Consider the following 60,948-nt stretch of genomic DNA (forward strand, 5'->3'; position numbering starts at 1 on the left):
GCCTTGACCGCAGGTGCAGTCCCGCAGGCGCGGAAAAAGAGCCCGTAGGTGCGAAAAACCTGGGCAGAAACTTTAAATAGAACCCTTCGCGAATTTGGTTCATTTCCACCATTTTCAAGTCGGTTTTTGGAGCTTTTGGAGTGATTTTTAAGGGTGATTCAAGGGCTATCAGTGAGGTAAGTTGCTTGAGCCCTAATACTCGTATATATGGTGATTTCCCATTGTTTAATCATGTAATTAGTGAAAATGATGGGTTAGGGCTTGGAATATTTGGAGAGTAATTTAAGGATTTGAAGGACCAAACGATGTCAGATTTTGATGAATTTGGTATGGTTAGATTCGTGAGTGAATGAGCTTTCTAGTTTTGTAAATTTTGTCAGATTTCGAGACGTGGGCCCGGGGGCCGGGTTTGAGCCAATTTCGAGTTTTGGTCTAATTTTGTAGCTTTTCTTGTGGAATTCATTCCATTAGCGCGTATTGATGGTATTGTACTGATTGTGAATAGATTCGGAGTATTTGGAGGACAAGTCCAGAGGCAAGATCATTGAGGGGTATATATTTGACCGGTTCGAGGTAAGTAACGATTGTAAATCTAGTCTTGAGGGTATGAAACCCCAGATTTCGTATCATTTACTATTTTGAAGTGACGCACATGCTAGGTGACGGGCATGTGGGCGTGCACTGTTGAGGATTGTGACTTGGTCCGTCCCGTAGCAACTGTGAAGTTACATATTTTGTTGAAACTATATGATACTTACATGTTTTAGAAAGAGTATCTCTAAATTGGGTTGAATGCCATGTTTTGGGCCTTTTGCCAGTGCTGTTTGGACCCTTAGGGGCCTTTTCTTATTATCCTCTCACTATTTTCGATTGAAAAACAATACTCAGTCATGGTTATACTTGTTTACTGCATAACTCAGTTTCAAGACTCTATTTTGATGTATATAAATGTTATTTTGGGCTGAATGCCCTCTTTTTACTGAAATGCCCGAGTGGCTTGAGAGGTTTATGACTAAGTGAGGCCGAGGGACTGATTTGATATCGGTTGAGGGCCTGAGTGATTTATGCCATGATTTGGCTTGATATAGCACTTGGGCTGAAGGAGCCCCTCCGGAGTTTGTACACACCCCCAGTGAGCGCAGGTACCTACTGAGTGCGAATGCCGAGTGCCGAGTGTTGAGTGACTGGGAGGCATGAGTGATTGTGAGGTATTCCAGAGCGGCAAGAGTGATTGTAAGGTATGCCCGAGTGGCAAGAGTGATTGTGAGGTATGCCCGAGTGGCACGAGTGACTGTGAGATTTGCCCGGGGGGCTGTATATGAGTGATGTTTTGCCCGAGGGGCTGTTTATGATTTCATCATTTTTGCTCACCTTTGCATTTTTCCTCTGTCTGAAAACTGTTGAAAAATATCTTTAAATGATTTTTACTGGAACTAGGTTTAAACGAGATGTTTTGATTCAAATCCTGATTTTAAAAGCATGTGGTATTTTACTGAGATTTCTTGATATGAATGTTATATGATTTATCGATCGTCACTACTGCTCAGTCTTTATTTATTGTTGTTACTTACTGAGTTGGCATACTCACGTTACTCCCTGCACCTTGTGTGCAGATCCAGGTGTAGCTGGACATGGTAGCGGCTGTTGATCATTCTGATTACAGATTTTCCCGGGGATAGCAAGGTAGCTGCCTGGCGATCGCAGCCCTGCTCTTCTCCCTCTTATCTTCCTCTAGTTATATTTAGTTATTTTCCAGGATGAGTTAGTCTTGATATTGTTAGATAGATTGTAGTAGATGCTCATGACTAGTGACACCCCGATGTCGGGATTTTCCTTCCGCACTTTTATTTATATTGGAACTCCTTTATAAAGGTTTTTATATTAAATAACATTGAAATTATCTTTGAAATGAAAATATCGGTTTGTTTTGGAAATGAGTCGGCTTGCCTAGTTCCACGATAGGCGCCATCACGAAAGTGGTTAGTTTGGGTCATGACAGATTGGTATCAGATCCTAGGTTACATAGGTCTCACGAGTCATGAGCGGGTTTAGTAGAGTCTTGCGGATCTGTACGGAGACGTCTGTACTTATCTTCGAGAGGCTGCAGAACCTTTAGAAAACTCTACATTCTTGAATTCTTGTTGTGTGAATCTGTTGATTCGAGTAACTAAACATTTATTATTTCATTCTCTCACAGATGATGAGGACTCGTGCTATCGGTCAGGAGGGCTAGCCACCAGTACCACCAGCCAGGGCCGCGAGAGGCCGAGGCCGCGGTAGAGGCCGTGGTAGGGGCAAAGGTGCAATCCATACAACAGCTGGGGAAGTACCTGCAGATCTACTGGTTGTCCTAGATTAGGACCAGGTTCCAGTTGTTGATGCACCAGCTCAGGCACCACCTGTGCCTATTGTGATTCCAGGCCTTTAGGAGGCCCTAGCTCAGATTATAACAGTGTGTACCGGCCTTGCTCAGGCGGTCTCTATCTCGACGGCCGCAGCCACTACTCAGGCCAGGGGAGGCACTCAGACTCCCGTCGCTCGCACACCCGAGCAGGTTGTTCAGGGACTGCAGACACCTGAGGCACCACCAGCCCAGCTGGTTGTTGTTGCTCATGATTATGTGGTTCCTATTATGCCTGAGGATGATCATCGTAGATTGGAGAGGTTTGGGAGACTCCAGCTGCCACCTTTCAGTGGCACAGGGAGAGAGGATGCTCAGGACGTTTTGGACAAGTGTCAGAGGATACTCCGTACTGCTTGTATTTTGGAGACTTATGGGGTCTCATTCACTACCTTTTAGATTTTTGGGGCTGCACTCATATGGTGGGAGACTTACGAGAGGCGTAGTCCTGTTGGCGCAGCACCCCTTACTTGGCAGCAGTTCTCCGTGGTCTTTTTGGAGAAGTTCGTGCCTCGGTCCCGCAGAGAGGAGCTACGCAGACAGTTTGAGCGGCTTCGCTAGGGTGATATGTATGTGACACAGTATGAGATGCTTTGACCCGTCATGCGATCTGGTTGGTTCCCACGGACAGGGAGAGGATCATAAGGTTTATTGATGGTCTCACTTATCAGCTATAGTTGCTCATGACCAGAGAGAGGGTTTCAGGTGCTACTTTTGATGAGGTTGTCGACATTGCTCGACAGATTGAGATGGTTCGCAGTCAGGAGAGGGTTGAGAGGGAGGCCAAGAGGCCTCGTGGTAAGGGTGGATTCAGCGGTGCTCCTTTTGGGGGTCAGTTCCAGCACGGTAAAGGTCGTCATTTCAGACATGTTCAGTCAGCTCGGCCATTTCATCGGGGTGCATTATCTGGCCATGGTTCTAACAGTTTTCATCAGGGCCACCCATCACTTAGTGCCCTTCCAACTTAGAGTTCGTCCCGTGCTCCACCTGTTCAGGGCTCTTCCATGCTAGGTTTTTCTACCAGTCATCCCGGTGCTAGGGGTTCATTTCAGTTTCCACCACCAACGCCAGGGAGTTATTTTGAGTGTGGGGAGTTTGGGCATATGTGGAGGCATTGTCCTCGTCGTCATGGAGGTTTATCTCAGCAGAGGAGTCAACCTCCGACTTCAGCACTAGTTACCTCACCACCCGCCCAGTTAGCTCGGGGTGGAGGTCAGTCAGCTAGGGGTCGCCCTAGAGGGGGAGGCAGATCAGGGGTGGCCAGGCCCATTTCTATGCCCTCCCTGCCAGGCTAGATGCTATTGCTCCAGATGCTGTGATTATGGGTATTATCTCAGTTTGTCACAGAGATGCGTCAGTATTATTTGACCCTAGTTCCACGTATTCATATGTTTCCTCGTATTTCGCCCATTTTCTGGATATGCCCCATGAGTCTCTAGTTTCTTCTGTTCATGTATCTACTCCTCTGGGCGATATTATTATTGTGGACCGCGTATATCGGTCATGTGTGGTGACTATTGGGGGTCTGGAGACCTAAGTGGACCTTTTGTTTCTCCGTATGGCCGACTTTGATATGATATTGGGTATGGATTGGTTATCTCCATGTCATGTTGTTCTAGATTGTCACGCTAAGATGGTGACGTTGGTTATGCCGAGAATTCCGAGGGTTGAGTGGAGCGGTTCTGTAGATTATGTACCAAGTAGGGTGATTTCATATTTGAAGGCTCAGCGCATAGTTGAGAAGGGTTGACTATCTTATTTGGCTTTTGTGAGGGATGTTAGTGCAGAGACTCGTGTCATTGATTCTTTTCCAGTGGTACGTGATTTTCCGGATGTGTTTGCTGCAGACCTGCCGGATATGCCGCCTGATAGGGATATAGACTTTGGTATTGATTTGGTGCCGGGCACTTAGCCCATTTCTATTCCACTGTATCGTATGGCACCGGCGGAGTTGAAGGAATTGAAAGAACAGTTTCAGGAACTCCTTGATAAGGGGTTTATTCGGCCTAGTGTGTAACCTTGGGGTGCACCGGTTCTATTTGTGAAGAAGAAGGATGGTTCCATGAGAATGTGTATTGATTACAAGCAGTTGAACAAGGTCACAGTCAAGAACAAGTATCCTTTGCCTCGTATTGATGATTTATTCGACCAGCTTCAAGGAGCGAGGATGTTCTCCAAGATTGATTTGAGGTCCGATTATCACCAGCTGAAGATTCGGGATTCAGATATTCTTAAGACAGCTTTCAAGACCCGATATGGCCATTATGAGTTCTTGGTGATGTCTTTTGGGCTGACCAATACCCCAGCAGCGTTCCTGCATTTGATGAACAGTGTATTCCAGCCCTATTTGGACTCATTCGTTGTTGTATTCATTGATGACATCCTGGTGTACTCTCGTAGCTAGGAGAAACACGCTTAGCATTTGAAGATTATATTACAGAGATTGAGGGAGGAGAAGCTTTAGCAAAGTTCTCTAAATGTGAGTTTTGGCTCAGTTCAGTAGCATTCTTGGGGCACGTGGTGTCCAGTGAGGGTATTCAGGTGGATCCGAAGAAGATAGAGGCGGTGCAGAGTTGGCCCAGACCGTCCTCAGCCACGGAGATTAGGAGCTTTCTTAGTTTGGTGGGTTACTACCGTGACTTTGTGGAGGGATTTTCATCTATTGCATCGCCCTTGACCAAATTAACCCAAAAGGGTGCTCCATTCAGGTGGTCGGATGAGTGTGAGGAGATCTTTCAGAAGCTCAAGACTCCTTTGACCATAACTCCAGTGTTAGTTCTTCCATCAGCTTCAGGTTCTTACACCGTGAATTGTGATGCCTAGAGGATAGGCATTGGTTATGTTTTGATGCAGGAAGGTAGGGTGATCGCCTATGCCTCGTGCCAGTTGAAGACCTATGAGAAGAACTATCATGTCCATGATCTTGAGTTAGCAAACATTGTTTATGCCTTGAATATTTTGCGTCATTATTTTTATAGGGTTCATTGTGAAATCTGTACTGATCACAGGAGTCTGTAGTAACTGTTAAAGCAGAAGGATCTTAATTTGCGTCAGTGGAGATGGTTGGAGCTTCTTAAGGACTATGATATCACTATTTTGTACCATCCGGGGAAGGCCAATGTGGTGGTCGATGCTTTGAGTCGCCAGACAGAGAGTTTGGGGAGTTTAGCATATGTTCCAGTAGCAGAGAGACCTTTGGCATTGGATGTTCAGACCTTGGCGAGCCAGCTTGTCAGATTGGATATTTCGGAACCTAGTCGGGTATTGGCTTGTGTGGTCTCCAGGTCTTCTCTTTATGACCATATCAGGGAGCGTCAGTATGATGACCCCCACTTGCTCATTCTTCAGGACAGGGTTCGAAAAGGTGATGCTAGGGATGTGACTATTGGTGATGACGGCGTGCTGAGAATGCAGGGCCGGATAAGTGTGCCTAATGTAGATGGGCTTCGAGAGTTGATTCTTGAGGAGGCCCACAGCTCACGGCATTCCATCCACCCAGTGCCGCGAAGATGTACCAGGATTTGAGGCAGCACTATTGGTAGAGGCGGATGAAGAAGGATATAGTTAAGTTTGTGGCTCGATGTCTCTACTTTCAACAGGTTAAGTATGAGCATCAGAGACCGGGTGGCTTGCTTCACAGATTAGAGATCCTAGAGTGGAAGTGGGAACGGATCACCATGGACTTTGTAGTTGGGCTCCCACGGACTTCGAGGAAGTTCGATGCTATTTGGGTTATTGTGGATCGGCTGACTAAGTCCGCGCACTTTATTCCAGCTGGTACTACTTACTCTTCAAAGCGGTTGGCTGAGATTTACATCCGAGAGATCATTCGCCTGCATGGTGTCCCAGTTTCCATCATTTAAGATAGGGGTACTCAGTTCACATCGCAGTTTTGGAGGGTCGTGCAGCGAGAGTTGGGTACTCAGGTTGAGTTGAGCACAACTTTTCACCCTCAGGCAGTCCGAGCGCACTATTCAGATATTGGAGGACATGTTTCGTGCTTGTGTCATTGACTTTGGGGGTTCATGGGACCAGTTCTGCCACTCGCAGAGTTTGCATATAACAATAGTTATCAGTCGAGTATTCATATGGTTCCGTACGAGGCTTTATATGGGAGGAGGTGTAGATCTCCGGTTGGATGGTTTGAGCCCGGTGAGGCTAGGCTCTTAGGTACAGACTTGGTCCAGGACGCATTAGATAAGGTGAAATTGATTCAAGAGCGGCTTCGCATGGCGCAGTCTAGGCAGAAGAGCTATGCGGATAGGAAGGTCCGTGATGTGTCTTTTATGGTTGGGGAGAAGGTTTTTATAAAGGTATCACCTATGAAGGGTGTTATGAGGTTTGGGAAGAGGGGCAAGTTGAGCCCCCGGTTCATTGGGCCTTTTGTGGTGCTTCAAAGGATAAGGGAGGTGGCTTATAAGCTTGCCTTGCCACCCAGCTTGTCGAGTGTGCATCCAGTGTTTCATGTTTCCATGCTACGGAATTATATTGGAGATCTGTCCCATGTTTTGGATTTCAACACGGTTCAGTTGGAGGGTGATATGACTTATAATGTGGAGCCGGTGGCTATTTTGGATCGGCAGGTTCGAAGGTTGAGATCAAAGGATATAGCTTCAGTGAAGGTGCAATGGAGAGGTAAGCCTGTGGAGGAGGCCACCTGGGAGATTGAGCGGGAGATGCGGAGCAGATATCCACGCCTATTCGACACTCCAGGTATATTTCTAGACCTTTTCGAGGACGAACGGATGTTTAAGAGGGGGAGGATGTAATGACCCGGCCGGTCGTTTCAAGAGTTATAGCCCCGTTTTCCCCATTTCTACTTCTTTTCGTGTTATTCAACTATATTATGTTATATCGGGTTAGTTGGTTTGGGACCGGAGTGGTTTCAGAGTGAATTGAGACGCTTAGTCTCTTAAGTAGAAACTTAAGTTAGAAAAGTCAACTGGAAATGATCTCGGATTTGCATTCTGATGGTTCTGTTAGCTCCGTCAAGTGATTTTGGACATAGGAGTGCGTTCGAAATGTGATTTGGAGGTCCGTGGTAGAATTAGGCTTGAATTGGCGAAATTGGTAATTTTGCGATTTCGGTCGGTAGTGAAAAATTTGATATCAGGATCGGAATGGAATTCCGAAAGTTGGGATAGGTTCGTAGTGTCATTTATGATGTGTGTGCAAAATTTGAGGTCATTCAGACGTGGTTTGGTTAGTTTCGGCATCGGTTGCCGAATTTGGAAATTTAGAATTTCTTAGGCTTAAATCCGAGGGTAATTTGATGATTTGATATTGTTTTGAGTGATTCGAAGGTTCGACTAAGTTGGTATGTTGATATATGACTTGTTGGTATTTTTGGTTGAGGTCCCGAAGGCCTCGGGGTGATTCTGGGAGGTTAACGGATTTGTCGAAGTTGGAAAATGCAGCTGAAGCTGCTGCTACTGCTATTTTCGCACCTGCGGAAGAAAGAGTTGCAGGTGCAAGGCCGCTGGTGCGTGTGGGGAGCTCGCAGGTGCGGGCAATGCTGGGCTAGGCAGGTTGCACAGGTGTGAAACCCGGGGAGCAGATGCGGAAAGGGGAATGCTGGGCAGGCTTCACAAAAGCGGAGGAAAACGCGCAGGTGAGCTTTTGCAGGCGCGAGAATTTACTGCGCAGATACGGAAAAATATGAGGCCAAGGCTGGAGCGCAGGCGCGAAGGATTTGGCCGTACCTGCGAGCCCGCATGTGCGAGGCCTGGAGCGCAGGTGTGAAAGCTGGGGAATTAAGTAGAGTTCGCCGATGCGGCGCCTTGACCGTAGGTGCAGTCCCGCAGGCGCGGAAAAAGAGCCCGCATGTGCGAAAAACCTAGGCAGAAACTTTAATTAGAACCCTTCACGAATTTGGTTCATTTCCATCATTTTCAAGTCGGTTTTTAGAGCTTTTGGAGTGATTTTTGAAAGGTGATTCAAGGGCTATCAGTGAGGTAAGTTTCTTGAGCCCTAATACTCGTATATATGGTGATTTCCCGTTATTTAATCATGTAATTAGTGAAAATGAGGGGTTAGGGCTTGGAATAGTTGGAGAGTAATTTAAGGATTTGAAGGACCAAACGATGTCGGATTTTGATGAATTTGGTATGGTTAGATTCGTAAAGTAATGAGCTTTCTAGTTTTGTGAATTTTGTAGGATTTCAAGATGTGGGCTCGGGGCCGGGTTTGAGCCAATTTTGGGTTTTGGTCTAATTTTGTAGCTTTTCTTGTGGAATTCATTCCATTAGCGCGTATTGATGGTATTGTATTAATTGTGAATAGATTCGGAGCATTTGGAGGACAAGTCCAGAGGCAAGAGCATTGCGGGGTAGAGATTTGACCGGTTCGAGGTAAGTAACGATTGTAAATCTAGTCCTGAGGGTATGAAACCCCGGATTTCGTATCATTTTACTATTTTGAAGTGACGCACATGCTATGTGACGGGCGTGTGGGCGTGCACTGTTGGGGATTGTGACTTGGTCCGTCCCGTAGCAACTGTGAAGTTGCATATTTTGTTGAAACTATATGATACTTACATGTTTTAGAAAGAGTTTCTGTAAATTGGGTTGAATGCCATGTTTTGGGCCTTTTGTCAGTGCTGTTTGGACACTTAGGGGCCTTTTCTTACTATCCTCTCACTATTTTCGATTGAAAATCTATACTCAATCATGGTTATACTTGTTTACTGCATAACACAGTTTCAAGACTCTATTTTGATGCATATAAATGTTGTTTTGGGTCGAATGCCCTATTTTTACTGAAATGCCCGAGTGGCTTAAGAGGTTTATTACTAAGTGAGGCCGAGGGCCTGATTTGTGAGGATATTTATGGGATCGGGCTGCATGCCTCAGCATATTTGATATCGGCCGAGGGCCTGAGTGATTTATGCCATGATTTGGCTTAATATAGCACTTGGGATGAAGGAGCCCCTCCGGTGTCTGTACACACCCCTAGTGAGCGCAGGTACCTACTGAGTGCGAGTGCCGAGTGCTGAGTGACTAGGAGGCATGAGTGATTGTGAGGTATGACCGAGCGGCAAGAGTGATTATGAGGTATGCCCGAGTGGCAAGAGTGATTGTGAGGTATGCCCGAATGGCAAGAGTGATTGTGAGGTATGCCCGAGTGGCACGAGTGACTGTGAGGTTTGCCCGAGGGGCTGTATATGAGTGATGTTTTGCCCGAGGGGCTGTTTATGATTTCATCATTTTTGCTCACCTTTGCATTTTTCCTCTGTCTGAAAACTGTTGAAAAATATCTTTAAATGATTTTTACTCGAACTGGGTTTAAACGAGATGTTTTGATTCAAAACCTGATTTTAAAAGCATGTGGTATTTTACTAAGATTTCCTGATATGAATGTTATATGCTTTATTGATCTTCACTACTGCTCAGTCTTTATTTATTGTTGTTACTTACTGAGTTGGCGTACTCACGTTGCTCCCTGCACCTTGTGTGCAGATCCAGGTGTAGCTGGACATGGTAGTGGCTGTTGATCGTTCTGATTACAGATTTTCCCGGGGATAGCAAGGTAGCTGCCTGGCGATCGCAGCCCTGCTCTTCTCCCTCTTATCTTCCTCTAGTTGTATTTAAAAATTTTCCAGGCTGAGTTAGTCTTGATATTGTTAGACAGATTGTAGTAGATGTTCATGACTAGTGACACCCCGATGTCGGAATTTTTCTTCCGTACTTTTATTTTGATTGGAACTCCTTTATAAAGGTTTTTATGTTAAATAACATTGAAATTATCTTTGAAATGAAAATATCGGTTTGTTTTGGAAATAAGTCGACTTGCCTAGTTCTACGATAGGCGCCATCACGATAGGGGTTAGTTTGGGTCATGACACTAAAACAGCTCATCTTGTTGTTGGCCCTCTCAGAAGGTCTGAAAGAACTCATAATCTTCCTCCCCGCTTGACTGATTATGTTTTCCATTTGCTACATTCCTTCTCTTGCATCATTGTTCTGACTCCTTCTGCAACTTTTTAACCCACTACTTATTCCCAATATGCACTTATACCAGCTTGGCAGGATGCTATGAGGAAAGAGCCTGAGGCCCTAGAGGCCAATCACACTTGGGACATTGTTGCATTGCCTAGTGGGAAGAAACATATTGGTTGTAAGTGGGTCTATAAGATTAAGTATAGGGACGATGTCACTGTTGAAAGGTATAAATCTAGGCTTGTTATTAGGGGTGACACCCAGGTTGAGGGGTGGACTTTAATGAAACTTTTTTCCCTGTTGTAAAGATGTCCACTGTTAAGTGTCTGGTAGTTGTTGCAGTTAAGAATGGTTGATCTTTTTTTCAATTAGATGTTAACAATGCCTTTTTACATGGTGATTTGGATGAGGAAGTCTATATGAAGCTTCATCCTGGTCTTTCTGTCACTACTGCCCCATCTTCTTCCTCTTCTACATTAGTTTGTCGTTTACAAAAGTCCCTCCATGGCTTGAGACAAGCCTCAAGGCAATGTTATGCTAAGCTTTCTCAAGCTCTCTACTCTAGAGGTTATACTCATTCCCTTAATGATTACTCCTTGTTCATCAAGGGTTCTCCTGGTCATATGATTATCATTGATGCCTATGTTGATGATATAATATTAACTGGGGATGATCTTGCTGAAATTACTGCTTTGAAGTCATTTCTTGATGCCCATCTCAAAATCAAATATCTTGGCACTCTTCATTATTTTTGGGGGATTGAGGTTTCTTCTTTACATGGTGGCGTGCTTCTAAAGCAGAAAAAATTTGTATTTGATCTTTTGAGGGAATTTGATTGTCTAGAGGTTGCTTCTGTTATTTGTCCTTTGGACTTAAACTCCAAACTTAAAGTTGATTGTGGTGATCTATTGGCTCAACCTGAGAGATATAGGAGTCTGGCTGGGAAGTTGTTATTCCTAACCCACAATAGGCCTGATATTTGTTTTAGGGTGCAACATCTTAGTCAGTTTCTTCAATCTCCAAGAGTCACTCATCTGGATGTTGCTTTACATATGTTGAGGTACCTCAAGGGCACACCTTATCTTGGCTTATTCTACTCTAACTCCTCTGATTTCACTATTTCAGCCTATTCAGACAGTGATGGGGCAGCGTGCCCGGATACCAGGCGATTTGTTACTGGATTCTATGTGTTTTTGGGTGATAGCTTAATCTCTTTGAAGTCTAAGAAGCAGCTTGTAGTGTCTCTATCTTCTGTTGAGGCTGAATATAGAGACCTCAGCAAGGTGGTGACTGAATTGACTTGGCTTGCATGAGTTCTAACTGATTTTGGTGTTCAGGTCTCTGATCCTATTTCTGTATTTTGTGACAACCATGCAGTTGTTCATATTGCCAAAAATCGCATTTTCCATGAGCAAAAAAAGCATATTGAGGCTGATTGTTACTTTGTTCGAGGGGAGCTTTCTGATGGTTTTATTCAACTTTCTCATGTTTCCACTTCAAAGAAGCTTGCTGATGTTCTCACAAAACCTTTAACCGGGCTGCTTCATCACCAATTTCTTCGCAAGTTGGAGGTGTTATCCCCCTCCACCTTGGAGGGGGGTGTTGGACTCATGAACTATTTGGCATCTGGGCCCAAAAGGAAAGACTGATCAGAATAGCCTTCTATTTATTTTAGGGATTTTTTCATTCCTATACAATATTTGAAACTTATTTACCAAAATTGTCCTAGTTTTGTATATTACCCGCCATAAACAAGTTTTCCTTACAATTTATATACAACCCATTATTAGTGCCTTAATTTGAGGGATTCAGTTACACCTTTTTTCTCTCCTCTCCTCTTTCCCTATCCTATTTCCATATTAATTACACGTAGTTGGGGATATGCCAATTACTAACGTTCAGAAATTCATAGAATTTCAGAAATTAAAGTGTACCAACAAAAAAATTAGCAAACGTATTTAAGGCTCCATTACGTCACTTTAACAGTTTTTGAATTCTTACCCAAACTGCCCCAACTTCAATATAAGAGGTTCTAGATAAGTTGCATTGTCATACATTTTATGAAAATTGAAGCCTTTTGCACTCTGTCATATGGGACAACAAGGACTTGTATAGATGTCGACTTAATAAATTTTGAAGGTGTTTGACTCTCCACAATTGACATGTATTAAAAGGCTTTGAAGATTTGAATTCGAATTTGGGTTTTCGAAAACCATTATTTATTTGGATTGGGTGTTGTTGCAAACAATTGAAAATATTATTTGGAGTTTATATCTCAATTTTAAGGGTGTTTAGTGAAGATTAGATTTGATTTTGGCTGAATTTCAGATTGAAACTCGAAGAAAGAAGAAGAAGAAGAAGAAGAAAAAGAAGAAGAAGAAGAAGAAGAAGAAGAAGAAGAAGAAGAAGAAGAAGAAGAAGAATTCATGACATATAATATACTTACGAAATTGTAGTAAAGTTATAGTATAATTGTATGTAAATTGTATTTTGTTGTAGTTATATATATTTTTTTATTTGAATATTGTATGAAAGTTAAAAAAATAGTTGTATAATGTATGAATCGTTGTATAAAATTTATATTTAAATTATCAATACTATCTTTTTATATAAAGTTGTTGATATGTATCAAAATTTGTCCAAAGAGTTTACGAGGTTAATAACTATCGTGCGGGGCTACTAAAGTATGCTCCTTCACTTGATTGGTTAACTTACCCAATACACTAATCTATCACAAATTAGCGAAACCTATTTAAATCAGCACTAAAATAGATACATCGTACTTACAATTAATATTATATAATTTGATGGTACAACAACATACAAATTTAAAAATAAATTTCGTAAAAATTTAATATAAATTGATATATCTATAACAACATACATACTAAAAATAAATTTCATACAACTAATTATATAGTATACACTTATTTACAACTTTCATACATTATTTTTACCTAATTAAAATACATCTACAACATCATACAACTTAAATATAATTTTCATACAAATTTTATACAATATGTCTTTTGTATATTTTGTATCTGATTTGTATATATTTTGTATGTGGTGTGTGTTTCTTCCTCTCTAAAATTCCAATCAAAACTTTCTCTCTTAATACAATTTTGATACATATCAATAACTTTATGTAGAAAGATTGTATTGATAAATTAAATATAAATTTAATACAAACGATTCATACATTATACAACTATTTTTCAACTTTCATACAACATTCAAATAAAAAAAATATATAACTACAATATAATACAATTTACATACAATTATACTACAACTTTACTATAATTTCGTAAGTATATTGTATATCGTGTGTTCTTCTTCGTCGTCGTCTTTGAGTTTCAATCTGAAATTCAGTCAAAATCAAGTCTAATCTTCACCAAACACTCACAAAATTGAGATATAAGCTCCAAATAATATTCTCAATTATTTGCAACAACACCCAATCCAAACAAATAATGGTTTTTGAAAACCCAAATTCGAATTCAAAGTTTCAAAGCTTTTTAATGGATGTCAATGGTGGAGAGTCAAATACCTTCAAAATTTATTGATTGACAATTTCAATTTGAACACTAATTGTGCAACATGAAAGAAAATTTCTAAATTAAAACTCTATAGTAAAACGATTGAAATCCATTGATGAATTTCATTAAAAAAAAAATATACAACATAAAAGAGGATAAAAATAGAGGATATTACAGAAAGAAAAATTGGGGAAAGAACAAAGAATGAGAGATTGAGAGACAGAGAGAGACGGAGAAAGAGAGCAGGAGGGAGAGAGAATAAGGATGAGAAATAATAGATTCCTTATTCAATTCCTAATATAAAGGGATACTCATTTAATTTCTAACGTGTATAGAATCGGTAAATTATATATGCTTATGTAATTAAATTGAATCTTGAGTAGGAAGGGTAATAAAGTTTCAAATAGTGTATAGGAAGGTAAAAATCCCTTTATTTTACTTGTAATTGGGCCTATTGTAATTACGGAACTGGCCCATTTATATTTTAGTAGCTAGTTTGTTCTGATTTACATTGTATTGGTCATTTTGTATTTTGGGCCATATATAATAAGAAGGGTCAACCCAGATCGGCCCTGTCGGGGTCATTTTCTCCAAATCAGATCTAGAAAGATCTTTTCTTCTCTCTTCTCTCTCACATAAACCCTAATACAATTTCTCAAATCCCGATCGATTCTCTCATATTTTCAAAAGTTAGATGTTTAACTTGTGGTGGGATATGGTGATATAATGCATAATTGATCAATATAAATGATTTTTTACAATACGAATGTATATAATATAAAATCATTTAAAAATTATTCCAAAGAAAAGCCTTGGTAAGAAACAAATAAAAAAAGAGAAAGACTCCTTAAATATACTCATGTAAACCGGAGAATTATTGTCCCTACTTACTTAGTAATGTTATGAAAATAACTATATTGTGGATGTCCATTTATTACTCCGCTATAGATAATTTTCCTGAAGAAGATTATCCATTTAGTACTCTGTTGAAGTTTATCAACAAGCAGCTGATGCAGGCAGGTTGCAAGCAGCTCAATAAAATGATTTGCACCAGCTTCTTATTAAACAGGCAGGTTGCAAGCAACTCATAGAGACAGCTTACAAGCAGCTAAAGAAAAGCCTTGCAGCTGCTTCCTGAAAAGCCTCGCAGCTGCTTCCTTTCTTCTATAAATAGAGGAGTTTTCAGTTCATTATGTACCTAAGTTTGAAGTTTGAATAATATCTCAATCTCTCTATCTTGTCTTCAATTTATTTACTTTACAGTTTTTATTTTATAACACATTATCAGCACGAGACTCTGCCATCTCGAGCAAACACTTTGAAAGTATCACATGTACGAACTTTCTTTTTCTAAATAATGTCAAATCTTTCTAAACTTGAATTTGTAGCCCTGGATATATCGGGCAAAACCTACATGTCTTGGGTGCTTGATGCCGAAATTTATCTTGATGCGATGGGTCTGGCAGACACCATCAAGGACAAAAATAAGGCGTCAAACCAAGACCGTGCCAAAATAATGATATTCATACGCTATCACCTTGATGAGGGCCTGAAAATGGAATATCTTACTGTTAAAGATCTAGTCATACTGTGGGATAATTTGAAAGATAGATATGACCACTTAAAGATGGTCGTTCTTCTACAGGCACGATATGATTGGACTCATTTAAGGCTACAAGATTTTAAATCTATCAGTGAGTATAATTTCGTTATGTTCAGAATTATTTCCTAATTAAAATTATGTGGTGATAATATTACTGATCATGATATGTTGGAGAAAACTTTCACCACTTTTCATGCCTCGAACATGCTCCTGCGGCAGCAATATCGAGAGATGGGATTCAAAAAGTATTCTGAACTTATCTCACATCTTCTTGTAGCAGAGCAACATAATGGGCTATTAATGAAAAATCATGAAAGCCGACCTACTGGTTCTTGTCCATTCCCTGAAGTGAATGAGGCAAGCTTCCACCAAGCTAAGCGTGGAAGAGGACGTGGCCCCAGTAGTGGTCATGGCCGTGGTCGGGGAAGAAACACTAATCATGGTAATAATAATGCACCAAAGAACCATCCTCACCACCAGCAGTGAAAAAGGAAGGAACAAAAGCATGAAACGGTGCAAGCAGCAAACGCAGAAAATGCATGCTATAGATGTGAAGGAAAAGGGCATTGGTCACGTACATGTCGTACGCCAAAGCACCTGGTTGAGTTGTATCAAGCCTCCCTGAAAAAGACTGAGAAAAATGCTGAAGCAAATTTTATTTCTGAAGATAATTTAGACTTCATGCATTTGGATGTAGCTAATTACTTCGCACTCCCGAAGGAGAAACAAGTCATGTGAGCGGTGATGAATCTGTAAAGATGTAAATATTTTAATTTTTGTTATTTGTAATAGATAGTATGGTTATGTAATAGTTGTACATAAATAAAAGTTATGCTTTGATAATAATGTTTACTGTCATATTTATTTTATTTATGTCATTTTGAAGAATATGGATAATCCTCAAATTATGTTTGGATCAAAGACCAATCATGAAAATATTTGTGTAATTGATAGTGGAACAACTCATGCCATATTCAAAGATCAGAAATACTTTTCTTATTTGTATAAGTAAAAAAGCAAATGTTTCTACAATTTCTGGTAATATAAGTTTGATTGAAGGCTCCGGAAGAGCTATTGTATTTCTGTCTAAGGAAACAAAACGTATTATAGACAATGCATTATTCTCCTCCAAGTCCCGAAGAAACTTGTTGAGTTTTATGGATATCCACCGAAATGGGTATCATGTTGAGATGATAGATGAAATGAATATGGAATATCTTTGTATTACAAAGAATGTTTCTGGCCAGAAGTGCATTGTAGAAAAGTTACCAACTCTATCTTCTGGCCTATACTATTCAAAGATTAGTACAGTTGAAGCACACTCTATCGTAAACCGGAAGTTTACTAATTCAAAAACTTTTATGCTTTGGCATGGCCGTTTGGGCCATCCTGGATCAATAATGATGAGACAAATTACTGAAAATTTAAGTGGGCATCCATTAATAAACCTGAAGATTCTTATAAATGATGAATTTTCTTGTGATGCTTGTTATCAAGACAAAATGATCACTAGACCATCACCAATGAAGGTTGGCATTGAGTTCCCTGCCTTTTTTAAGCGTATACATGGGGATATATGTGGGCCTATTTACCCACCAAGTGGGTTGTTCAGATATTTTATGGTCCTAATAGATGCATCTTCAAGATGGTCCCATGTGTGCCTACTATCATCTCGCAACCTGGCGTTTGCAAAGTTATTAGCCCAAATAATTCGATTAAGGGCACAATTCCCAGATTATCCTATAAAGGCTATTTGCCTTGATAATGCTGAAGAATTCTCATCTCAAGCTTTTGATGATTACTGTCTATCAGTTGGGATAAAAGTTGAACATCCTCTAGCTTATGTTCATACTCAAAATGGCCTTGCAGAGTCATTTATTAAACACCTGCAGTTGATAGCAAGACCACTACTTATAAAAATAAAATTATCCACAACTGTTTGGGGCCATGTTATCTTGCACACAGCATCACTTATCCGTCTCAGACCGATACATTATAATAAATATTCTCCGTCACAATTAGTTTTTGGTCATGAACCAAATATTGCCCATCTACGAATTTTTAGATGTGTTGTATATGTGCCAGTATTACCACCACAGCGCAGTAAGATGGGCCCGCAGAGAAGGTTAGGAATATATGTTGGGTTTGAATCACCCTCTATTATTCGCTACCTTGAACCATTGACGGGAGATTTATTTACTGTTCGATTTGCAGATTGTCGATTTGATGAAATAAATTTCCCACAATTAGGGGGATAGAAAAAGAAAATCAAAAGAGAAATTATGTGAAAAGTTTTATCATTATCTCACTTTGATCCACGTACCCCTATATGTAATCAGGAGGTCCAGAAGATCATCCATTTACAGAATATAGCAAATCAAATGCCAGACACATTTACTGATTTGAAAAGGATAAATAAGTCACATATCCCTGCAGAAAATGTGCCTATCCGAATTGATGTCCCAGCAGGACCATCTACTAGCATGAGAGCTAGTGAACCTAAAGCACGCCTGAAGCGTGGTAGAACTTTGGATTTTAAGGATCGAAATCCTAGAAAAAGAAAATCGGCAAATGATCAAAATGATATTATGAAGGGATCTCCTGAAGAGACCCAAGATCTGATTAGTTCTGAGATTCCTGAAGAAATCAATGAACCTGAAACTCAAGTGAGTGAGGAACTTTTAATAAGTTCTACTGGTGATGGGATTAATTTAAATAGATCTGAAATAGTGGTGGATAATATTTTTGCATATAATATTGCACTTAACATTATGCAAGATAGTGAGAATCTTGAACCCCGATCTGTCAAAGAATGTCGATAAAGATCTGATTGGACAAAATGGCAAGAGTCAATTGAACTGCAATTGAAGTCACTTGCTAAAAGAGAGGTCTTTGGACCAGTAGTCCAAACACCCGCTGGTATAAAGTCAGTTGGTCATAAATGGGTTTTTGTGCGAAAAAGGAATGATAAAAATGAAGTTGAAAGATACAAGGCTCGCCTTGTTGCACGAGGATTTTCACAACGACCTGGAGTCGATTATGAAGAAACATATTCACCTATTATGGATGCCATAACATTTCGATATCTCATCAGTTTAGCCTTATGTGAAAGGCTTGAAATACATCTAATGGATGTGGTTACAGCTTATCTATACGGGTCACTTAAATTTACATGAAAATCCGTGAAGGATTTAAAATGCCTAAAGCATATTCAAAATCTCGGAAAATGTATTCAATCAGATTACAAAGATCTTTGTACGGTTTAAAGCAATCTGGGCGCATGTTGTATAATCGCCTCAGTGAATATTTGCTGAAAGAGGGTTACATAAATGATGTTATTTTTCCATGTATTTTTATAAAGAAAATGACTTCAGAATTTGTTATACTTGCTATTTATGTTGATGACATAAATATTGTTGGAACTCCAGAAAAGCTCCAAAAGGCAATTGAATATCTTAAGAAAGAATTTGAGATGAAAGATCTTGGAAAGACAAAACTTTGTCTTGGTCTGCAAATTGAACATTTAGCAGACGGGATCTTTATCCATCAATCTGCCTATACAGAAATGGTCTTAAAACGCCTTTACATGGATAAAGCGCACCCATTGAGTACACCGATGGTTGTTCGATCACTTGAAGTGAATAAAGATGTGTTCCGACCTCCATAAGAGGATGAGGAACTCCTTGGTCCCGAAGTACCCTATCTCAGTGCAATTGGTGCACTAATGTATCTTGTTAATGCTACAAGGCCTGACATAACATTTTCTGTTAATTTACTAGCAAGATATAGTTATTCTACTGCACGGAGACATTGGAACGGGATTAAGCATATATTGCAATATTTAAAGGGAACTCTTGATATGAGTTTGCTAACAAAGATAGTGCAGATCTTGTTAGTTATGCAGATGCAGGTTATTTATTTGATCCCCATAAAGTTAGATCTCAAATCGGGTACGTGTTTACATGTAGAGGTACTATCATATCATGGCGCTCCACAAAGCAATCTATTGTAGCTACTTCTTCAAATCATGCTGAAATAATAACTATTCATGAAGCAAGTAGGGAATGTGTATGGTTGAGATCAATAATTCATTTTATTCGAGAAAAATGTGGTTTGGAATGTGAGAAAAGATCCACAATTTTATACAAAGACAATGCTGCATGCATAACCCAATTGAATGGAGGATTTATAAAAGGAGATAGAACGAAGCACATTTCACCAAAATTATTTTACACACATGATCTTCAGAAAAATGGTGACATTGATGTGTAACAAATCCGTTCAAGTGATAATCCGGCAGATTTATTCACTAAATCTTTGTCAACTTCAACTTTTGAGAAAATGGTATACAAGATTGGAATGCGGAGACTCAAATATTTGAAACAAGGTTTTCATTAGGAGGAATAAAATACACGATGTACTCTTTTTTCCTTACTAAGGTTTTTTCCCATAGGATTTTTCTTATAAGGTTTTTAATGAGGCATCTAGAAATGCGTATTACTAAATATGTGTACTCTTTTTCCTTCACTAGGATTTTTCCCACTGGATTTTTCCTAATAAGGTTTTAACAAGGCACAATACCTTTTAATGAACAATCAAGGGGGAGTGTTATAAAAATAATTATATTGTGGATGCTCATTTATTACTCCGTTATAGATAATCTTCCTGAAGAAGATTATCTATTTAGTACTCTGTTGAAATTTATCTACAAGCATCTGATGCAGGCAGGTTGCAAGCAGCTCAAAAAAATAATTTGCAGCAGCTTCTTATTAAACAGGCAGGTTGCAAGCAACTTATGCAGACAGCTTACAAGCAGCTAAAGAAAAGCCTTGCAGTTGCTTCCTGAAAAGCCTCGCAACTGCTTCCTTTCTTCTATAAATAGAAGAATTTTCAGTTCATTATATACCTAAGTTTGAAATTTGAATAATATATCAATCTCTCTATACTTGTCTTCGATTTATTTACTTTACGGTTTTATTTTATAACAAGTAACACTTTATTTTATTTTTCAATTATCAATTATGCATTAACATCCACTTTCTAATTCGCTTATTCTCCTTGCTTCAAACATCAAATAAAACATTCAAAAACCAACCAGCTTAAATATGAACTCAAAAATATTCACGTTTTCTGCCCCTTTATTCGCAATACTAATTCTGTCATAACTTAATTACTAGTACTACTTTCGGGGCGGAGTTAATTGATTACGGATTCGGCCGAATCAGTAACTTTAATCTAAACTTTGTATTCTAAAAAAAATTATTAAAAATATATAAATTATTAATTTAAAACCTAATATAAAAGTTAAAATCTTAAACTTATGAACTTCAAATTTTGAATTCGCCTCTTCTCGCTTTCATCAGAGGCGGCTCAACATCATCTGATGCTCAATATATATATATATATATATATATATATTAATGAACACCGTTTTTAAAAAATTAGATAAGTGAGGATGTGAAATTAAAAAAAAATGAGAACTTAGTTTTATAAAGCACATAAAATCAAATGAATTTAACGTTGATTGCATCACAACTGAAATGGAAGAACCCAGAAAACATACTTCCTCCGTCCCAACTTAAGTGTCTCCTTTTTTTTAGTAAGGTCCATTTCTATATTTGGTAACAATTCAACTTTAGATTTTTTTTTTTTACCATTAATGAGATAATTTCTAGCCCACAAATTTCTATGATTTATTTAAGATTACAAGTTTCAAAAGTCTTCCTTTATTTCATAAACTCCATGTCCAGTCAAACACATTCATATAAATTGGGACGGAGAGAGTATAATTTATATAAGGAAAATAAATAATAAGTTAGATTATTAGATATAGTTACGTGACCAACTAATGAATAGAAAAATATAATTAAATAAAAAAATAAAATAAAATTGACAGAAAACTATTTTAGTTATATTAATTAGAGGAAGAAATCGAGTTATTAAAAAATAATATGATAATAAAAAAATAAATTTATTAATAATAAGAGATAATTATATAAATAATATATTAATATATATAAAAAAATAATAATTTTGAGCTCTTAAATTTTTGGGTCTATAGCAAGTGCGGTCCGGCCGCCCCTGGCTTTCATCGTAATTCGTATGCCTGCATGTTTAACTTATTGCGTGAGGTGGATTTTTTGTATCTTTAAAGAGTAAAAGGACAGTTAAGTTGTATGGAAGTATAAAAAGCCACTTGTCACATGTCTTAATCAGTCATGAAAGTCGGCATTGTCCACGTAATGCAAATGCAGCAGCCCCCTGATTTATTACTACTTGTTTGGATTTGGCTCTTCTGCAAAACCGGATAAGTCTTAGCCTTCTAAATCGATTAAAATAATGGTTTCTCTTTTCTGGATAAGAATAACTACCCGAATAGACCGTCGACCCCAATCATCCCACTTTCACCGCGCAGCTTCATTTACACCCGATCCCTCTTCCTACGTATTTGTTTCGTCACAAAATATAATACTCCATTAATTTAAGGTTTTACAAAATTGTGATTAAAAAACATCGACTTAAACTTTTAACCATTGAGTTACTATTACTATTTCTTGTAGCTATATATGAGGATAATTTTAATTTTAATTTTAAATTTTTTGTAGCAACAAATATTTTTACATTTTTAGACAATAAATTTTATTTTAATAATTATGAAAAGGAGAATAATTATGGTCATCAGTTAAGAGTTATATCGGGTCCGTGGACATGCTCCTCAGAATTACCATATCATGATCCACGTGCATTTTCTATTTTTATTGGTACTAAATAGTAATATCGGAAGAGTGACTAGTATTTTATTTAGTGTAATAATTGGATCACTTTCATAGAAAGCAACAAGCATCGAACTCTTGATTTATTCAATCACTTTGGAACAACCAGAGAGAAAGAAAGAGTGAAGTTTGTAGAAAAAAGAAAAAGAGAGAGAAAGCATGGTGATGGAAGAAGGATGTCAAACGCCAAGAAGCCCAGAAGCAAAGGTAGGTATGCAAGTGGAGGATCTATGGGATGTACAAGAACCACAGCTTAGTCCTACTGAGAAGCTCAACGCTTGTTTCGAGAACATTCCTGTTTCTGATTTTCCTCCTGCTCCGTCTAATCAAGGTAAATCTACTACTTGTCCTTGTTTATCATAGGTTTCTTGTTGTTAAAGCAATATGATCGTCGTCTTGGTATCCGCTAATTACTTGTTTTAGATATTAAGAATTTTGATTGTAGCTTGTGGGTGAGATTGATGACCCACAAAGATGTAATTAATCTTTATGTAATAGTAGTTGTTTTATACTCTGCATAAGAAGTGTATCAAAGGCTTGTTTTGTGCGAGCTGGGGTGAATTTAACATTTTAGTCATTCTTAGCTGAAGGAATTTATAGGATTTGTGTCTAATTTTGCTCAATCGACTATAGTTCAAATAAGATCATGCGTACATACTTTATCAAGTGAATCGTAATCACTCTACCCTGAGATCTTATCAGAGTTGAGAAACATGATTCGTTTTGTTCCTTTTTTCTCTTTCTCTCTCTCTGAATTCGATTGATGTTTTCCCTCTCTCCCCTTTTTTATGTTTGCCTAGCAAGAAAATACAAAGTAAGGTACAAAATCTGCGTCATTCAAGTTGGGAGGAGGTTTCGTAGATTTTTTTGGTTGGTTAAGCGTTGGTTATTTTCAGTAGAAAATTATTGAGAAACTGAATCTTAAAAATGAGAGTACTCTTCAGCATACCGAAATCACTTCATTCTTTGCTTGTTGAGTTAAGCGACCTAAGTTGGGATCCTTAAATGTCTACCAGTGAAAAGTTGATCTGTTAGCGGTTCTTTTTGTATAGTGTTTTATGGTTTATTTCTCTTATGGTACTAATAATATCTGGTTGTTGCAATGATTGTTATTCTTATCTGCAGTAATTGAGATAAGATCAGATGCAACTTTGGCCGAAGCTGTTAAGTTACTATCGCGGCACAAAATACTAAGTGCACCTGTTGTGGATGTTGATGCCCCTGAAGATGCTAGTTGGATTGATAGATATATTGGCATCGTGGAATTTGCCGGCATTGTGGTATGGATCCTGCATCAGGTATGCACCCTATACATAAAATCACAATTAAACATGTTTCTTCCCATTCACAACTATGGAATTGATGAACATATGTTGCCTTTAAAAGCTGGGAAAAGGTTAAAAGCAAGTTTTCAAATGGATCAACATCTAATAAATTGTTACAAAGACAGTGGAATTCTTGTTGCACATTGTCCTCCTTTCCAATGAAGATGCTTAAACCAATTTGTCACATACTTTTCAGTCAGAAAAAATGGAGGGAAATTCTGCTTTTGATTCGGTAATCGATGGACCAGATGATACACTCAGCCCTGCATTGGCAGCAGCTGTTAATGGAGTCTCTTCTCCGAGATTCAGAAGTTTGCATCCTGAATCTCCAACTGCGACTTCTGGAAACTTTTTTGAGACATTAACTTCGTCAGATCTCTATAAGAATACAAAGGTTATTTCTTTATACTGAACTAGTTATTTTTCCTTAAACATTTACCGATTTTCCTTTTAGAAAGCTATTCGGGAAATTGTGCTGACTAACACCGTAACATGTGATTACTTAGGTTCGGGACATTTCGGGTTCATTCCGCTGGGCTCCATTTCTGGCTTTGCAGAAATCAAACTCCTTTCTGACGATGCTTCTCTTGCTATCTAAATACAAAATGAAGAGTATTCCTGTGGTTGATTTAGGGGAATGGAAGATTGATAACATCATAACTCAATCTGCTGTTATACACATGCTAGAAGAATGTGCTGGTCTTCATTGGTTCGAGAGCTGGGGTTCTAAGAAATTATATGAACTTGGCCTCCCTTTAATGAAGCCAAGTAGCATCATTCAGGTATGAGCTTTGGAGTTTTTATGCTTCTGCTATTGAGCATGTGGTTTGTTTGTTGTAAGTAACCAAGTAACCGTTCCATATCTATGGACATATATTATTATGTTGTCCTTCTATTTACTATGGTGTTCATCATATTGCAAATCTTGCTAAAAGATGATACTTCAATTTTAAGATTCCTTGTGTTTATTTCTTCATCATATGCTTCGGTACGCGAAATTGAGTGCTTGAAGTTAGTATGCCAGCCCTTGTGCATATTTGCTGCAAGTCTGCAACTGGTTACCTGATTGACTGATTTTGTATGTTTTCTTTGTGCTTTTGTAAGTGCTCCATTTTGTTCTGTTTTATTTTCTTCTTTCGTGTGCCCCCTACTTTGGCTGCACGGTTGATGATCCACTTACAATCACGTGGTTGGTAGTTGGTTTGTTTTTGTAAATATTTTCTTTTTGTGCATTATGATCAAGCAGGTCAATGCAAGAGTTTAAAGAAAAGATATCTACACTTTACACATATTGGCTGAATAGCATATGACACTTAGAAGCTATCAATTGTTACCTTCAACAAGTTCAGTTTCTGCTGTCACGAAGCAACAAAGGATATAATTGCTTGAGTAGCTTGATCTTCTGCTATATTGTTGCTAGAATAACTTTAAGTGTTACATATAGAAATCACCCTATAATAGAGCACAGTTTTGTTTCCATTACATAGAAAAATAAACCTGAGGTCTCAAAAGCTCAAATTCAAGCAGAACCTGAGCTCATTGCAGATAATTTATTTTCCAGCTTTTGTTCTCTTCCTTCGTATAATAGCTCGTATTGTGCAATTTCCCGTCCGCAAATTTAATCTACCTGTTCATTTTCTGTCAGATTACCTATATGAGCTGGCAGGACTCTGTAAGTGATAAAATTAGAGTGTATGTCTTCAGCCACAGGTCTTCTGTTGATCCCAACACCATACAACTTCGTCTTGGTTACATTTTTTCACATCACCTTTTCTTTTAGGAACTGTCTCAATTTGGGGAATTCGTTGGCATACAAGCTGCTAAGTGCCAAGCATCTCATTTGTTTTTTTCTAGCACTTTTTCAACCTTTGCAGTTGGTCTTCCAAGTCCATTATTCTCTTAAGATTCTACTAATTTTTGTTGTTGATATATCTTTAAATTGCAGTAATCAAGAAACTATGATCACTGATTAAAAAAAAGAAAACCATTTATCTTTAGCTTCTTTAGGTTGATCTAGGTTGGCAAAGCAATGGGACAAACTATTTGTATGAGTAACACATTCCTTAGATGGCCTTGTCATTTTATCAATTAAGTGTTATATCCGTGGACAATTAATCCCGGAGATAGCATTTGGTTTTAGAAAGAGTGAGTAGTAACAGTGCCCAAAAGCTTAAGAATCCTATGAACCAGAGATTTCGATATTAGCTTGGGCGAGTTACTTTAACATGCAATGAACATCCATGTCATTAGCACCCAACCAGCAACTTGAAAGAGATGCTATGTTTTAATGCTTATTATTTTTTCATTCTTTTCAAGTCAAAAACGCGTACCAATTCTACAGGCAAGTTTTTCTTTGACACATCTGCGTGGTGCATTTTATAACTTGCTAACTGTATCTTTGTTCTCTTTTCCAGGTGAATGAGGATGAACCAGTGCTGCAGGCATTCAAGCTGATGAGACAGAAGGGAGTTGGAGGAGTCCCTGTGGTCGAAAGTGGTGGAAGGAAAGCTATTGGTAATATAAGCATCAGAGATATTCAGTTCCTTCTCATTGCTCCTGAAATCTACAAGGACTACAGGTTTGCTTTGACCTTCATACATTTACATGTTCCATAACGACTAAAGAGAAAACATATAGCTAGCAGTATAATTTCAAGGTTGTCACATGCAAAAGCAGAAGTACTATATACTTTTCTAGACATGGGACATCATAAATGCTAGCTGTGAATATGTTTTAAATAGCATATTTTCCTCTTAAGCGTCCAAACAGTTTTGAGCCCTCCGTTTTATCTTTGATTGTTCTTTTTATTGAATCTGAACCATTCATTTTGCATTGATTTCTTTGTAATTCACACTAAAGCACATCCTATTATGACATTCATTGGATCACACATCATATGGAGATCAAATAATGCGCTGGCTATCAACTGCCAAGAAATACAAGTGCCAGGAGTGCAAATAATGACAAAATCATCCTCATTCTCTAATTGGTTATCGCTCTGCAGATCTATAACAGCAAAGAACTTCCTGACATCAGTTCAAAGCTATCTGGAGAAGCATGAGAAGCACTCCCCATATTTAAGTAGCATGGTTACTTGCAGAAGAGATAACAGCCTTAAAGAAGTTATCATGAAGCTGGACTCAATGAAGATACACAGGATCTACGTCGTCGATGACAAGGGAAATCTTGAGGGGGTAATCACTCTTAGAGACATAATCTCAAAGCTAGTTCACGAACCTCGTGGTTACTTTGGTGATTTCTTTGATGGTGTTTTGCCATTGCCAGCAAATAGCAGGGTCTAAGTCGTAATAATAACTTTAAGAACTTATGCTGATCTTTTACTTCTCTAGTGAACTGAATAATTCTAATATGTGTGGAGTCTGTTTAAATTTTGGTTTTCTTTCAAGGTGAGTTTCTTGTAATTTTGGGTTGTTTCTTACAAGTGGATTCCTTTCTCTTGTACACAAGACCCTTCTTGGTGCTGTAGAAATTGAAAGAAATGCAAAGGCTTTTTTTCTACTCTATCCTGTCTTTCAATGTTTGGTGTGACTTAAGCTATTATGCAGAATTTTGTATAGCAAAGCACCATATATATATATATGAGTATCCCCTTTGAGTACTCGAGTGAAAGGGTCCGAGCCATAGGAAAATATACAGTTTCTCCCGCAATATATCTAGTTTATTCTGAAGCAGTATTTCTCGAAGTAGCATTCCTATAAGTTGAGTTGAGGATGAAGCCCTTACTAGTTTATCCCGACGAGGGTTTATGAATCACTCAAATGAGCCGCATCTACCTTTCTTAATCCAATTAACCTGAAATTGAGATGCAATTAATAACTTCAATACTCTTCTTGCAACTTTACGACCTTCAATTTGATGGGACAGAGGATCATTTGATGTACTCGCCAAATCTATTTGTATATGTATTTATTCTTTGAATTTGAGGTTTCAAAATGAATTCACCAAAATTCTTTTCATCAACAGCATTGGTGTACGAAACTGATTCGGATCATTAAATAAGTGTGGATTATGAGATAATCAATTAGTTGCCTCATTGGTTGGATAAGTGTGAACCTTATCTAGAGAATAAATTTTCACATGTGCCAACCAAACACTAATCGTGATCCACTTAGCTGACTTGATTAAAAATAATTAAATTATACGAACTAATTAAAATTATATATCCTGACGTAACGTATAACGCAATTATTAGTACTATAGCACAAAAGCTTATAAAAAATTTAAAAAAAAAAAAAAAGAAAGAAAGAAGAAAAGGTCGTATACCGTATTCTCTTTTATCATGATGGAAGTTGGAAGGACGAAGGCAATAGCCCCAACCCAAGTCTAACGAAACAACCCGCACGCCCGCAGCTGCAGAAATGGACGCAACAATCGACGTTTGAATTTTCCTAAATTCCAACTCCCAAAACCCACCAAACAATTCCAGTCCTCTTTCTCCCTTCTTTCCCATTGAGGACCCATTTTCCTTCCCCATTTCTCCCAAACCCTAATTTCAAAACCCCCCAAATTTCTATACAATATATATATCAATTCAATTCAATCCCCACACATATAGAATATACAGCCAGGTTGAAAGAGAAAGGAAGGAAAATATAGAGAGAGAAGGGTTGATGGCGGCGACTATAGAAGGACAAGATAGGGTTCTTGCTGCAGCTCAACAGATCGTCAAGAGTCTCAACACTTCCACAAATGTTGACACTGATGATATGCTTATGATCTTATCTACCTTCGATAATCGCCTCTCTAAGCTCTCCAATTTCATGACTTCTTCATCTTCCTCCACTCCTAACTCCGCCAAAGCTGCCGCTGCCGCTGCCGGAGGCGATGATTCCTTTGTGGATCCTCGATTCGAAGCTGCCGAGCAACTTATCCTTCATTGGAACTCCCCTCCCAACGCCGATCCTGATTCTACCTTGGATTACCTCGCCGCCGTTGACGAGATTATTCAGATGACCGACGATCTGAATCTTCAGCCGGAAAATGATCTCGTCATGGACCGAGCTGAGGCTGCTCTTCAACATGCCATGGCTCATTTAGAAGATGAGTTTCGCCATATTCTCATTGGCAATACGGTTCCCTTCGATGCTGGCCGCCTCCACGAGTCCTCCTTCATTCGCCGTTGTTCCATTTCTTCATCTGCTGTCGAAATCCCTGATTTTGAAACCGGCACTTCCTCCGAGGATCAGGAGGATGTTAGCAGTGGAAGGTACAATCATGTCAAAGGGAAGAGCCTTGGAGGAGATGAATTCTCCCTTGATTTGGTATATCCGGATGCTATTATTGATCTGAGAGAGATTGCTAACCGTATGATTCGATCCGGATATGAAAAGGAATGTTGTCAAGTATACTCTAGTGTTCGTAGAGAGGTGCTTGATGAGTGTCTAGCAATTCTTGGCATTGAGAAACTGAGCATTGAGGAGGTCCATAGGATTGAATGGCAGTCGCTGGACGAGAAAATGAAGAAATGGATTTATGCTGTAAAAGTTCTGGTGAGAATCCTTTTATCTGCTGAAAAGAGCTTGTGTGAACAGATTTTTGTAGGCTCAGAGTTGATTAAAGAAGTGTGCTTTATGGAAACTGCAAAGGGCTGTGTGATGCAGCTCTTGAATTTTGGTGAAGCTGTGGCGATAGGGCGAAGGTCGTCTGAGAAGTTGTTTAGGATTCTGGATATGTATGATGCCCTCGCAGATGTTTTGTCTGACATAGACTTGCTTTTTAACGATGAATCTGGTGAAATGGTGTGTAGTGAGGCAAAAGGGGTGTTAGATGGCCTAGGAGAAGCAGCTATTGGGACGTTTGTGGAGTTTGAGAATGCAGTTCAGCGGGAGGCTTCAAAGAAACCAACACAAGGAGGTGAAATCCACCCATTGACTCGTTATGTTATGAATTATGTGAAATTGTTGGTTGATTATAGTGATACATTGAATGGACTTTTAGAGAAGGTAGAGAGTGAATGTGAACCTGACAGTTCGCGGATTGATAATGGTGATAATTTGGAGTTTGAGAATGTCCCACCACTTGGGAGGCGGTTGATGTTACTGATCAAGTCTTTGGAAGCTAATCTTGAAGGGAAGTCGAGAATGTATGAAGATAGTGGAATGCAATATATATTTTTGATGAATAATGTACATTACATAGTTCAGAAAGTGAAAGATTCGGAGCTTCAAAAACTTTTAGGTGATCAGTGGGTCAGAAAGCGAAGGGGTCAAATTCGACAACATGCTACAGGTTATCTTAGAGCTTCGTGGAGCAAGGTTCTATCTTGTTTGAAGGATGAAGGGCTTGGTGGAAGCTCAAGCAATGCCTCAAAGACAGTCCTCAAGGAGAGGTTTAAGAACTTCAACGTATGTTTTGAAGAAATTTATAGAATCCAAACGGGTTGGAAAGTCCCAGATGCTCAACTGCGCGAAGAACTGAGAATTTCTATTTCTGAAAAAGTGCTACCTGCATATCGGTCTTTTTTGGGGAGGTTTGGGGGTCATTTAGAGAGTGGAAGAAATGCGGGGAAGTACATAAAGTATACTTTAGAGGACTTAGAGGGTTACTTGTTGGATCTATTTGAAGGAACACCTCTTGTTTTGCACCATATGAAAAGAAAAGGCACGTAGAGTGCAGGTCTTTGGAGACAGGTATGCCTACTTTCTAAGGACTAGCATGTCTAGAGTATAGGCTGCAGATGTTCTGTTTCTTTGTTGACCTGAAAGTGTTAAAAACAATTTCAATGAGACTGGCTATACTCTTGTTCACCTACTGTAATAACTCTGTGAGATGTATATGTATTATATGTGAGATCTGGTGATACAATGGTCTATGATTGAGCTCTTCAGAGTTCAGACCATAATTTCATCATATGGATACGATACTTGGTAAGCTAATCATTATAGTTTCCTTGTCCTGCTTATGGTTTGCAATTTACTGCTGACTTGTTGTATCCCAAGGACGCAAAGTGACTTTGTATCTGGAGATGTTATTTTGTGTTCTTGTTTAAAAGGAAAACACGGAAAATATTATTCGTCTGGAGCTGCTTTCCTTTTACTCCCAAATGAAACAGTTTCAGTGTTTTGGGTGTGTGTATATCTATAACTCACTTTCTTATTTTTACACACTTTCTTATCTATTATAAGTGGCATTTCGGTATATGGTCCTGTTTGAAGTTGCTGCTTGTGAGTAGTGCCTATATTATCCAGTATTAGTATGTGACTAGGCATCTCTACCTTCTCAAGGTAGGGTAAGGTGTGCGTACACACTACTCTCCCCAAGACCCCACTTGTGGAATTACATTGGGTTTTTTGTTGTTGTTGGGTATGTGAAGCTACGGGGATATCTAAAGGCCTCTCACAGTATTTGCGCATGAATTCGCATTGTGCTTATCTTTTCCTTCTATTTATCTCTTTTCTCTTTCCAAATGAATCATTTGGCTGCCAACTAAGCAGATACTGTAGGAGGATACATAATTCCAAATCTTATTATCTTACCTGCTATGAGTTATGTCTAGTGACATTGATCCTAGTTTTTGCCCCTTCCTTTGTTCTTTGCTTTTGTTTTATTGTGACAAGTCACACAAGGCAAACTTAACTGCAAGCCTACCAAAGTAGGCTTCGATAGATAGCTAATCAGGAATTCCAGTAGTGAGTAAAATATTTTAGGCTTCGCAAATGTCTGCTATGCTGCTGTTTTCTTAAATGATAATTGCAGTGTCCTTCCATCGGGGTACTTGCTACTTCCCACCAACATAGGTATTGGGAACTCTCCTCACCAAAGATTAGACAAATTGGAAGAAATCACCTAACATTTTTTTTCTCTGTTGGGATTTGAATCTTGGTCTCCAAGGTTTCATCCCACTTCATTGACCGTAAGTCACACCCTAGGTTGTGCTAGGTAGGTATGTCGATTTTCCTTAAACATTATAATCTTGTTTGACTAAGGGGTTGCTTTTTAACTTCCCATAGGTTATTGATTTTCTCTTGTTGCTCTGAACTTCTCTTATTAACTGAAGCTCCAAGTGCACTTTGACTTCACTATACACTTTCCTAAATATGCATTGTAGTTTGAAATTTCAGAATTTTCTGGTTTCACGTCCAACCAAGAGAGATCTCACAGTAAGGACTTGCAACTATTTGGAGTAATCACTGGTATAGTACTATAGCGCGTCAGCTAATATTTGTGGTTATCACTTTCTTCTACGAGTCAGCTTTATCATAATTATATCTTCGGTGCCCATTGTGATGCTTTATGTTCTTCACCCCATATCAGCAGTGTTTTCCCCCTTTTGATAAGTCAGAAAGAAACTTTATTCCAACTGAAAACGGCAACGAGGCTTTAGAAGTGCACGCAGGAAAAACTCAGGTACCCTTACCATTTAAACATCCAAAGACCTGAGGACATAGCGTGAATTTAAATCATTACATCCAGGGAAAAAGCCAATGCTGACTCGTGGGCGGGGGTTTTTACTGTATCAAAAAGTTTGTGTGGTCCATCTGATTTGCATCGAATTACCTCTGCTTTCTCACGAACCAGATTATTCAAAAACACAAGCTGGAATTGTATACTTGAAGTTCACTGTCTTAATTTTTTTTTAAAAAAAACTTTACGTCAACTGTCTTCTTTCCCTTTCGTCTTCTTGCCAGCTCCAAAGCAGTTCCTTGACTGTCTGTGGTATCACCTATCTTAAGCCATACAAACAGAACAATTCTTCTTCTTCACCTGACAGTGTGAAGTAGATGATTCATCTCTACACTACTTTTTGCTACATGTAACACCTATGCAAATAACCATGCTTGTTTCTGGTGATTAGTATGTTGAATAGACCTCATGAGCGGCAAACCAACAAAAAACTAGCTTCTTCCTTTTTTTGGGTGGGGTGGGGGGGTGGTGTGGTGTGGTTGAGTGGCCTCCATATTTCAGATTATTCTCCCAGGCCACTGTATGGGATGTGTTATGTGGCTAGCAATTTATGGCCAGATTCTACAGAGTACTCTCCATCTTTTTCTTTTTTGGAATGACAGTGGTGTCCAGACCATCTTGCACACACCTCGACTATTACACGGGGTAACTGCTACCTCCAGCCAACACATGTATCGGGTGACTTTGCCCACCAAGGCTTATGCTCCATACTTAAGTTACCTCCATTTCATTGAATCTGGCACCACTATCGAGCCTCTTTTTATAGTGTGTATAGCAATTCTGCCAATGCAGTACGAATTATCTTAACCCATTTTGATCTTTTTTGAAGTTTAGTCATATTGTCAATTTCCCACTCTTTATAATTCCTCATGAAGGATTACACCCAACCATTTTCTAATCAATCACTTTAGCATAAGATGAATTTTCTTCTTTTCATTGTTTCCTTCCCCATGCCACCATCTCTTTTTATTTTTTTTCACTCTAGTCCATCTTATCTTTTTGTTCCTTCCTTCCCACAAAGAAATCATTCTTGAGTTCATTCAATTGTTCTTCCGCTTCTAATGGATTGGGAATTAATGACATTAGATATGGTGGAATGCCATCCAAGACTGAGTTCATACTGTCAATCTACCTTCAAAGGAGAAGTATTGTGTCATTCGACGAGTCAATTTCTTTTGACACTTCCCAATCACACTTCTAGTTTGACATCGAATGATCTCTTGATGAGTAATATCTAGGATTTTGCTTTGGCGTGTTTACTGTTGGGACTTGGTAAAACTTCGAGTTGTCTCAGCTCTAGTTGGTATTAGGTCTTCGTTTTATAGCAATGCTGGTGGCTGTAGGCATTTCTTAGCTTCGACTGCAATAACTGCTTTTTCTTTTTCTCCCTGAATCTTGATAATGAACATTTTATCCACCTAACTGAGCTCAGAATTCAAATTGCATCATCTGACGTCTTACTGGAATGATAGACCATGCAATAGTAGAAGAATTATATCTATGGGATGACCCTAACACAGGATCCACTTATTTTCTAACTTGAGCTTGCATACACTTGAGTGCAATCGCATTCTCAGATAATTTCAACTGTAGATGTAATTCTTGCTGCAAGTACGTTATATTTTAAGTTTTGAAAATTTTTGGCATGTGTTGCATTATGTGCTTGTTATGAGGGTCTTTTTATGCTTTCTAGATTATGTTCATGGTTTTGTATCTGCATAGAAATACATCAGAGAGATAAAGGAAGGTGTCATTGCAGCTTTAAAATATCCTGAATGGCGCTCTTATTCCTTCAGTGGCAAGCCTAGATTATTTTCTTGTTTCAGGTTCAGGGTATGAGGTGCATTTAGGTCTTTATTCTGAAGATATAGAGATCTTCTGCATTATGCAAGGTGTCTATATTTTTTTTTTTGGGGCCCTTCGTTACTCTTGGAGGCAGGGGCGGAGCTAGAGTACCGGGAGCGGGTTCGGCCGAACCCAGTAGCTTTGATTCAAACCTTGTATTTGTCTTTAAAAATATATTGAATATGTACAAATTATTAATTTAGAACTCAGTAACTTAAAAGGACCATAAGATTGAAATACTAGCTCCGCCTCTGCTTGGAGGGGGCTAGAAATGAGGTTCATCACGAAAGGCACATTGCTAGTTAATGATTGGTAATTGCAGTTATTTTTTGCTTCTTTTTCGGATTATTGAGGAAGGGGATGAGGTGAGTAGATGCTTATTAGTTTGGTTCCAAATGCAATAATCTTCTGGTAATCTTGATTCTGACTCTAGCTAACTTTTTGGCTGAGTTTTCAGTTGTTAGTGACTTGAGTTCAGTGAGTTTTGCTTTTTTTCATTTTTGATACCCTGATGGCAGAATTCTAGTGTGGGTCGATTCAGGTTCAAATTTCAATGGAGACTATGTTATTTCTTCTTGTGGACGGATTTACTGTGGTACTTGTGCTGGTGGGAGGTAGCAAGTAATCGGGTGGAATTAGTCGAGTTGCCTCAAAATGGTTTGGACACTTCTCTTATTTTTTGAAAAAAAGGATTTGGAAGGCGAGAAATATTAGTTTCAAGAAAAGGTTGAATAGTATGTGTTTAGTAGCACTTGAACCTGGTAAGTGTTGATGATGTTTAACTAAGGAGTGTAAGATGTTAATTTGAGTTGTTTATTATATTAGTTGTAGTAAATAAATATTTAATCAATAGCTTAGACAGAAACCACCAAAGTTTAAAATCTGTAATTCAAAATAGGTTAAAATACTTGAAAAATATATAACTTTTATTAATAGAATAGTGTCAATTATTTTGAAACATCTCAAAATAAAAAGAATTGTATGAAGTAAAAAAGGTAGAGAATTATTAGTCTTTGCTTTTGATGATTAAAAGCTTTGCGCTAAAAGTAAAATTGTCGCATCTTGTAGTATAACTTTTATATGGATATCTTTTAAATAAAGTTCTCACGATTCTCACATTTACATGAATTCTAGGATCTCAATACTCGAAAGAATTCACTGTTATATCCTGGCGAAGTTGCTCTACCTGTCAAATGAAAATCCTTCGTGAAGTTTGGTAGCAGTTGGCTGCTTTGGACCAAAAGCATGAAAACAGAGGGAGAAGTAAATCATAATATTGAATCAAATTTTACAAACTACGAGAGAAAGGTGTAATGTTCAATATGCTTTCGTTTTCCTTTCTCCTCAGGTTGGGTTTTTCCCGGTCCTTAAATAATACATATTAGGCGTTCAAATTTAGGTATTGTTAACACATGTTTTGTCCTACTTATGTCTCAAATCAAATAAGAAGAAAGAATTGGTAATCAAAAGTTATACTGGCAGTGTGCAGAGTACCTTGTGTTAATAATGTAGAATTTCATGCCTATACCATTTTCCAATAAAAAGAGGCAAATGATCCTTTAGTGCATTAGATTTCCGTTCATATTATGTGATGTGATGAGATGAGATGCACCAATCAAATGATCTATCTTTTTTAGAGAAGTATTAACCTAAATAGCTGTCCATCCTATCTGTCAAATTAAAAATAATCGGCAAATATATAATATGCGTATAATCATGTATACTCAATGCATTATTTATAGAGAAATTTCACAAACCACTATTGTTTAGTGGTTATTAGCAAGTTGTAGCTATCATTTACTATATTACTTCCTATAGCTATGTTTTCAGTTTTTATAGAGTGTATTCGATGTATTTAAGCTACTGTATTCATGAATACAGTAGCAAAACTCAGTGTGAAACAGGGGAGTCCAGCTAAGCAATTATTGTATTCGACTGTATTCGCGAGCTGTATTCGCGAATACAGTAACGTAAATTGCGTAAATCGTGGTCTATTCAGCTGGTTTAAAACGGTAAGTGAATCAATTAACACAATAGACTCCTAATATAACTCAACTAACTCAATTATATCACCTAGAATCTGTATTTCATGACGAATCTGTAGAATATTTTTCCCAGCCAAAAAATACAACAAAACAGAGCAATCTCAAGATTTTCAATTCTTCATTTTTCAGTTGCTATCGTTCGTGGAAGTTCTGTTTTCAACCAATAAAATTCGAGATTCATATCACCCAGAATCTGTATTTCATGACGAATCTGTAGAATATTTTTCCCAGCCGAAAAATACAACAAAACAGAGCAATCTCAAGATTTTCAATCCTTCCTTTTTCTATTGCTATCGTTCGTGGAAGTTCTGTTTTCAACCAATAAAATTCGAGATTCATACAATTATATACAGAAATCGGTATAATTCGATTTTACATATAGCAAGTTTAACTGTGCTACTGCGTCATTCTGGCAAGTGGAACAATGAGAGTAACTATGTCGATTATTTGATTGAGAGGATACTGATAAAGGAGTATACGTCGTACAATGATTTGGTTGCTTCAATTTCGAAGCAACTCGACATAGATTTGTGCTCAAAGTCAATTAAAATTGAATACAAAGTAGATGAAAATTGCACGCCAATGGAAATACATAACGACATGGGTTACAGGGTGTATGTAGAGTTGAAAAAAGTGAACAGAGAATTTGGGATGTATCCTTTGTGCATAACAACAATTGACAAAGAAGTTGTAGCTGGAGGTAGTTTAATTCAAGACGACCTTATGCAAATTGACGAAGCAAATCAAAGGTGTAATTTTGATACAGATGATACACTTGCTATTGAGTCTGTCAATTCAGGCGAACCAATTGAGGTGTTCGAACTGGACACGGATTTGATTATTTCAAAAACTAATCAAAGAGAGGTTATGGTTGGATAAGTATATAAGGATAAGGCTACATTGAAACAGGTGATGGAGCATTATGCAATATCTGAAAGGTTTCAATTCCGGGTTGATAGGTCTAATGCTATCAGGTTTGAGTGTTCGTAATTGTTGAACACCATGTTATATTCAAATGTATGGTTATGTATTTTGAATGTGAAATTGTATATTATTTTCATGGTAGAATTTTTATCTATATTTAGATGTATTTAGATATATTTGAATATATTTACATGACTTTCATTGTTATGCTTATGAATAATTATGTATTTCAAATACATGTATTCATCTATATTTTACTGATAAATAATTATTACAATGACTTTCACTGGTTGTTCTTAGATGTATTTATACGTATTTAGATATATATATATATATATATATATATATATATATATATATATATATATATATATATATATATATATATATATATATATATATATAATTGCAATCGTATTCACATGTATATGTATATATTTTGAATTTTTTGTATATTGTATTCATGGTGGAATTTTTAAATTGTATTTAGATGTATTTAGATATGTTTGGATGTATTTACATGACTTTCATACTTATGAATAATTATGTATTTCAAATACATGTATTCATCTGTATTTTACTGATAAATAGATATTATAGTGACTTTCGTTGTTTGTTTTTAGATGTATTTATACGTATTTAGATGTATATATATATATATATATATATATATATATATATATATATATATATATATATATATATATATTACAGGCGTACTCACATGTATATGTGTGTATTTTATAATAATGTTTATATATGTAACAATGTATTCACATGTATATGAGTATATTTTTTAACTATTTATACTGATCGTATGTATTGCGAAAAAATTATTTGCAGCTATACATTATTATGTATGTCAGAGGATTGTGAATGAAGATTTAAGGCTTTTAGCATTAACAAATCACAAATGTTCAAAGTGAGAGAGCTCAATGATAAGCATACATGTCCGTTGAAGGATAAGGTGTATGAGCAACGTCAAGCAAGTAGTAGTCTTATCGGTAGTATGATTAGGCCCAAACTTACTAATCATAAGAGGAAATACACCCCAAAGGATATAATTGATAATGTGAAATCAGATTTTGTTGTAGATGTTAGTTATATGTTGGCGTGGCGGGCTAAAGAAAAGGCAATGAAATTTTTGAGAGGTGAATCAGCTGATTCATACAATAAATTACCAGGGTACTTATATACAATGGATATGACATATCCTGGTTCACACATTAGAATGGTAAAATCGCCACAAAATGAGTTCATGTATGTGTATATATCTTTGTATGTATTTATAAAGGGGTTCGATCATTGTAGACCCATTGTGATTGTGGATAGAAGCCACCTAAAATCGACATACACCGGGACATTCGTCTCGGCCAGTACGTTGGATGGCGCAGGTGAGTATGGGGATTATAATAAAATTTATTAATTTTACTGCCTATTAAAGATTGAAATACGTATTTTTAATATGTATGCAATTGTATTTACAGGTCATATACTGCCACTAGAATATGGTGTTATTGATTCAAAGAAAAATGTTGCTTGGTCGTGGTTATTTGAGTAATTCAAGGAAGCATATGGTGAGAGGGAAAACATGTGCATCGTTTCAGATAGGAATGAGAGCATCATCAAATCCGTATCGAGAGTGTATCCAATGGTAACACATTTTGCTTGTATATGGCATCTATGGAACAACGTATATAAGAAATTCAAAAAAAGTCATTCAAAGTTGAGCGAGATATACTTCTCGATGGCAAAAACATACACACATGCTGAATTTGATAGTCTAATGGATAAGGTAGATATTAGGGTGAAAGAATACTTGGAATTAGCTGGATATGAAAGGTGGGCTAGGTTGTATGCACCTGTTAATAGGGGATGGACCATGACGTCAAATATTGCTGAGTCAATCAATGCCACACTTGTGTCAGCAAGAGAATTTCCAATATACGACTTCCTCGAAGAAGTTAGAAAGATGTTTGGACGTTGGAATTGCAGCAATCGGAAAGAAGCTTCACACACGTACACAACGCTTGAAAAAAAATACCAGGAGATGCTTACTTTGAATGAGGCAATGTCTACACGTATGATTGTAACTTTTTTTTTTTAAAAAAAGTCATTGTTTCATGTATTTAGCTCTAGTACAAGGTGTATTTATTTCTGATACCATTTCTACTATTCAAATACAGAATGCTCATTGTATTATAGCAGTTGTGCATGCTTTCTATTTTATGAAATGTTTAAAAAATTGATCATTATATGTATATATTACTTGTTTATACATTTGCAATTCATTGGTTGAATTCAATGGTTTTGTTTCTAACCAGATGCATTTCTTAAGCAGACAATCTATATGTTACTGTATATCACTATATTCATCAGTTAAAATGTCATCATCTTTAATATTCTGCCAGCCTAAATATAGACTGTATTCCACGGTATTCAATATATTTCATTGTATATCATTGTATGTCTTTGTATTTTATATCTACATATATGTTTGTATTTCATTGTATTTTATACATACATATTTGTTTGAATTCAATATAGATGATAATTTTGAAAGATAAATAAAAGTTTACTGTTGTATATTTAAATTATTTTTTAATTGTATATATCTATACTGTATTTAATACGTCTATTCTTTGATATATATATATATATATATATATATATATGACTTTTTTTTTAAATGTTCAAAACTTATAGGTCTATGTTTAAATATAGGTTGTACCATCGACTGAATACTTGCATATGGTGAACGATGAAGGAAGGCATTATATTGTTTGCCTCTTAGAGAGAAAGTGCAGTTGTGGGCGGTTCCAAGTTGACGAACTACCATGCCCACACGCTTGGGCTGTCTTGAAGAGCAAGTTTCTAATGCCAGAAGATTATTGCTTGGACTATTACAAACCAAAGTCTGTTGTAATGACATACGAGGTGCCCGTGTATCCGTTGCCTGACCGAAATGAATGGAATATACCAGCACATATATCAGAGGAAGTTGTCTTACCACCCAAATAGAAAAGACCTCCTGGAATGCCAAAGAAGAAGCGCGATAAGCCGTTCAGTGAATTGTTGCAGAAGAAAAATTAACATTCGTGTAGCATATGTGGGCAGGGAGGACATAATAAGCGTACTTGTAGAAATGCTCCACGTAGGACTTAGTTCACATTCTGACTTGTATTACTGCAATAACGATGTGTCCAAGATTCCGGTGACATTTTGAAATAATACATATTGATTAGTTGGTGTATTGGATTATTGCGTGAATACATACTGCTGAATATACTTTAGTAAACTGCTGAATACATACTGCATTTACATTTTGAATAAATATGAATACACACAGGTGCATTATATCCGAATACATAATTACAATCTGTTGAATACAGATCAATACAAAAATTCATTATACATACAATGCAATCTGAATATATTTGAATACTTATGAATACAAAATGCAGTACACATACAGTATAATCTGAATATATTTGAATACATCTGAATACAAAATGTATAGCACATACAGTACAATCTCACGAATATATTAATCTACTGAATATATTTGAGTACATGTGAATATAAAATGCAGTACACATACAGTACAATCTCTGTAATTTATCTCAAAACATGATGCATATACAATCTGCTGAATATATATGAATATATATATACATATGAATACAATATGCTAAATATATTTGAATATATGTGAATACAAAATGCAGAGCACATATATTACAATGTCCAGAATATATATTGAATACATAAGTAATCTCCTGAATATATTAATCTCCTGAATATATTTGAATACACGTGAATATAAAATGCAGTACACATACAGTATAATCTCTTAAATATATATCAATACATGATGCATATACAACCTGATATATATATATATATATATATATATATATATATATATATATATATATATATATATATATGAATACAATCTGCTAATGAATTATTTTTAGTAAACTGATGAATGCATATTGTATATATACATCTGATGAATACAAACTGTTGAATATTAACTGCTGCACAAAATATAATATATATCTAAATACATATATACGTATGAATACAATCTGCTAATGGATTATTTTTAGTAAACTGATGAATGCATATTGTATATATACATCTGATGAATACAAACTGTTGAATATTAACTGCTGCACAAAATATTGAAACAACATGAATATTTGAAATTATAAACAACTGAATAAACACTGTGGATACAGTGAATAAAGTGAAAACATGAGTTTTTCTTAACAGAATACCATCTTTACCAAAACAATATTCAAAAAACTGTATTCACATAAAACTATCTTCCAAAACTATATTCACCGAAAACTATTCTAAAAATATCTTCACAGAAGTATCTGAATCCGTGATTTGCCTAACAATCTTTTAGGGTGCTTCGTTCTCGCTTACGGCATCATCGTCTATCTTCCGCAGAGCATAGTCCCAAAGGAGGGCACCATATCTTTGACGGAGTAAATTGGCATCAAATGTTGTTTGTGGAACTAAACCAAAAGTGCTCAGATACTCTGTGTATGCCGCTACATGCAACCCACAATCCCTGAAAATGTAGATTGAAATAATTGAAAATAATTCATATTATTTGATTTATAAATGATACAAGCAAGAGGATTGAATACATACATGCTCCCAAATTTTTGTTACGGAAGATTTGAAATGAAAACAACATTAAAGGGATCAGTTTGTGCCTTGTCACTGTATGCTGAGTCATGAGACCAATCTATGCCTTGCTTATCTCTGTAAAAATCACTGATCGATAGATACAGAGGTACAAGCTTAGCAAGCTTATCTATCTCAGAACCCACATAGGCATCATGACTTGCTGATCTATATGAGTCATATACTTTGATACATCTCTCCTTGAATGAGACAACTGCCAATATCCAATGAAGTTTGTCCTTCAAGTTGACTGGTATCAAGACATTGTCAATAGTGTGCCATGGTATATTAGCTAGCAATCTTTAGCCCCTTATGTACTCACATACCACATCCTATTCTTTGGCTACATTTGCATTACTATCTGTATCAGCATACCTGTCGAAGATTTCAGCAATTCTTGTCTTGAATATACAATCAACAGTTGTATACTTGAAGTTGGTGGTTTGGTTGTACTTGCCCTTCTTTCTCAGGTAGTAAAATTTGTTGGCTTCTTAACATGCAGTACAATTTCTTTGATTTTAGATATGCCAACAGGAGGAATCTTGGATTGAGGTATTGACGACACAAGTGGAATTGGACTCTCTGCATTTGAGGGATCTATAATCTGCTGTTTGCGCTTTTTGTGAGGCGGTGATTGTCACGACCCAATTTCACCTATAGGTCATGATGGCGCCCAACACTACAGCTAGGCAAGCCAACTAATAAGTCAATCGTACATTGGTTAAACTTTTATTCCAAGAAAATAATAAAATACCAACTTCTACCAATGTGTGTGCCAAGACCCGGTATCACAAGTGCATGAGCATCTAGTAGATTATACAAAACTCCAAATACTGTCTGAAATGAAATAGACAGAATATAAATATAAGAAGAGACACTGGTAGCTGCAGAACGGCTCAGAAAGGCAGCTCACCACTATGCCTCGGGATGACATGGGTATGTGATGATAGGTCCTCCACTAGTACTTGTCTCAGGTCCTGCACAAAAAGTGCAGCAAGTGTAGTATGAGTACGTAAACAACGTGTACCCAGTAAGTATCAAGCCTAATCTCGAAATGATAGAGACGAGATGGCCGACTTTGACACTCACTATGGGTCAATAATAACTGAAATAAAACTAGGATATTTAAATCAGCATAAATTACAGAATTTATAATAATTTATTTAATCAGCGGAAATAATCAAATTCCTTCAAATGTAACAATTCTCAATATATTAATTAAATTCCTTCAATTCAAATAATTTCCAATTTATCAATTAAATCTCATTTACAGGAGTAACAATTAATTCCTTAACAAGCAAGAATAATAATTCATTAAATTCTAAAGATTTTTCAATTTATTAATTAGCTTCACAAGCTGAAATAAATTATTAAAGTATCGTGTAATTATTATTATTAAGCACGATTTCTGTCGTGAACGTACGGCCCGATCCAGAGTGTCGTGTACACTGCCGAGGGACGTGCGGCGCGATCCATAGATGCATCTATCCTGCCGAGGCGTTCGGCCCGCTCCACAAGAAAGGAGGACATTTTCTTATGTGCCTCCGGAAGGAGAGTATATTTATTATAAGATAAAATTTGGGAGGAGAACAATTTCTTTTAACAATTAATTAATTTAAACAAAAATTAAGCATATGAAATTTCATATTTTTCTACTTTTCATGACAATTCACAATATATACATCAATTATTTTAATTAATAAAGAATACAATTCACGCAAGTAATTCATGCTTTGAGTCTTAAACTACCCGAACTTTAGCATTAATAGTAGCTATGCACGGACTCTCGTCACCTCGTGCGTACGTAGCCCCCGCAATTAGCAACAATTATTTAATTTTAATCACCTATGAGGTAATTTCCCCCTCACAAGATTAGATAAGAGACTTACCTCGTCTTGCTCCAATTTAATCCACTATAAGGCCTTTTCCACGATTATCCAACTCCGTCTGGCTCGAATCTAGCCAAAATAATTCGATACAATTACCAAATATTATAGGAATCAATTCTATAAGAAAATACCACATTTTAAAGAAAAGATCCCGAAATTAATTAAAAATTCGCTCGCGAGGCCCATATCTCGGAATCCGGCGAAAGTTATGAAATCCGACAACCCATTCAATTACGAGTCCAACCATATCAGTTTCACTCAAATCCGACTCCAAATCGATACCGAAATCTCAAAAATTCGTTTCTATGAGATTTCTAAAAATTTCCCAAATTTAAATCTCAACACACTAATTTATGGTGAAAACAATGATATACTTGTATATTGTTACATCTCGCATTTTCGTACATTAAAAGTTTCGTCTTCAGTTAATTGACGTAGACTCGGGGATGAGATGATATTGAGGTTAACGTATTTATGCTATTTATAACAAGCGGTAAGTAAGTGCCATAAAAGATAAAGGGTACACGAATTAAAAAAAAAAAAAAAAGTTTCGTTGAAGGTTGCCGATTTGGGATAAAATACGGGTCAAGCGATAATACCCGATATTTATGGATTAGTATCATACAAGGTACCATATGACCATGGTAGTATGATGTATAAAGTATATTAAAAATGAGTAGAATTTTAAGTAATGTGAGACAATTCTTAATTATACGGGTAATTGGTTAATTACCGGGTAATGAGACATTACCTAATTACCTAATAAGTGGATAAAGATTAACTTTCCCCACCCCACCCCACCCCCACGTGGCAGTAAGCCACCATTAATACATATGACTAAGTAGTCATATGAGCTTAGGTGGCAAACTAATGTAAAAAACATTACATATTCATTCTCAAGACTTGAGGTGGCAAACTAACGTTAGCCATTTTCACAAAGCTTTCAAAAAAACTTCATCTTCTCATGTCTTGAATACAAAGACACAATCAGAACATTAGCTTTTAACTACAAGACAGTACAATTCATAGGTGAGCTTTGCACCTTAGCAACGAAATTGCTTAGAAAAGTCTTACAAAATTCCTTCATAACAGAACGTGAGAACTTTTACAATTAAAGTTCCTACAAAGACATTAACAACGAGATTTCTTGCAATCAAATTCTCCTACAAGGTTTCAACGAAATTCTTGTAACCCAACAATGCCAACGAGAATTGTTAGAATTGTAGCAACGTAAAATTTTGCGGTTCAAAAGGAGTACGGTGCAATCTTTTTCAAGAATATTATACGGATTTTTCTCTACTCCAGGTATGTTAAGGCTAAGCCCTTCTTTCATTTTGGCATGGTCTTGTAATTACACGAGTTTGATAAGAAAAATACATATCCCGGAATTTACGTATATTTTTCTAGTTTTGTAAGTTACAATATTCTCTTTATCGGGATTTCATATTCATTTGAGTATTTCCTTTTTCTAGTCAAGAGAGAAGAGAGTTTATATATATACAGTATTACAGTATTTGCATTACCATTAAGCTATAATCGATGGGCAGGCCCCTATTGGGCAACCTCTGATCAGATGGTAAGTTATATATACCGAGCCTACTGTGGCCGAGCGCCTATGAGCGAGCCCAGGATGGCCGAGGTACAGAGCCCAGTATGGCCGAGCGCCTATGAGCGAGCCTACTACGGCCGAGCAGTTACACGTACCGAGCCTTATAGGGCCGGACATTTATTTTACTTACTATATTGAAGGAGTTTAGTCACTATCAGCAGGTAAGTATATCTCCAGACCATCTTTGACTCCCAGTTAATTTCAGTTATCATATTATCAGTTCAGTTTTAGATTTCAGTTATTTTATTGCCTTACATACTCGGTACATTATTTCGTACTGACATCCCTTTTCTGGGGGCGCTGCATTTGTATATTTGATGGTTTGTCAGCTGTAGTAGCTATGACGGCCTTGTCGGCCTAGCTTTATATTGATGTTTAGTTAGCGCTAGTTTCTATTCAGTTTTATATTTTGCTTCGCAAATTATCTTGCAATGTGGCCCCATGGCCAAAGTATGACATTATATGTTCAGAGTCCCTTAGTCGTAATTTGGTACGCCAGGTTAGGTGAGGCACCGGGTGCTGGTCTCGCTCCTAGGTTCGGGGCGTGACAAACTTGGTATCAGAGCAATTCTGTCCTAGGGAGTCTACAAGCCGTGTCTAGTAGGGTCTTGTTTATAGATGTGTTGTGCACCACATTATATAAGCAGGGAACTACAGGGCATTTAGGAGTTGGTTACCCTTCTTTCAAATCTAAATCGTGCTATAGCACTAAGTTATAGGAAATTTGAGTTAAACTTACGTGTTTGGCGTTTGCATGCATAGATGACATTAACTAGGAAAACTACGGCTAGCCAAAGGAGAGAGACAGCAGTAGGTGAGGGGACTAGCAGGGTACCCCCAGTAGATGGGGCCCAATCGGAGGCCCAGAGAGAGACCCCTACTCAGCCATTACCCCTCCACTAACCGAGGAGATTCCTAGGGAGACCGCACATCCAGTTCCTCCTCCGCTTCCATCAGATTAAGACTTAAGGAGTGCGGTGCATTTGTTGGCACAGTTGGTAGCTACCCAACAACAGGCTAGGGCATCCGCTAGTGCAGGACCTTCTGAGGGATCTGGGAGTTCAAGGGTCCGAGAGTTTATTGCTTTAAGTCCCCCAGAGTTCATGGGGACAGATCAGAGGGAGGACCCGCAGGATTTCATAGATCAGCTTCACAGGATCTTTCGGGTTATGCATGCCACGGAGAAAGAGGCCGTCGAGCTAGCAACTTTTCAACTCCGAGATATATCCATCCTTTGGTACGAGGGATGGGAAAGGTCCAGGGGACGTGATGCACCTCCTGCTATTTGGAAAAAATTTTCAGATGCCTTCCTTGACCAGTACTTACCGCGAGAAATTCGGCAGGCCCGAGTCGATCAGTTTTTAGCCCTCAAGTAGGGCAATATGACTGTTTGAGAGTATAGTCTCCGTTTTGACTCATTGGCCAGATATGCACCATCCATAGTTGCTACTATACGGGACAAGATCTACATGTTTATAGCAGGGTTGGCCCCAGAGTTGATCGAGGCATGTGCCACCGCTGCATTGCATGATAGTATGGATATCTCCCGAATTCAGGCATTTGCCCAGAATATAGAAAAGGGTAGGCGTCGGTAGCAGGGTATAGAGAGGACTGACTCAGGGCAGCGTAAGAGGATGAGATTTTCCAGATCTCACGAGCAGTCTCAGGGTAGTTATAGGCCCCAATACTTCGAAAGGCCACCTAGACCTCCGCCATCTCAGTCACAGGGTTACAAGTATGACCGTTATACTCAATCAGGACCAGGTGAAAGCTCCCAGGCGTAAAGTTTGCAGCGACAATGAGGATCAGGGCAGACATGGTCATTTTTGCCGCGGTATGCCATCTGCGGTAGAGGACACTTGGGCCAATACCGAGCCGGTTCCGATGCTTGTTATACATGTTGACGTCCGGGGCATATGATGCGAGATTTCCCAAATAGAGATTTTGGGGGAATGGCACAACCAGCGAGTTCAGCAACAGGATCATCTATGTCCGTGCATCCTTCAGGGTGCGAGTCTCAGTCTTCGGCTGGTAGAGGTCGAGGCAAAGGTAGAGGTTCCAGTTCAGGTGGTAATTAGAACCGTATCTATGCTTTAGCGGGTCGACAGGACCAGGAGTCTTCACCAGACGTTGTGACAGGTATATTAACCATTTGCTCTCACGATGCTTATGCTTTGATAGACCCAGGATCTACTTTATCGTATATTACCCCATTTGTCGCGAGAAAGTTTGGTATAGTGCCTGAAATACTAAGTGATCCTTTTGCGGTATCTACACCGGTCGGAGAATCGATTATTTCTAGACGGGTTTACCGAGGTTGTACGGTGACAATTTGTAGTCGTCAGACCTCAGCTGACCTAGTTGAGCTAGAGATGATGGATTTTGATGTTATCATGGGAATGGACTGGTTGGCAGCTTGCTATGCCACAGTTGATTGCCGAGCAAAGGCAGTCAGATTTTATTTTTCGGGTGAGCCAGTCCTTGAATGGGTAGGTAATACAGCAACACCCAGAGGTAGGTTTATTTCCTATCTGAAGGCGAGGAAAATGATCGCAAAAGGGTGCATTTATCATATTGTGCGAGTTAGAGATGCAGATGCTAAGATACCTACACTTCAGTCTATTCCCATAGTCAAAGAGTATGCAGATGTGTTTCCAGATGAGCTTCCAGGTATTCCTCCAGAGCGAGAGATTGATTTTAGCATCGATTTGCTTCCAGGAACTCAACCAATATCCGTCCCTCCGTATAGAATGGCACCTGCCGAATTGAAAGAGTTGAAGGAGCAGTTAAAAGATTTGCTGGAGAAAGGTTACATCAGGCCTAGTACCTCACCTTGGGGTGCACCGGTACTATTTGTGCGGAAGAAAGACGGCTCGCTGAGGATGTGTATCGATTATAGGCAGCTAAACAAGGTAACTATTAAGAATAAGTATCCACTTCCAAGGATCGATGACTTGTTTGATCAGTTGCAGGGGGCTAGATGCTTTTCAAAGATAGATTTGAGGTCGGGGTACCACCAGGTCAGAGTTCGGGAAAAAGATATTCCAAAGACAGCCTTCAGGACCCGATATGGCCACTTCGAGTTCCTTGTCATGTCCTTCGGGTTGACTAATACACCTGCCATATTTATGGACTTGATGAATAGCCTATTCCGGCCATTTTTAGATATGTTCGTGATAGTATTTATTGATGATATTCTGGTTTATTCCCGTTCAGAGGATGAGCATGCGGACTACCTGCGAGCGGTACTCCAAACCCTCCGTGATCGTAAGTTGTATGCTAAGTTTTCTAAATGTGAGTTCTGGTTGAAATCTGTAGCATTCTTGGGGCATATTGTATCAGATGAAGGTATAAAGGTGGACACTCAGAAGATTGAGGCCGTGAAATCTTGGCCTAGACCTACCACTCCGACAGAGGTTCATAGCTTTCTAGGCTTAGCAGGATACTATCGGAGGTTCGTAGAGGGTTTTTCTTCCCTTTCGGCACCATTGACGAAGTTGACACAGAAAGAAACTAAGTTTCAATGGACAGAGGCTTGTGAGCGGAGTTTCCAAGAGCTTAAGAACAGGTTGACCTCAGCTCCAGTTCTAACACTTCCAGAGGGTCTAGAGGGTTATGCCGTGTATTGTGATGCATCAGGTGTCGGGTTAGGATGTGTCCTGATGCAACATGGGAAGGTAATTGCGTATGCTTCAAGGCAGTTAAGGAAGCACGAGAGGAATTATCTAACCCACGACCTCGAGTTAGCTGCGGTTGTCCATGCACTTAAGATATGGCGGCATTATTTATATGGTGTTCATGTTGATGTATTTACTGATCATAAAAGCCTACAATATATCTTCAAGCAGAAAGAGTTGAATTTGCGACAGAGGTGATGGCTTGAGTTATTGAAAGAGTACGATGTTAACATTCTCTACCATCCAGGGAGAGCTAATGTTGTAGCAGATGCCTTAAGTCGCCGATCTATGGATAGCTTAGCACATGTAGAGCCCGAGAAAAGACAATTAGCTAGAGAGATTCATCAATTGGCTTCGTTGGGGGTTCGGTTAGTAGATTCTGAGGATGGTGGAGTTGTACTCCAAAACACTGCAAAATCATCCCTCATAGCTGAAGTCAAGGAAAGACAGTACGAGGACCCAGAGTTGGTCGAGTTGAGAGAGCAAGTTCCGCAGCAGAAGAAGCCATTGTTAAAGCTCAAGGGAGATAGGGTTCTCAGATATAGGGGTCGTTTGTGTGTTCCAGATGTAGTAGGGCTACGAGACAAGATTATGTTAGAGGCACATTATTCATGGTATTCCATCCATCCTGGATCGACGAAGATGTATCATGACATTAAGGATATGTACAGGTGGAATGATATGAAGAAGAACATTGCTGAGTTTGTCGCCCAATGTACTAGTTGCCAGCAAGTGAAGGTAGAGCACCAGAAGCCCGGAGGGCTAATGCAGACTATAGAGATCCCGACATGGAAATGGGAGGTGATAAACATGGACTTTATCACGGGTTTACCTCGTTCTAATCGTAAGTTCGATTCCATATGGGTGATAGTCGATAGGCTCATGAAATCAGCTCACTTCCTACCGGTCAGATCTACATATACAGCAGAAGATTATGCAAAGTTATATATTAAGGATATAGTGCGGCTACATGGAGTACTGGTTTCTATTATATCTGACCGTGGGGCTCAGTTTACAGCACATTTTTGGAGGTCATTTCAGAGAGGTCTAGGGACTCAGGTGAATCTCAGCACAGCTTTTCATCCACAGACTGATGGACAAGCCGAGCGCACAATTCAGACGCTCGAGGATATGTTACGAGTATGTGTGTTGGATTTTAAAAGAAGTTGGGATGAACATCTACCTCTTATCGAGTTTGCATATAATAACAGTTACCACTCCAGTATCCAGATGGCTCCGTACGAGGCTTTGTATGGGCGTAAGTGCAGATCTCCTATAGGGTGGTTTGATGTTGGAGAATCTGGGTTACATGGGCCAGACCTGGTTCAGCAGGCCATAGAGAAAGTAAAGGTTATCCGGGAGCGACTGTTGACAGCTCAGAGTCGTCAGAAGTCATATTCTGACGTGCGGCGACGAGACTTAGAGTTCAGGATTAATGACTGGGTATTCTTAAAGGTATCACCTATGAAGGGCGTGATGAGGTTTGGCAAGAAAGGAAAGCTTAGCCCACGGTATATTGGGCCTTATAGGATCATTCGGAGAGTGGGCCAACTAGCTTATGAGTTAGAGTTGCCCTCAGAATTGGAGTCTGTCCATCCGGTTTTTCACGTATCTATGCTACGGAAGTGCATTGGCGATCCTACCCGAGTGGTGCCCACGGATGATGTACAGATTACAGAGGACTTGTCATACGAGGAAATTCCAGTTGCCATCCTAGACCGACAAATCCGCAATCTACGAAATAAGGAGGTAGCTTCCGTAAAGGTTTTATGGAGGAGCAAGAATGTAGAAGAGATGACGTGGGAATCGGAGGAAGAAATGAAGTCTAAATACCCCCACCTATTTCAAACTGAAGATATGGTTCGAGATGGGACGCTACAACATAGCTCTATGTAGGCTAGCAGGTCATCAGGTAAGCTTTTATTTTTCACTTTCAATATTTATGATTTACGGTCGGTGAGGCAAATTGCTGCTATTTATAAAGATTGGCCATGTGTGGCATGCATAGTATGTTTCTGGCTACGTGCAGGTTGGTTTTAGTCTAGTGTACGGATGAGACTCTGGCAAAAATTTTCCCAAAGTATCTAAGAGTAGACATTCGAGGATGAATGTTTCTAAGAGGGGAAGGATGTTACATCTCGCGTTTTCGTACATTAAAAGTTTCGTCTTCAGTTAATTGACGTAGACTCGGGGATGAGATGATCTTGAGGTTAACGTATTTATGCTATTTATAACAAGCGGTAAGTAAGTGCCATAAAAGATAAAGGGTACACGAATTTAAAAAAAAGAGTTTCGTTGAAGGTTGCCGATTTGGGATAAAATACGGGTCAAGCGATAATACCCGATATTTATGGACTAGTATCATACAAGGTACCATATGACCATGGTAGAATGATGTATAAAGTATATTAAAAATGAGTAGAATTTTAAGTAATGTGAGACAATTCTTAATTATACGGGTAATTGGTTAATTACCGGGTAATGGGACATTACCTAATTACCTAATAAGTGGATAAAGATTAACTTTCTTCACCCCACCCCACCCCCACGTGGCAGTAAGCCACCATTAATACATATGACTAAGTAGTCATATGAGCTTAGGTGGCAAACTAATGTAAAAAACATTACATATTCATTCTCAAGACTTGAGGTGGCAAACTAACGTTAGCCATTTTCACAAAGCTTTCAACAAAACTTCATCTTCTCATGTCTTGAATACAAAGACACAATCAGAACATTAGCTTTTAACTATAAGACAGTACAATTCATAGGTGAGCCTTGCACCTTAGCAACGAAATTGCTTAGAAAAGTCTTACAAAATTCCTTCATAACAGAACGTGAGAACTTTTACAATTAAAGTTCCTATAAAGACATTAACAACGAGATTTCTTGCAATCAAATTCTCCTACAAGGTTTCAACGAAATTCTTGTAACCCAACAATGCCAACGAGAATTGTTAGAATCGTAGCAACGTAAAATTTTGCGGTTCAAAAGGAGTACGGTGCAATCTTTTTCAAGAATATTATACGAATTTTTCCCTACTCCAGGTATGTTAAGGCTAAGCCCTTCTTTCATTTTGGCATGGTCTTGTAATTACACGAGTTTGATAAGAAAAATACATATCCCGGAATTTACGTATATTTTTCTAGTTTTGTAAGTTACAATATTCTCTTTATCGGGACTTCATATTCATTTGAGTATTTCCTTTTTCTAGTCAAGAGAGAAGAGAGTTTATATATATACAGTATTACAGTATTTGTATTACCATTAAGCTATAATCGATGGGCAGGCCCCTATTGGGCAACCTCTGATCAGATGGTAAGTTATATATACCGAGCCTACTGTGGCCGAGCGCCTATGAGCGAGCCCAGGATGGCCGAGGTACAGAGCCCAGTATGGCCGAGCGCCTATGAGCGAGCCTACTACGGCCGAGCAGTTACACGTACCGAGCCTTATAGGGCCGGACATTTATTTTACTTACTATATTGAAGGAGTTTAGTCACTATCAGCAGGTAAGTATATCTCCAGACCATCTTTGACTCCCAGTTAATTTCAATTATCATATTATCAGTTCAGTTTTAGATTTCAGTTATTTTATTGCCTTACATACTCGGTACATTATTTCGTACTGACATCCCTTTTCTGGGGCGCTGCATTTCATGCGTGCAGGTTCAGACAGACAGACGGGTAGACCTCCTCAGTAGGTGTTTCCCGAGTTTAGCCTGATCGGTAAGCTCCACGTCTTTCGGAGTTGCCAGGTTTAGAGTTTTGTATACATCTTAAGCATATCTGTATATATGTTATGGGTAGGTCGGGGCCCTGTTCCGATCACAATATATCTAACAGTAGAGGCTTGTAGACATATCCTGATGGTTAGTGCAGTATGTTGGGTTAGTAGGCCTGGTATGTATATTTGATGGTTTGTCAGCTGTAGTAGCTATGACGGCCTTGTCGGCCTAGCTTTATATTGATGTTTAGTTAGAGCTAGTTTCCATTCAGTTTTATATTTTGCTTCGCAAATTATCTTGCAAGGTGGCCCCATGGCCAAAGTATGACATTATATGTTTAGAGTCCCTTAGTTGTAATTTGGTACGCCAGGTTAGGTGAGGCACCGGGTGCTGGTCTCGCTCCTAGGTTCGGGGCGTGACATATATGTAGACCAAATCTGAGTTAGAATCACTTACCCCAATGTTTTTCCCTTGAAAATCATCCAAAAGTCGCATCTGCTCAAGCTCAAGTTCGTCAAAAATGGCAAATGGGACGAATGCCCTCTTTTTATAAAACTGCCCATCATCCTTCGGAACTGGTCCTCGAACTGGGCCTCGATCGCGGCTTCGATCACAGGCTCGAGCCTGGACCTCGGTCATGGCCTCGATCAGGGCATCGAGGTTGGGCCTTCGATCAGGGCATCGAGCATGCCTTCGATCAGGGCATCGAGCATGGGCCTTCGATCATAGCATCGAGCATGGGCCTTCGATCCGGGCATCGAGCATGGGTCTCGATCCTAGCCCTCGAGCCTTACCTTTGATCATGTCCTCGAGCTGGACCTTCGATCGTGGCTTCGATCTCAAGCTCGAGCCTGAGCCTCATCAACCCTGGGCTTGATACCTGGGCTCGATATCAACACAAAATATCCAACATAAGAGGAAACACACTGCAGCGGCTTTTAAGTCCAATTTTTGATCCGTTAACCATCCGAAACTCACCCGAGGCCCTCATGACCTCAACCAAATATACCAACAAGTCCTAAAATATCATACGAACTTAGTCAAACCTCTAAATCACATCAAACAATGCTAAAACCATGAATCATACCCCAATTCAAGCTTAATGAAACTAAGAGTTTTCAACTTCTACATTAGATGTCGGAACCTATCAAATCAACTCCGATTGACCTCAAATTTTACACACAAGTCATAAATTACATAGCGGAGCTATAAAAATTTCCGGAACTGGATTCCGACTCCGGTATCAAAAAGTCAACTCATCGAACAAACTTTCAAACTTAAATTCTTGTTTTTAGCCATTTCATGCCTAATTTAACTACGGACTTTCAAATAAAATTCCGAACACGCTCCTAAGTCCAAAATTACCATACAGAGTTGTTGGAATCATTAAAATTCTATTCCGGGGTCGTTTTCACATAATTAGACATCTGGTCTCTATTTGAACTTAAACATTTTAATTTTTCTTCGAAATTCCATATCTCGGGCTAGGGACCTCGAAATTTGATTCCGGGCATACGCCCAAGTCCCAAATCACGATACGGACCTACCGAAACTGTTAAAATACTGATCCGAGTGCATTTGCTCAAAATATTGACCAAAGTCAACTCAATTAAGTTTTAAAGCTCTAATCCACATTTTAAATCCATTTTTCACATAAAGACTTTTCATGAAATTTTACGGATTACGCACTAAAGTCGAGGAATGATTAATAGTACTTTTTGAGGTCTTAGAATACATAATTAATTATTAAATTTAAAGATGACATTTTAGGTCATCACAGTGATGAAGATGGACCAACACTTGCATCATGTTTCTTCTTAGGCTGAAGAGGCTGTGTAGGACTAAAGTCATCCGAATCCTCTTCATTGTTGTCTGAATGAGTAGGATTGTTCTCTACATCAATGCCTTCTGGAGTAATCTGAATAACAACAAGCTCTATATCGCTTGGTTGAATGTCATTGTAAACAATCTGAAAATGGAAATACCTCAAAGTGAACGACCTTTGCTATATGATTACAATATTATTAAATTTAAAGATGACATTTTGGGTCATCACATTCTCCACCTCTTAAACATACTTTCGTCCTCTAACGGGTTTAGAATTATACCTCAAGTGCTGAATAAGTCTGGATATCTACTCCGCATGTTTTCCTCAGCCTACCAAGTCGCTTCCTCGACTGGTTGGCCCCTCCACCGGATTTTTACTGCAGAAATCCTCTTGGATCTCAACTGGAGAACCTGTTTATCAACAATGGCAATTGGCTCCTCTTCATAACCCAAGCTATTATCTAACTGAACTGTGCTGAAGTCTAACACATGTGATAGGTCGGCATGATACTTCCGAAGCATAGATACGTGAAAAAACGGATGAACTCCCGATAGGCTGGGAGTCAATGCAAGCTCATAAGCAACCTCCCCAACTCGTTTCAACACCTCAAATGGGCCTATAAACCTTGGGCTCAACTTGCCCTTCTTCCCGTATCTCATAATTCCCTTCATCGGCGAAACCTTCAAGAGAACTTTTTCACCTACCATAAATGATATATCACGCGTTTTCTAATCCGCGTAGCTCTTTTGTCTAGACTGTGCGGTACGAAGTCGCTCCTGAATCAACTTTACCTTTTCCAAGACATCCCTTACCAAATCAGTACCATATAATTTAGCCTCACCTGGCTCAAACCATCCGATAGGTGAACGACATCGCCGACCATATAAAACCTCAAATAGAGACATCTCGATGCTGGATTGGTAACTGTTATTATAAGCAAACTCGGCCAAAGGCAGGAAACGATCCCACTGACCTCCAAAGTCAATCACACATGCCCTGAGCATATCCTCCAAAATCTGAATTGTCCTCTCTGACTGTCCATCGGTCTGCGGATGAAAGGCTGTGCTGAGCTCTACACGGGTCCCCAACTCACTCTGTACTGCTCTCCAGAAATGTGAAGTAAACTGAGGGCCTCTATTTGATATGATGGAAATTGGCACATCGTGCAACCGAACTATCTCCTAAATATAAATCTGGGCCAACCTCTCTGAAGTATACGTAGTCACAACAGGAATAAAATGTGCCGACTTAGTCAACCTGTCAACAATCACCCAAACTGCATCAAACTTCCTCAAGGTCCGCGGAAACCCAACTACAAAATCCATAGTAATTCGTTCCCATTTCTACTCTGGTATGGTCATCTGGTGGAGTAGGTCATCTGGCCTCTGGTGCTCATATTTAACTTGCTGGCAATTTAGACACCGAGCTACATACTCAACTATGTCCTTTTTCATTCGTCGCCACCAATAATGCTGCCTCAAGTCACGATACATCTTCGTAGCACCTGGATGAATAGAATACCAAGAACTGTGCGCCTCCTCCAGGATCTTTTTCCTTAGTTCATCCATATTAGGAACACACAGACGATCCTGGAATCGTAGAAAACCATCTGCACCAATAGTGACTTCCTTTGCGCCACCTCGTAGTACCGTTTCACGAAGAACCACCAGGTGCGGGTCATCATACTGGCGAGCCTTGATCTGCTCAAATAGTGAAGATTGGGCCACAACACATGCAAGAACTCGGCTGGGCTCTGAAATATCCGGCCTCACAAGTCTGTTAGCCAAGGACTGAATATCCGAGGCAAATGGCCTTTCCTCTGCTGAAATGAAAGCCAAACTACCCATACTCTCCGCCTTTCTGCTCAAGGCATCTGCAACCACATTTGCTTTGCCCGGATGATACAAGATAGTAATATCATAATCTTTTAGTAACTCCAGCCATCTGCGCTGTCTCAAATTTAGGTCCCTATGCTTGAACAAATGTGGCAAACTGCGATGATCAGTGTAAACTTCACAAGACACCCCATAAAGATAATGCCTCAAAATCTTAAGAGCGTGAACAATCGCAGCTAACTCCAAATCATGTACCGGATAATTCTTTTCGTAGGGCTTCAGCTGACGTGAAGCATATACAATAACTTGCCCTTCCTGCATCAATACACAACCCAAGCCAACGCGCGAAGTGTCGCAATACACTGTATACATCCCCAAACTGGAAGGCAACACTAACACTGGTGTTGTAGTCAATGATGTCTTGAGCTTCTGAAAGCTCATCTCACAATCATCAGACCATCGGAATGGAGCACCCTTCTGGGTTAATTTGGTCAAAGGTGTTGCAATAGATAAAAAACCTTCCACGAACCGACGATAATAACCTGCCAAACCCAAAAAACTCCTGATCTCCGTCGCCAGAAGTGGGACGATGCCAATTCTGAACTGCCTCAATCTTTTTGGGATCAACTTTAATACCTTCGCCCGATACAATATGTCCCAAAAATGCTACAGACTCAAGCCAGAACTCACATTTAGAGAACTTAGCATATAACTTTTGTTCTCGCAATGTTTGAAGCACTACTCTAATATGCTGCTCATGCTTCTCCTTACTAAGTGAGTAGATCAAAATGTCATCAATGAAGATAATGACAAATGAATCAATATATGGCCTGAATACCCTGTTCATCAGATCCATAAACGCTGCCGGGGCATTAGTTAAACCAAAAGACATTACCAGAAACTCATAATGACCATATCTAGTACGAAAAGCAGTCTTCGGAACATTCGAATCTCGAATCTTCAACTGATGGTACCCCGACCTCAAGTCGATCTTAGATTATACCCTAGCACCCTGCAACTGGTCAAATAGATCATCAATACGCGGCAACGGGTACTTGTTCTTAATAGTGATTTTGTTCAATTGGCGATAATCAATACACATCCGCATTGTTCCATCCTTCTTTTTCACAAATAATACTGGTGCACCCCAAGGCAATACACTCGGTCTGACAAACCCTTTGGCTAGTAACTCTTCAAGCTGTTCTTTCAATTCTTCCAATTCTTTCGGAGCCATGCGATACGGTAGGATAGATATAGACTGGGTATCTGAAGCCAAGTCAATACAGAAATCAATATCACGATCAGGTGGCATACCTGGAAGATCTGACGAAAATACACCAGGGAACTCCCGAACTACAGGCACTGAATCAATAGTCGGAGTCTCTACAGTAGTATCCTGAACATAGGCTAGATAAGCCAAACAACCCTTCTCAACCATATGTTGAGCCTTTATAAAAGAAATAACTCGATTAAAGGAACTAACAGGCGAACCCTTCCACTCCAGCATAGGCAATGCTGGAATAGCCAAGGTAACAGTCTTGATATGACAATCTAGAATAGTATGATATGGAGATAACCAATCCATACCCAGAATAATTTCAAAATCGGTCATCTCAAGCAATAGGAGATCTGCTCTAGTTTCATAACCACAGAATGTAATAATACAGGACCGGTAGATCCGGTTCACAATAACAGAATCGTCTACAAGAGTGGACACATAAACGTGAGTACTCAAGGACTCACGAGAAACACCCAGGAATGGAGCAAATAGAGATGACACATATGAATACGTAGATCCTGGATCAAATAATACTGAGGCATCTTTTCCACAAACATAAATAATACCTGTAATCACGGCATCCGAGGCCTTTGCATCTGGTCTAGCCAGAAAAGCATAGAACCGAGCTGGAGCGCCAACTGTCTGGCCTCCGCCTGGCTGACCTCCACCTCTAGGATGGCCCCTACCCACCTGTCCTCCACCTCTGGGTGGTCGGACTACTGGTGGAGCAACTGGTTTGGTAAGCATAGGCTGCTGACCCTGTTGTACTGGTCTACCCCGAAGCCTGGGGCAAAACTTCCGCATGTGATTGGGATCCCCGCACTCGTAACAACTCTTCGGTGCGATGGGATGCTGACTAAGTGTCTGGCCCTGGGGACCTGAATACCCACTGGGAGGACCCTGAATAGCTAGTGGGCGGTAAGAACTCTATGGGATAGCACTGAGATAAGGTCGCACTGGAGCACCTCGAGGAGGTGGTGGTGCTGGATACGGGGGTCTGCTGGACTGTCCCCTCACGAACTGACCTCTGCCCCCGGACAGAGCACCTCTGAACTCTCTAGAGTACCTGAACCGCTTATCTCTCATAATATTCTCTCAGCTCCGCTGACGTACACCCTCAATCCTCCGGGCTATCTCCACAACTCGCTCATAAGAAGTACCCATCTCAACCTCTTGAGCCATAGTGGCCTGAATACCAGTATGTAAACCGGCTACAAACCTTCGCACTCTCTCTGCCTCAGTAGGGAGTATTATTAGTGCATGGCGAGATAATTCAAAAAACCTCACCTCATAATCAGTCACTGACATCTGACCCTGCTGGAGCTGCTCAAACTGAAACCGCAACTCTTCCCTCTGGGAGGGTGGAATATACTTGTCCAAGAAGATACGGGTGAATCTGTCCCAAGTCATGGGAGGAGAATCTGTTGGTCTGCCAAGAGCATAAGACTGCCACCATCTACGGGCTCTACCCTCTAGCTGAAAAGTAGCGAAATCAACCCCATGGGACTCCAATATCCTCATGTTGTACAGTCTATCCTTGCAACGATCAATGAAATCTTGTGGATCCTCATGTCCCTCACCCCCAAAGACAGGAGGATGTAGTCTAGTCCATCTATCCAATAGTTTCTGAGGATCGGCGGCTACAGCTGGCCTGGGCTCAGGTGTAGCTGCTGCCACTGGCTGGACTCCACCCACGGGTAGTGCACCCTGGGTCTGATATACAGCAGCTGCCTGCCCTGAGCCTGCGCGGTAGGGGTCTGTGCTCCCCCGCCCGCCTGAGATGTGGCTGGGTCTGCCGGAAATAAACCGGCCTGAGTCATATTGTCCATGAATAGCAGCATACGACCCATGACATCCTGAAATCCCGGTGCAGATGTGAAGTCCACCGGAGCTGGCTCTGCCACAGGCACCTCACCCTGCTCCTCAATAATGGGATCCTCTGCTGGATCTACTGGCGGCATAACCGGAATAGTCCTGGGACGTCCTCGCCCTCTACCACGGGCTGGAGCCCTCCCTCAGCCTCTACCTCGGCCTCTAGCAACTAGAGATTTAGTACTACATCAATTGCACGATGGAATATGAAGAAAGGTAGTTTCCTAACACCATATAGCCTCTCGAAGATAAGTACAGACGTCTCCGTACCGATCCGCAAGACTCTATTAGGTCTGCTCATAACTTGTGAGACCTACGTGGACCTAGTACTCTGATAACATGTTGTCACGACCCAATTTCACCTATAGGTCGTGATGGCGCCCAACACTACAGCTAGACAAGCCAACTAATAAGTCAATCGTACATTGGTTAAACTTTTATTCCAAGAAAATAATAAAATACCAACTTCTACCAATGTGTGTGCCAAGACCCGGTGTCACAAGTGCATGAGCATCTAGTAAATTATACAAAACTCCAAATACTGTCTGAAATGAAATAGACAGAATATAAATATAAGAAGAGACACTGGTAGCTGCAGAACGGCTCAGAAAGGCAGCTCACCACTATGCCTCGGGATGACGTGGGTATGTGATGATAGGTCCTCCACTAGTACCTGTCTCAGGTCCTGCACAAAAAGTGCAGCAAGTGTAGTATGAGTACATAAACAACGTGTACCCAGTAAGTATCAAGCCTAATCTCGAAGTGGTAGAGACGAGATGGCCGACTTTGACACTCACTATGGGTCAATAATAACTTAAATAAAACTAGGATATTTAAATCAGCATAAATTACAGAATTTATAATAATTTATTTAATCGGCGGAAATAATCAAATTCCTTCAAACATAACAATTCTCAATATATTAATTAAATTTCTTCAATTCAAATAATTTCCAATTTATCAATTAAATCTCATTTACAGGAGTAACAATTAATTCCTTAACAAGCAAGAATAATAATTCATTAAATTCTAAAGATTTTCCAATTTATTAATTAGCTTCACAAGCTGAAATAAATTATTAAAGTATCGTGTACCCGATCCAGAGTGTCGTGTACACTGCCGAGGGACGTGTGACGCGATCCATAGATGCATCTATCCTGCTGAGGCGTTTGGCCCGCTCCACAAGAAAGGATGACACTTTCTTATGTGCCTCCGGAAGGAGAGTATATTTATTATAAGATAAAATTTGGGAGGAGAACAATTTCTTTTAACAACTAATTGATTTAAACAAAAATTAAGCATATGAAAATTTCATATTTTTTTACTTTTCATGACAATTCACAATATATATACATCAATTATTTTAATTAATAAAGAATACAATTCACACAAGTAATTCATGCTTTGAGTCTTAAACTACCCGGACTTCAGCATTAATAGTAGCTACGCACGGACTCTCATCACCTCGTGCATACGTAGCTCCCGCAATTAGCAACAATTATTTAAGTTTAAACACCTATGAGGTAATTTTCCCCTCACAAGATTAGACAAGAGACTTACCTCGTCTTCCTCCAATTTAATCCACTATAAGGCCTTTTCCACGATAATCCAACTTCGTCTGGCTCGAATCTAGCCAAAATAATTCGATACAATTACCAAATATTATAGGAATCAATTCTATAAGAAAATACCATATTTTTAAGAA

General features: G+C 38.9%; 4 protein-coding genes across 4 annotated transcripts; all 4 read left to right on the top strand.

The window, feature by feature from the left end:
• The first annotated feature begins 22,268 nt into the window (after positions 1-22,268).
• LOC104102669 (SNF1-related protein kinase regulatory subunit gamma-1) lies at positions 22,269-27,103 on the top strand. Its single transcript, XM_070197410.1, has 6 exons — positions 22,269-22,587; positions 23,382-23,554; positions 23,778-23,975; positions 24,088-24,363; positions 25,996-26,159; positions 26,586-27,103. The coding sequence occupies exons 1-6, from the start codon at positions 22,416-22,418 to the stop codon at positions 26,881-26,883; spliced, it is 1,281 nt and encodes a 426-aa protein (XP_070053511.1). The 5' UTR covers positions 22,269-22,415; the 3' UTR covers positions 26,884-27,103.
• A 781-nt stretch (positions 27,104-27,884) lies between these two features.
• Positions 27,885-30,501, top strand: LOC104102668 (exocyst complex component EXO70B1). Its single transcript, XM_009610447.4, has one exon. It carries the CDS (start codon positions 28,213-28,215, stop codon positions 30,208-30,210), a length of 1,998 nt encoding a protein of 665 aa, XP_009608742.1. The 5' UTR covers positions 27,885-28,212; the 3' UTR covers positions 30,211-30,501.
• Positions 30,502-36,495: 5,994 nt separating this feature from the next.
• LOC138908307 (uncharacterized) lies at positions 36,496-38,380 on the top strand. The gene is made up of 4 exons (XM_070198964.1): positions 36,496-36,708; positions 36,805-36,869; positions 37,702-38,213; positions 38,307-38,380. The coding sequence occupies exons 1-4, from the start codon at positions 36,496-36,498 to the stop codon at positions 38,378-38,380; spliced, it is 864 nt and encodes a 287-aa protein (XP_070055065.1).
• Positions 38,381-38,566: 186 nt separating this feature from the next.
• On the top strand, positions 38,567-39,840 carry LOC104086331 (uncharacterized). The gene is made up of 2 exons (XM_009590576.1): positions 38,567-38,908; positions 39,544-39,840. The coding sequence occupies exons 1-2, from the start codon at positions 38,567-38,569 to the stop codon at positions 39,838-39,840; spliced, it is 639 nt and encodes a 212-aa protein (XP_009588871.1).
• The last annotated feature ends 21,108 nt before the right edge of the window (positions 39,841-60,948 follow it).

The sequence above is a fragment of the Nicotiana tomentosiformis genome, chromosome 3, assembly GCF_000390325.3.
Source record: "Nicotiana tomentosiformis chromosome 3, ASM39032v3, whole genome shotgun sequence".
Lineage (NCBI taxonomy): Eukaryota > Viridiplantae > Streptophyta > Magnoliopsida > Solanales > Solanaceae > Nicotiana > Nicotiana tomentosiformis.

Bases quoted from the DNA above. Each gene is read 5' to 3' on its own strand.
- LOC104102669 (XM_070197410.1), top strand. From the start codon at position 22,416: ATGGTGATGGAAGAAGGATGTCAAACGCCAAGAAGCCCAGAAGCAAAG. The intron at 23,555-23,777 runs GTATGCACCCTA...CATACTTTTCAG, and splicing joins TGGTATGGATCCTGCATCAG to TCAGAAAAAATGGAGGGAAA. The intron at 26,160-26,585 runs GTTTGCTTTGAC...ATCGCTCTGCAG, and splicing joins GAAATCTACAAGGACTACAG to ATCTATAACAGCAAAGAACT.
- LOC104102668 (XM_009610447.4), top strand. From the start codon at position 28,213: ATGGCGGCGACTATAGAAGGACAAGATAGGGTTCTTGCTGCAGCTCAA.
- LOC138908307 (XM_070198964.1), top strand. From the start codon at position 36,496: ATGGGTTACAGGGTGTATGTAGAGTTGAAAAAAGTGAACAGAGAATTT. The intron at 36,709-36,804 runs GTGTTCGAACTG...ACATTGAAACAG, and splicing joins ATTCAGGCGAACCAATTGAG to GTGATGGAGCATTATGCAAT. The intron at 38,214-38,306 runs GTGAGTATGGGG...TTGTATTTACAG, and splicing joins CAGTACGTTGGATGGCGCAG to GTCATATACTGCCACTAGAA.
- LOC104086331 (XM_009590576.1), top strand. From the start codon at position 38,567: ATGGCAAAAACATACACACATGCTGAATTTGATAGTCTAATGGATAAG. The intron at 38,909-39,543 runs GTAACTTTTTTT...GTTTAAATATAG, and splicing joins CAATGTCTACACGTATGATT to GTTGTACCATCGACTGAATA.